Source organism: Mustela erminea, chromosome 16 (assembly GCF_009829155.1).
Source record: "Mustela erminea isolate mMusErm1 chromosome 16, mMusErm1.Pri, whole genome shotgun sequence".
Classification (NCBI taxonomy): domain Eukaryota; kingdom Metazoa; phylum Chordata; class Mammalia; order Carnivora; family Mustelidae; genus Mustela; species Mustela erminea.
In genome coordinates this window covers 63,608,878-63,680,966 of record NC_045629.1, presented here as the reverse complement: position 1 = coordinate 63,680,966, position 72,089 = coordinate 63,608,878, and the positions used below count along the sequence as shown (strand labels likewise).

General features: G+C 40.8%; 1 protein-coding gene across 2 annotated transcripts; it reads right to left on the bottom strand.

The window, feature by feature from the left end:
* Positions 1 to 21,908: 21,908 nt before the first annotated feature.
* Positions 21,909 to 43,506, bottom strand: MED30 (mediator complex subunit 30). Of its 2 annotated transcripts, XM_032316464.1 has the most exons (4): positions 43,167 to 43,505; positions 34,417 to 34,575; positions 32,354 to 32,458; positions 21,909 to 22,301 (listed from the first exon to the last, which is right to left on the bottom strand). In XM_032316464.1, the coding sequence occupies exons 1-4, from the start codon at positions 43,341 to 43,343 to the stop codon at positions 22,206 to 22,208; spliced, it is 537 nt and encodes a 178-aa protein (XP_032172355.1). In that variant the 5' UTR covers positions 43,344 to 43,505; the 3' UTR covers positions 21,909 to 22,205. The 2 variants fall into 2 exon arrangements, with proteins under 2 accessions (XP_032172355.1, XP_032172356.1); XM_032316465.1 differs by lacking the exon at positions 32,354 to 32,458 and having other exon boundaries at positions 43,167 to 43,506.
* Positions 43,507 to 72,089: the final 28,583 nt, after the last annotated feature.

Here is a 72,089-nt window from a genome sequence, read left to right as displayed (position 1 = left end):
CCAGACGCGTGAACTCTCTCAGCTTGAATTGGAGACTGCTGAGATTAAGAAACTTCCAAATCACTGAAAACAGCCTTTTTTTTTTTCTTTTAAGGAAAGAAAAATCAATCTCTTTGAACAAAGTTAAAGGTGAATTTATGTCACTTTTGAGAAATTTCCGACCCTTCTTGTTGCAAAAATAATGGAACTGTGGGAGTCGCCTTTACTGGTTGGAAAACAGCAACACGGGCTAAGTCTTGAGGGGGTGAACATGAAGGGTAGGTCATCTTGCAGCCTCATTAGGCAAAGCTCACTGAGACTAAAGCCCCAGGGCTCTTTGAATGGATGGTGACATGCAGCCCCTTCTCTATCACCAAGCCTAAAAATTCATGCCCAAGTGACAGAATGACAGAGCTGGTTAAAGAGCAGAGAAGCACCCAGCTCCCTCTTGGTGCATTTACTCATCTTTGTTGACGTCCAGAAAGACACCTCCTCTGCCATCAGGACGTCCAGTGCATCTTAATGACCAATCAACGTGTCCTCTCTGAGGTGGGGCCAGATGCATCTGGCTTCCTTCAGGTGTTTGGGGGATAAGAAGGTCAAGAACATCAAGACAGCCGCGTCTTGTGTTCCCATCCCAGAACAGAAGGACATTTCCGTCTCAAGGCATCTCCTTGGGGAGAGAAGATTCTTGTGCAACAGGAGGGAGGCTGGCAGTGTTCTGCAGCATCTAGATTTATGCCGGGCTGGCGAGAAGCAGCTGCTGCCACTGTTGGCGCTGGAAGGACACGTGAGCCACAAGCAGCAGCTCAGCAGCTTCTTCCTGCAGGGACCCTAGGAAGAGACCTCCCTGTGCTTTTCTCTCTATGAGGTCTGGGTGGACCCTGCTCCTCCTGCTGATTCCGAAGGTCCTCATGGATGCTGAGGCCAGCCGCTGAAGGTGGCGGAGAAAACCTTGCGGAAGAGTTCAGATGATTCGGGATGACGATTCCTTCTTTGACTGCTGGATATGAGTCATAGTACCCCCTCACGGAGTGGTTGTGAGGATTAAAGGCGTTCTTAATTAAATGGAAGGTATTAGAACAATGTACGGCTCAACAGTGTGAGCCATCATTCCTAGTGATGGTCACGGCGTCCGTATTTGAGAGATCAATGAGGACGTAACACTGAAGTGACAGTTCACGTAAGGAGGCAGCTGGGTGTTGGGACTACTAGATCTTAGTATCTGATAGAAGCAAAGTGGCACGGGTCTGAATGAGGACTTCTATGCTAGAAGAAGGGGGTCAGCAGATCCCTGGCAACAGCTCATGGGGGTTACGGAACCCAAATCCGTCAGCTCGTGGATGTTGATTACAGAATCACTGGATGTGGGAGAGTAAACGCAATCCTTTTATTCATTTATGAACATTTTTGAGACTTTCCTCCAGAGTCTTCTTTAATAATTGAGAATATTGAGGCATGCAGAGGTTAGATCAGCCTTTTCTGAGACCATGTCCTGGAGAAAGTAGGAGTCTCTGAGAAAGCCTTTGCCCATGATGTCACACTGTGTCCTATTGAAAAGAAGTTGATGGGATGGGAGGCCCAGTCTTCCAGGGCTTGTGGCTGTTTTTGCCAGTTCTACAGGGGGGACATGATCTGGCTCCTCTAAACAAAGGGAGAGCAGCTGATTCTCAAAGAGGCATTTGAGGAGGAGAGCAGGACAGACTGGACCTGCAGACCAGCATCTCTTCAAATCACAAGGGACAGTTATTACCGATGGTGATGATGATGTTGATAATGTACCAAAGCAGTTCAGCTCCTTGCCTTGGTATTTTTTGTTAGGTAAGTTACCTAAAGTCTCTGAGCCTTGGTATTCTTCTATGTATGAAATATGGTTAAGTATGGTACTGACCTCAGAATTGGAAGGGTTGGGCCAAGAGTTAAAACCTGTAAGGTTTGACACAGAACCGAGGTAACCCCCCAATAAATGTTCGCTCCTAAGAAGGATTCTGAGTTGTCCACTTTCCAACGGACACAAATAGTACTGTCAGAACTGGAATTTGAACACAAGGCTGTCAGCCTCGAAAGCCTGCTCCCAAAATGTCCTATAATGTGGGCAGCTGTGGTATAAAGCAGAACTGAGGTAGAGAGAGAGAGACGGGAAGAGGAGTGTAGGTCTGTGTTTCAGGTACCACTCAAGTGCTCACATTCGATTCCGAACTTGAGAGAGTGAGTTCTAAACTTGGCATTGCACTTGAAACGAGATACTAAATATGTTGCCAAGCCTCTCGGACTCCTTCCGGACTGGTCCCCTAAATTGCTGGAATTCTCCTGTTCAGGGCACATGGGAGCCCCAGGACGAAGGCAGATTGAGATCAGCCCAGGAGGGTTAGGAAGTGGGAAGTGAGAACTGGCCCCGGGCCTGTAGCTGTGAGGCCCTAGGCAGTCACTAAGCATGTGAGAACCATGTCCTGTTTGGTAAAAGTCTTCTTTTGTCAAGGATGAGAGGGAGCAGCCCCTCTGGGAGAAGGCGGCAGCAGTCTAGTCGAAGAGGAATCAGGGTTCAGTAAGAGCATTTGCTGCCGGACTGGGCACTGATGAAGGAAAAGACTCTTTCATGGGAGAGTTGGCATAAACATCCCAGGGACAGGGTTAGACCCATAAACTTATGAGAACCTGATTCTGGAGATTTTGTGCTTTTCCCACAAAGGCAGGTGTTCCTCCCCCGCCTCTGAGCGCAGCATCCATTCAAGCAGCAAATACTTCTGCGCGCCAAGGGAGTTGTAGCTCCTGAGGGTACGGTCGTGTTTTGTGGTTGTTTTATTAATACGGACAACCTTGACTGTGCATACCTCACGGATTTTACATTCTAGAGGACAAGAGAGGCCACAGAAGAAAGCTAGCCTAAAATGCTGAGAGGTAGTGTGAAGAAAAAAATCAGGTTAAGAAGGAGAAAATGTTCTCAACAGGGCTGGCAGGGAAGGGCTTTCTGACGGATGACGTTTGATCAGAGGAGGATGTCTGGGGATCAGCGGATCAGGGCAGATGTCTCGGGTAGCAGAATTCCAGGCAGAGGCTGGCAAGTGCAAAAGCCCTGAGGCGGACACCTGAGGGTCCGGCAAGGGGGACAGGGTGGCCACCGCAGCGAGAACAAGAGAAAGTGTAGGACAAGGAAGCAGAGCATGTAGGATTTTTTGACAGCAGGGAAGCTTCACTTGTATTCTGAGGTGAGAAGTTTCTCTTCTCATTTATGTTTTAAGGGTATTATTTCGCCCAAGACGAAGGCCAGAATGTTGGGCTCCTAAATGTTCTCAAAGGACTGGTCCGTCAGTGCTGAAAAGGACCCTGTGAAGAGGAGGAGGACCTCCTCTTTGTGTTTTATATTCATTCAAATTTGAAATGAAAGTTTTTTTTCCTGCACATTAGGAGTCTCCTTTAAAGCACAGTGAGGGGTCCCCTGGGTGGCTCAGTCGCTGAAGCATCCGCCTTCGGTTCAGATCATGATCGCAGAGTCCTGGGATCGAGCCCCACACTGGGCTCCCTGCACAGTGGGGAGCCTGCTTCTCCCTCTCCCTCTGCTCCTCCCTCTGCTTGTGCTCTCTCACACACTCTCTGTCAAATAAATAAGCCAAATATTAAAGAAAATAAAGCGCAGTAACATAGCTGTCCATCAGCCCTTCTCAGCTGTGGGCATGGAGAAGGAGGAGGAATTGTGACACAGAGAATTGAGAAGGAGCAGACATTAGTTTGGCTTCTGCCTTAGAAAATCATTGAGAAGCTGTGGATATAAAAATTAATTCGTTTTCACGGCTGGGTAATGGAAAAAGGAGGCAGGAGCCCAGTGTTTGGCCCAGGAAAGCCATGCCAGCCAGTGTTAAAAACGTCCTAGAAATGGTCCACAGCGCAGGTAGTCCATGTGTGACTCGCAGGTGACTGCAGTTCTGCAACAGCAAGACCGCCGTTGAGACGAAACCACCTCCAGAGCTTATGAAGTGATTTTGCAGAGGAAACAAATTAGCACAGGCCTCCTCAAACAGGCAAGTGCCTCACAAACCAGGCCGTAGCCTTTCCCTCCTCATTGCTCTGCCTGCTGGAGAAACATGTCCTCGGGATTGTTGATGACAAAACAGCTCTGTCTTTAACATCTCAGACGCCTCGTCATCCGGGGCCCTCGATGTGGAGGAACCCGCGGATCCGGACATCTGTGGACCTTTGAATCTCTGCACCACCAATGGGTGTAACCCTAACACATGGGTACTTCTCTGTCCTTGTTCTGAGTCGCGACACACGGGCCTGCAGAGCCTTGACTCTGGAGCCAGACTGCCCGTGTCTGGATCTTGGCACTGAATCCTGGCTCTTTTTTTTTTTTTTTTTTTTTTTGGCTTCTTAGGCTTGGATGGACCTAGATTTCCATAAAGAGAGAAAAATAGAGCGCTTGTAAGAGCTCAATGGGAATACATTTGTATAAATACACAGTAGTGCCCGATGCAAAAATTCTGTAATCAGTGTTATTTATTCACATCAATGTTATTGGCGATAGTTTTCTCATTTTCTTTCATTCTTTCCTTCTCTTTTCTTCTTCCTCTTAAGATTTTTTGCTTCTTATTCATGTCTTCCTTTTCCCTTATTATCACCCAGGACCCTGGGATCATGACCTGAGCTGAAGGCAGAGGCCACCAGGTGCCCCAAGCACACTTTTTAATAAGCCCTTGCCCGGAAGGGAGGTGGATGGAGCTGGGGGCAAGGGAGCGCAGGCGTGGCGAAGAGGGGGGAGGATGAGGAGGAAGAGAAGAGTGAGAAGGGCCACAGGCGGCCCTTACGGGGGACACACCACGACGACGGTGTAAAGAGCATAAAGACGCAGTCATCTTCCAGAGTGCTTTCTCATCTTGTGATGGGGGCATTTTAGGCTTGCTCGAAACCTCTATTCTGGTTAGCCCTAAAACGTGAATGCGGGCTTCTGGAAGGCTTTTTTTGTGTGTGTGCATGAGGTCCTCCCAGGGCCCAAGAGCTGGGGAGTTGTAAAATGTAAAATTGTAAAATGCAGTGGGAAGTTGAGACTGAGAACAACATGGTAGCTCTTAGGAGACGGGATGAACCGGCTGATACAGCGTCAGCTAATGTGAATACAAAGCATTCACTTTGTCAGAAAATGCCCTCTTCCTCCCCATGACAAGCTGCTGTGGGTCTGGCCGGTGGTATGTTTTGAAATGCAGAGAGCATGGATGAGAATAGAAAATCCTTTTTATGGTTTTAGGTGACACCTGAAGAAGAGGGAAGTTGTCATCTGGAACGGGGGAGTTGCATCTGAAACCCAGAAAGGTCAACTGACCAACACCCGTAGTGAGAGGCTCGAGAGCTCTTCCGGGAGAGGTGTAGGGAGATGGCCAACAGGACTGGGACCCTGTCTTGTTTATTGCCCTGAGCTCTGCCGAGCTCCATCGGTCGGAGGAGAAGAGTGTGCCTCACGCGTCTGAAGCCTGTGTTCCATGCCCCGCGACAGAGAGCGAGTGAGTTCTGCCCCATCTCACCATGGGAACTTGGGCAAATGGCTTATCCCTTCGTACACTCAGCTGCCTTATCTCCAAACGAGAAGAGTGACTTCAGATCAGGTCAGTGTTATTGACGGTGTCCTTTGGAAGCCATGGGAGGACAAAGGCATGAAGGGATGGGAAGCATGGGGACATGTTGTGTTTCAGGTTTGCTCATAATTATGTCTCGTGCAGAACGGCTCTCTTACTTACACCAGCTATGCGATTGCTTTCAGGGCGGTGTTACGTCTTAAAAAGGGCTTCAGGGCTGAGGTTAGAAACCCATTGGTTCCGCCATCTTTAGATTGCTCTGGCTTCTTATTTTTTGTTTCTGTTTCTCATGAGGTGACAGGAGAATATATTGTGCTGAAAACATGGTGGGGAAAAAAAGGGCCCAGATAAAACTAAATTGGAAAAGACAAGGTGTGCAGGATACAAGGGCTTTGGCTCAGGCAACCCTTGGTTCCTCCATGGGAAGCAGCAGTGGAAAGGTTCTGCATCAGAGGAGCTGTTTCCTTATGCCTCCTTCACATCGATCTCTCTCCAATGCAGAACGAATCCTTCCTTCTTCAGCTTATGGGCAGAAACCAATTTGGAGCGATTTCTTGTTGGGCATGGGTTACGTAGTCTGTAATTTAATGTGTGTTGCCAAAGCCAGTATCATAAAAATAGGTGCTTCGAGTTTCACCTGAAGGGGACCTACGTCGTGGTGTTGGTTCATGGCCATGGATGGTTCCTGCAACCATCCAGCCAGCTTTATCGCCAGTGACGCCAGAGGCTCGGATATTAGCACGTTGTTATAAATGGGTTTGCAGTGGTGGTGGTGCATTTGCTGGTATTCAAAATATGTGGGTTCTGGAAATAGTATATGTATTATAGAAACCCTAATTGTACTTGCATCGAGCGTAACAGTCTGGGGAACCCGGCATTCTGTACCTGTCACAGCAGTGCCTGGAGTTTGATTCTGGAACCGTCCTTTGTCTGGCAGTCAATTCTGGGATCGTCTGATTTCATCCCCTAAGGTTAACTGACTCTCCTCTCCCAGAACGCTGTCACTGTTGGTTTATGCATAGGTATGGTGACAACCATGGAGAGGGCAAAGATCTGGGACCCCCTCTAGTTTCTAGAGCAGGTTGAATGACCGTCTCGTTCTTTGGCTAATAAACTCTCACATGTGGGCAATGTTGCTTTGAGGTCTGTCTCCAGTAGAACCTGAGAAGAAAGTTGTGGGGGCAGAGACTTTCACCTTTGCTTTTCAGAATGTGGCGTGTGCAGCCCGCAGCACAGGTGGCACCTGGGAGTTGGTTAGAAATACAGAATCCGGCCCACCCCCCCACCTACTGACTCAGACTCGGTATTTTCATAGGATCCCAGGTGATTCATACACACATTAAAGTTTGAGGAGTTCTGTTGCAGCCTTCCTCTACCTCTGACTTAAATATTTGTGGATACCAAAAAAAAAAAAAAAAAAAAAAAAAAAAAATCCAGTAATTGTGAAGTGTGAGATGGGCGTAAGCCACTTTGCAACAGAAAGCAAGAAGGAATATTTCTGAGGACCTTATACCGTGGGCCCTTTGTGAAGAAGAAGCAGGGGAGGAAGAAAAATTTAGCCGAAGTTGCCAAGTCGCATACGGACAGGGACGAGGCCCGTGAGGGAAACAATGCGGGACGGATGAGAGCCCTGCGGGCCAGAAGATTCACGCCTCTTTCTAAGCCAGCTCCTGTCCCTCCACCTGGACCATTGCCACATGGAAACATGGGCCCAGTGTTGCCAGACCTTCTGACTTTCTTAGAAGCCCAGAATATACATCTGAGTGGAAAATTGCCCGATTTTTATGCAGGGAGGGTCAGTAGACTGACTCTAATTCTATCAGCTAATAACAGCTGAGTTTACTTAGTCACCAACTCCTTACAAGGGTCCATGGCAAGTCAGTTTCGCTCGCCACATTTCTATTTGTGTGTTCCTTTCATGGGTTATTATTAGAGAACATGTAATTTCCCAAATCCATTAGAAAATAATGATGTGCTTAGGAGACCTGAACCAAAGGCTCTGAGAATACATTGCTGATTTCAGTTGGAGTTGATATCTGTGGAAGGCTGGCAGCCTGCAGCTTTCCAATGGGATCTTGATTTTCCAGGGCTGAATCCAAGGGTTCAAAAAACACCCTGCCTAACCATGCATTACTATCCAAACAGGTGGGCTACGGTAAGCTTTGCAATTCAGTGATCTGTAACTGGGTTCAGATTGGAGGTGTTTGATTAAAGGAGTTTTATTTGTCCAGGAAGACACTGGGCTTTGGGGGTGAGCAGTGGTGGGATTGCACAGAATCCCCAGGTGGATGTGGTGCCCTGCTTCCCTGGGGATGCACCCCAGAACTGAGTGATTTTCCAGGTGTTGTCTAAAGACAACCTGTCTTCAAATGCAGAATCTCAGGGGTGATTACAAATCTATGAAGTATCAACCCAGGGAGGGAAGCCATGAAAAGGCACTTTTAGCAGACACCCCTGATCATTTTTATGTATATTAACATTGTAGAGCTATAGCATCTGAATGAGCTGATATTAGCTGGTAACCGATTGCTCTCCATGTCTGCTGAGGACAGCGTAAAAAGAAACGTGCTTGATCTATTGCCAGAGATTTAGAATGTTTTGGAAACACCAGTAGGATTGAAATGTAGGATGGCGTTATGCCAATGAGCGAGCCCCCCTGACTTAGACAAGTTCTCTGCACAAGGTTCTCTGGGGCAAAGTGCTCCTGCTCATGGTGTTTTGCTAGTTCCATGGTGCACGGACTTGTGCCAGTTTCACGCACCAGCGTGTCCTCACTGAATGGGAAGATGGGAAGGACGGTGAACAATCAGCTGTCACGAGCTTGTGCCAGCAGGCTCCCACCCGCCCGAGAGCCCCTCCTGCAGCAGCCCCAGAGGGTAACTGAAGTGCAGGGAATGATGGCATTGCTATGCAAAGGAATCCTGGTTTTGTTGTTGTTGTTTAACCAAGTAGAAATTTAATCCAAATCCCAGTGTAGTGCACAGTTTATAGACCTGGGCTGGGCTTCTCAGAATGTCCAGTTCCACAGTGTTCTTCTTCTGGAATGGAGTGGTTGGAGTAGAAAAGAAGATCTCTCTTCCTAGAGACCAGCACCGAAGAGCAGTCCCCTGCCTGGGTGGGTGTCTGAAAATGGGCATCTTTAAGCAAAGACTGACTCTACTTTACTAGATCTACTTTACTAAATCTACTTTACTAGAGATGATTACCAACATGATTACCTTGATTGCCCAGAGAGGCCATAAAGGACTTTGGAGGACCAGGGATATCCATTAAAAGGAGGGGGTTCTGCCTTATGTCCCTCTTTTAGCTGTACCACTTTAAGGTTCCTAAAACATCACGGAAGGGTTAGGACTGATTTTGGGGGCCAAGAAAACCAGACTTGTTATTGAATAAGTAGCTCCTCCCACTGTCTGAACAATAGAGTGTTCTTGAGTGTTTCTGGATGTTAAGCATTGTGCTGGATGTTTTATCTGCTTTTTCTCCAAGTCCTCCACCAGTCAGGAAGAGTGGATATTCTCATCCCCACTCTCAAGTGAGAAATTGGGGCACCATGAGATGATAGAACACGACTAATGCCAAGGCGTGAGTCGGTGGTAGAGCCAGAATTTAAACCCAAGTTTGTTTCTGCATTTTCTGTGGATGTTTGACCTTTTTGCTTCTTCTTACCTTTCAACTTTTAAGAATAAGGATTACGCCCTTTCTTTTTGCTTTTACTTCATCCTTGAGTACCCAGGTTGGTGATGTGTGTACGCTTGTGTTTATCTACACAGAAAGTCTATACACGATGCTTTGTTTCTTGGGGCTTGATAATCGTGCAAATGAAAATAAAATAAAAATGTTAAAGCCACATTGCTTATATACGGATATGTTCATACAAGTCAATATGCTGCAAAAATTACAATACTATTTTATAATCATTGCGTATAATTTTCAGTGTGCAACTGATAGAATTCACTAATGATGTATGAGACACGGGCATATGTGTGGTATGAGAACACATCTGGACACTCAGGGAGAAACCAACAAACCCAACGGCAGAATGGAGTTGGAGAAACATTTTTCATTGTAGTGGGCACAGCACTGAAGTACATTTAAAAGCCTGACAAGTGCCTTGACCTAGTGAGAAGTCTGAGTCGAGCCAGGTTTGAGGTGCCCTTCTAAGACACCAGGGCAGGTTGGACAAAGCCTAGATGACTTTGTGCAGCCCAAGGCGAGGTCTTCTTGGATCCCTGGAGAACTCAAATTCAAAGAGACTGTCAGGAAATGGAGTAAGATTTCCTAAGCTTTAAAGAAAGAGTCTTCATTCATTCATTCATACGGCTGCCAGAACTCTTCCTGGTAGCCTTATCTTGCTCCTTAAGGAACACAGCGCTGGTATTGAAGCTGTGGGCTACAGCTACCCGAGGAAGGGCGTCCCTCACTCTCTGCATGCTGGCGGGTGAGAAGTCATGGGTTTTGACGTGGGAGTTAGCGCTGTCGAGCTCAAATCTTCGTTAAGTGTGCCGGTCGCAGTTGGCCTTGGCCGGACAGCCGTTCTCCTTCCTGGCAGAGCCAAATGCCATGTATCCCCTTGCCCTGTGTCCCTTATGGCCGCAGGTGGCACGTGACCCATTTCTGCCAAATGAGATTTCAAGGGAAGTGTGATAGACTTCTGAGTAAAATCTTCTTTTGTGATGAAAGGGGTGCTGCCACAGACCTGTTCCAGCCCCTCTGTTTTGTGTGTGGTGTTGGCAGCGTGAACACTTGATGCCTGCAATGGCAACAGCCGTCATGAAGTCGTGAGACAGGAAGCCCAAAGAGGAAGACAACACAGCAGGAATGGAGGGGTGGAAAAATGGATGGAACCTGGGCCTATTTTTATTTTTACTTTTGCTCCAGGATAGTTAATGTACAGGGTTATCTTAGATTCAGGTGAACAATACAGTGATTCAGCAATTCCATGTATTACACAGCGCTTGTCACGATACATGCGCTCTGAATCGCCTTCACCTGTGTCACCCATTCCCCTCACCTCCCCTCTGGTAACCATTAGTCTGTTCTCCATAATTAGGAGTCTGTTTTTGCTTTGTCTCTCTCTTTAATTTCCTCTGTTCATTTGTTTTGATTCTTAAGTTCCACATAAGAGTGAAATCGTATGGTGTTTGTCTTTTTCTGACTTATTTCACTTAACATTACACGCTCTCAGTCCATCCATGTTGTTGCAAATGGTAAGACTCGTTCTTTTTTATGGCTGGGTAATATTCCATTGTGTATGTACATCACATCTTCTTTACTCATTCATCAGTTGCTGGACATTTGGGATGTTTCCGTAATTTGATGTAGTAAATAATGCTGTTATATAAACATAATGTGCATGTCCTTTCAAATTAGTACTTTTGTATTTTTAGGGTAAATACCCAGTAGCATGATACTGGGTCATAGGGTAGCTCTATTTTCAATTTTTTGAGGAACCTCCACACTGTTCTCCAGAGTGGCTGTACCAGCTTGCATTCCCACCAAGGGTCCAAGAGGGTTCCCCTTTCTCCGCATCCTTGCCAACACCTGTTTTTTCCTGTGTTGTTGATTTTAGCCATTCTGACAGGTGTGAAGTAATATCTTCTAGTGGTTTTGATCTGCATTTCCCTCATGACTAGTGATATCGAGCCTTCTTTTCATGTGTCTGTTGGCCATCTGGATGTCTTCTTTGGAGACATGTCTATTCAAGTCCTCTGCCCATTTTTAATTGGATTCTTTGTTATAGCCAGGTTCCTTGATGTCATCATTAAGCTCCTGACCCAACCCCGGGGCCCAGACTTCTGGACGTTGTGCTCTGGAGATAACTGAAAGTGTTTTTCTGTTGAAGTCATTGTTTGGTATTCTGTTACTTGAGGTTCAAAGCATTCTGAATGATACACAAGTTATATAATCTCTCTGAACCTCAACTTTCTTATCTAAAAAGTGAGGCTAGCGCCACCTAGGAGAGTCTGGGATAATTAAGTAATTGGGTCTGCACAGGTCACCTGACATCATGCTGCCTCCCGGTAGGTACTCAGTACATTCTCGTTAAGTGCCGAGAAAAACTGGGAGTGGGAACCTCTGCTCTTAGCTGAATGTGAGTATTGCCACAGGTACTTGATGAGGCTTCTAATGTATAGAATAAACAGTACAATGATTTTTTGCTTCCTATTGTTTTATGTTAATCCTTGATTTATAAATCTCTTGTGTATAAAATATGTATTGTGTGTAAAAATATGCATTTTTTGTTTGTTGTTATAATAGCCTACATTTATATATATATATTTTCTTCTCACATCTTTCTCAGTGCTTTGCTGGGGAGCAGACTATGTCCTCTTTCTCTGGAGAAGAAGGTTTATCACAGCAGAGTTTAAAGGCTCAGAAAATAATCTGTTTACTTACACTAGCTCTCCATTTAAGAACTCCCTCTACATCTGTCCAGACTGGTTTAAGTCTCCTCATATCAGATTTTCCTGATAACATTTTCCAAGATTTTGTAAGCTGCTGCAGGCCACAGGCTTTACTAGGACCTTGCACAGAATGCTCATTGATCTAATACGAAAATATTGTGAAACCCATTTTCCTCCCAGATGGGGGAAATGCACTTGCTGGTAAAGCTGCCTCTCCTTTGTTTCCTCTCTGTCCCTTCAGAAGTGGCTGCTCCTGCAGACTCTTGGGTGGTTGCTGAAATTGGCTTTATTTTTCTCCTTCTTAGAAAGCAATCAACTTGTCTATGAAAATCATCTCCCATTGTCAGGCCAACAATGGCTCTGCAGCCTTCTCTCTGTCCTCAAGTGGAATTCAGAAAGTGTCGGTCTCTTCCAGTTCCATAGGGGAAGAAAGCAGCCCAAGTTTTGCTCCTAATGTCTCTGAGTAAAGTACTTCTGTGTCTTTCTTCTCAAGAAAGTCTGCAGAATGGCCCATCCTCACTGGGAGATTTTCAAGAGGGGTTGTAGGGACAACTTCTTATATTTCCCTCTTTTCTGCGTTTTCCTCTATCTACAGTCTATTCTGCTCCAAGACGCAGAGACCCATCTCTTTGGTAAAAGTGGCAGCTGGTCTGGCAGAGGCTGGTGCTGAGTTGGGCAAGGGAATCCCATTACGTGCACCCACATTTGCCATGCAGATAGAAGTCATACGATTGTGACATCTCCCTAAATCCAGAACCCAAATATTACACTAAAGGTAGCTTTCACAAGTGGCGTCAACTCCTGGAGTCAGAGACTCAATTCTTGCTTTCCAGAACATTCTGGAAAGTACCTGGTCAAGCGGAATAACTCCTTCCGAAGTGGCGTGTGGTTCTTCAGAGCATTCGTCTTACACGATGATGACCTGAATGTGAATCTTCTGTCAGTTACCAGCTCTATGTCCCCAGGTCAAGTTCTTTCACCTCCATTTTGTGATGTGTCAAATGAGGGTTTTAACGAAACCTATCTCCTTGTAGTGACTGGGAGGAGGAGGCAGTGGGTAATGAAGCAGTAGATAAAGATCACAAGGCATATGGACTCTGAAAAACAACCTGAGGGTTTTGAAGGGGCGGGGGGTGGGAGGTTGGGGGAACCAGGTGATGGGTATTAGAGAGGGCACGGATTGCAAGGAGCACTGTGTGGTACAAAAACAATGAATATTGTTACGCTGAAAAGAAATAGAAAATTTAAAAAAAAATCCACAGTGCCAAATAATTCACCCAATAAGATCAACAGCTCTGTGATCACGTCCTATGCATGCATGAAATCAGCTGTACTTCAAAATAAAATTAAGGCTACCAAGGCCCCCCCCCCCCAAAAAAAAATCACAAGGCAGAGAAATCCACACCTCTTATGTACTGTTTTCATAAATTCTTTATAATCCCTGATGAATTCCCATTAATTCAACAAATATTCTCCAGGGCCTACTATGTGCCGGGAACTGTTCAAACTGTTCAAACTGATGTTTGAACACACTGCGTTTGCTTGAAAGCGTGTGGCTTACAAGCCCCACCGCTGGTCAGCTCTCCCGTCTCTTCCAAGGAGCTGCTGTGGGAGCAGCATCCCACAAAAAGCATGGCCTTGGCTGAAGAAGGCAGTCCACCACCCCCTAGCGCAGAGTCAAGCACCTTCTCAGCCAGCTTTTGTGCTCTGTAACCAAACCCGAGAGTGTGTCAGATGTGCTGCGAGTTCTGGGAGCAGAGGCCTTGATGGATTTGTACCTAACAGGCCTCACCTCGTTCATGAAGGGCTCTCCTTGGCCGCCGAAGTAGAGCTTTGATTTGCTGGATGCACTTGGATCCCCTTATGGTGAAATGCCTCGAGTTTGCCTGGTGGCTTCTGAGCAAGAATGTAACCAGAGACAAGGAAAACAGATGAAAGGAAGTACAAAGGGTTTCTAGGGGCAGAAAATACAAGGGAAGATGATGTTAGCTCTCTTTTTCTCAGATATTATGTTCTTTTTCCTTTTCCATGACCCGCCTTGTTCAAAGAGGCCTTTAAAACACTGCAGGAGGAGAAAATAAGAAAAAGGTATTAAATCCTTCTGTGTGAAAAGACCCTAAGAAGGCAAGCGAGATGTTGTTTTCATGTTGTAGGGAGCCGAAGTTCTTAAGTGGTGCTGGTCGACCCGAAGCACTGGAAGGGTGGATGGTGGCAGCCTTAGCAAGCGCTGGGATGAAGCAGACCTAGGTCAGCGATGCAGACCTAGGTCAGCGATGTATAGATATTATCACATTTAATATTTTTTTCCCCCTTGGGTAACAGTTCAGCTGATTGCCAGGAGGAGTTCGAGGTCTGAGCAGTTTAAGTCTCCCGGGGCACTGAGATGATTGCACAGCCCAGCTGTGCCACAGGCCTTCTGGTCAGGAGTGTGGACCTGGAGCCACGCTGGGTGAGATTTGAACCCAGTGCAGCTGCCTTGTGGCTGAGCGCCCCAGGGACAGTGAGTTCACCTGTCCGGGCCCCTGTCTCCCTGTCTCTATAGTGGGAGCAATAATAGTTGTTATTTTATGAAGTTACTGGGGCAACATGGGTTAGTCCCAGTAGTACAGGGCATGGCACACGACGTTTCTCACCTGGGTGGATCGTCTGGGATATCGTCCCCGAGGAAAAATGCATTCATGCGTTCAGTCTTCACCCCGTTTCTAGCAGGTATTAAGCTTCCCGATCTCTAGAAAGAGAATAATAGTTTCTATCTTCTATGATTGTTTTAATGATTTCCTGTCTTAATATACGTCAAGTATTACCCTCTGGACTATCTGTTCATAAATACTATCTCTCAGTAAACGAGTTTGAACTTTTCAATGAATATATATTATATGCATATATATTCATATATAAATTATTTTGACCTCAAAAGAATTATTTCTTTTACCAAGTGTAATGAAAAAAAAAAAAAAAACCAAAAAATTGTGGGAGGCAATGTAAGATCATTTCCTCGCCAGTGGGAACTTGTGAACAGCAATGGATTTTGACTCCAGCAAACTCAGCCTCTTCTAACTGATTATTTGTGATGTGACGGTTGTAGCATTGTGCTGGGTCGGGGAAGAGGGAGAATTAATCCTGACCCCAGGGAGCTTCCATCTCTCCGGACACACGGGGCACACACAGGAAAATGGAACATATGAGCAGAAGGCAGGGTACGATCCGGCTGTGAGCCCCCAGAGCTCGGAGATGTTGGAAATCCGTACGGAAAGAAGGGGTTTGCAGATGAGTCTCAAAGTGTGTTTAATGGTGTCACCAGACAGAGGGAGAGGACAGGGCTTGAGGCTGCAGAAGAGGCAAGCCAGCGTTGGGTTTGCCAACAGTGAGATTAATAGGCTAAGCGCAGAGCATCCTGAACGGCAGCCGTTGTCATTACCTGGGAGCGTCTGGAGGAGGTTAGCATTTAGAAAACACATTTGGAATAAAAGATAAACTTGGAAACTGGAGGCTGACAGGGCAAAGGTGATAGAATGCCACAGATGTGATCAGGAAAGCTTGGGGTAGGGTGAGGAGTTGGGGCCTTGCCGACAGACAACGGCAGTGGGGATGCCTCTAATTGAGTTTTTGAAATCCCACTGTGAATGCGAGGAACCTTTAGTGCTGCTTTGCTGAAGGCAGTTAGAGGGACGGTGGCTTCTGAAGAAAGAAATGATGATGAATTTATTTTTCAAAATCTTTTCTTTGTATGGAAGTCCAAGTAGAGATAATGAAATGTGACATCTGCTGAGTCCCCGTCTCTTCCCCATGGGGCAGATCCCATCTCTTCCCATTGGGTGCAGATCCTGTCTCTTCCCTGTGGGGCACAGACCCCTGTCTCTTCCTGGTGGGGGCAGATCCCCATCTCTTCGCTGTGGGACTCAGATCCCCCTCTCTTCCCTGTGGGGGCTCAGCCCTGAACAGTAATAAGCCCCTCTTGTCTCATCCTTGCAAAATATCGAGTTGTTTGTTAGGTGAGGTCATGCTAGATGGTATTTAGCTCCTAGAAACATTAACTTTCCTGTTTTCAGAGCTGTTTAGAAATAAAATCTGTATGGGGCACCTGGGTGGTGCCGTCGGTTAAGTGTCAGACCGGTTAAGTGTCAGATTGTTGGTTTCGGCTCAGGTTATGATCTCAGGGTTGTGGGGTGGAGCCCTGAGCCGGGCTCCGCGCTCAGCTCGCACTCTGCTTCAGACTCTCTCTGCCTCTCTCCCTGCCCCTCCCCAGATCTCTCTCTCAAGTAAGTAAATAAATCTTAAAAAACAAAAAATGGATATGAGGGGGCCTGGGTGGCTCAGTCGGTTAATGTCTGCCTTTGTCTCAGGTCATGATCCCAGTGTCCTGGGATAGAGTCCCACGTTGGGCTCCCTGCTCTGCAGGGAATCTGTTCTCTCAATGTCTGTCTTGCTCTTGTGCTCTCTCTCTCAAATAAATAAATAATATCTTTTTAAAAAAATCTATATGCAAATATACAGTTTGTCCCTTTTACAGAGGAGAAAGCCAAGTCTTGAGTGAGTTGAACAGTTTGCTCTGGGGAGCAGCTGGTAGGCAGCAGAGGTGGGATGTAGGCAGTTTGTCTCCAGTCCCCACACTTTCCCCCACTCTTCAGGACTTAGTCATGGAAGAGGGTGAGAATTCTCTGAGACCTGAGGTAATCCTGTTCTCTGCCATCTGAGAGCCTAAGACCTTTCCCTCTCTACTCCTGTTCCCTCCCTTGCAAAATGCCCCCATACAGTGTTGTAAACAAGTAAATCAATAACCCAGTACCTGTACAAAAATCCTACAGAGGTCCTCTCCTGCCCGCCCCACCAAAAAAAAAAAAAAAAAAAAAAAATCAGATGCTCATAGAAGCAGCTGGCAGCTCTAGGAAGTGACCTATTTGACCTTTCCAGGCCAATGGACTGTATTGCTAGAGCCTTGAATGGATGGGCAAGAAAAAACAAGATGTAGGAATCCATCAAGTTGAGCATCATAGGAAAGCAACTTGCTACTACTTAATTCAAGGTCTACTGCTATGACTGCTTTATGCCTTAGTTATTTCTCACCTGGACTATTGTTGGTTCCTTGGCAAGCCCTTTCTGTTCATCTGTCATGGTTTTACTGTCTATTCAAAACCCAGAAACACATTTATTTTTTTTTCCCACCAGCTGTAATTCTCAAATCAACCTTTACTCAGGCAATTATACCAGTTTCCTGTTTCATCAGAGAATTCAATTTAAAACTTTAGTGCCAGTGGTTAAAATACTTACTTCATACATAACTTCAAGTTTGTATGGTTTTAATTCACATTTATGTTTCTGTTCACACTTTGCATTCTTTAATTGATTTATTTGTTAGCTGTGCCATCTGTAGATTTTAAGTACTGAGCTTTCACAAATGACTTTTCTTCCCCTTCTGAAAGCTGTTTTGAAAACTATTTCCCTCACCTTATTGCAATTAAATCTGTGCTACATTCTCATCTTCCGGAGTTGAACATTTTTATAGCGTTCCCTTCTTGCATCTTCATGCTAAGTTAGAATGTTAAACAGTTCTGGGCCTACACAACAATAGAACTTTTTAACCCCATACCTATCATGTTTGTGTGATATCCCATGGGAAGGAGCTCTCTGACTTGAGTTCTGTAATCTGCTCTACAGGCATCAGGACAATGCAAGTCTCAGTGGAATAAGGGTTCCTTGGAGTTTGTTGGTTCTTTAGGTTGGTTGGTGATTGTCCATCTTGCGAATGTACAGAAGACCCCTGACTAACAGAGTTTGTTCACATGAACAGTTCTCTTCTAGCTTATAGTCCATAGCTTTGAGTGAAGGGTCCTTTCCGTCTTGGTACACCCAGCTCCTACCCTGGTGTCTGGAGTCTGGATGTGATCAATGAATGACATTAGTTGAGTAAGTTATACACCCAGTTTGGTTATTTTTAACAATCTAAAAGAAGATATGGCCATTCTCAGCATTGAACAGGGAATAGAGAGACATGTTGCCTTCCTCTGGACTTCACTCCATCTGGTCAAGGTCTTGGAATTATTATGAACTATGAGGGTGGAAGGCCATGCATCAGTTCCCATCTTTCCCTTTGCATCAAAGCTGTTGACTGGATGGCATTCTCCAGTTCTTCTCTGAGTGGCAGTGTGCTTATGGACGATGAGAGTCAGGGTTCTTTGCCTCTGACATCCAGGTAGCCTTGCGAAAATACCTTTGAGTATAGGTGAGTTTTAGGATTTTGACCTCTGGAAGTACTTTGCTCCAAATGTTTATTGGTAGAAAAATGAAATCGCTCAAGATCCTTTCCACATATGGTACATATGAATCAACGTCTCACAATGGTTCTCACCTTGACTGCACACGGGGTCACCTGGGAAGCTTTACAACACATCGATCTCTGAATCTCATCCCAGAATTCTGATTTGATTTTGGGGTGTGGCCTTGACACAGGAGACTTTAATATTTCCCCAGTTGATTCTAATGTGCAACCAAGGTTGAGAATTGCTGATAATAGAGTATTAGTTTTAAATACTCAAAAAGGCTAGAAGTCTTAATAATGCATTAGACATTTTGTTTTACCTTAATATAGCTATTTCTGAACAGTTTTTTCATATAAAAATACTCCTAACGACTATCACTGGACTGCATAGAACAATATTTTTCTAGAGTCAGTGGTAGACCACCTGGAAAGCTTGTTTAATATGCAGAATTTTAGACCTTACCTGGGACATTCTGATTCAGTACATTTGTGGTCAGTCGCCGAATCTGCATTTTAAACAGTGCAGCCATGGGATTTTGTGCACACAAAACTAGGTAAGCAACCGTGCCACAGAAAGACAGCTAAGTTGGTTGAAACAGGTTGTGGTAGTTCCAACAAGGAGTGTGCCCTTTGGTGGTCTTATGTCCCTGTGTCATAGAAGAATAAGACCTCAAAGTACTGAGAAAATACAGGTTCCCATTTTTTTTGTAAATGTCTAAATAGTCTAGTTTGGGGGATGCAGATACAAATTGACAACCGTAAGAATTTTTGGAAAAAAAAAAAGTGTAAATCATCTGGTGAATATCTTTCAATTTGTGCTTAAAAAAAAAAAATCAGTCCTTGGTCCACAAATGTCTTCTAGGAATAGAAAAAATTTTAAGGCACCTAGTTACATTGGACAGATTTAAGAACACTCAGAATAACAAACTCTATGAGCTGTAGGACAAGCACACATTTTAGTTTAAGGCTGAAAGACTCCTCTATCTGGCTTAAACTTCCTTGGGAATTTAAGGAAATAAAACGAATTACTCAAACTGGAACTACGTCAAAATGTCAAGTTAACACATTTTGGCTTGTAATGGTGCCAAGGGATCTACTGTTTGAATGATCAGGGCCTTAGGTTTCCAAATCATTTCAAAGATCATTTTATTACCAGTATGCTGGAGTTTTCATTTTATCTTATTTTCTTTGTTCTTTCTATCTGTGCTTTTACCCAGGTGAGGCTAGCCAAGACCTGACACGATCATACCGTCCCTAATTACAACAGCTGCAGAGAAAGATGCCAACACAGAAGTCCACACATTCAGAAAACATTTTAATTGTTTTCCCATGGTAGTGAATAATGCATCTGGTTTTCTATAGACTCTTCTCGGGTTTTTTGAGAGTTGAATAACTCATTATTTAAGGTAGTAGGATAACTAAGAAGAGTGAGAATCAGTGGACTGTGTTTGCTGTTGTGTGTGTTTCTGGAAAATTTTCCTGATTAGTGCCTTTTTTCCCTAATATTTGTTACCTGCTCGATAACTGTCATGAGTCTCACACCCAGTTCCTGGCTGCAGAGACGTGCTCCTAACCTGGGTTAGTCTAATCTTAGTATCCCTGTATGCAAGAGCTGGTCCAAAGGCTGGTTATAAGGCTCCAAGCTGTGTGTTAATCAGGTCCGTTAGAATTCTCCGTCTAGTGGGAGAAGTGGTCCAGCCTTGGGGGTCGGGGTACAGAAAAGATGTCAAGGAGGAAAGCCTCTTTGCCACTACTTGGAGAGAGCCTATCTGCAGTAGCGAGAACAGAGCAGAGAGCCAGCAGAGAGGAGAGGAGGCACTGAGAATCCTGGGCGTCGAACCTTGGTTCTAGTTCCCACGGCCCGAGTTCCTGCAGTTTCTCGGATCCTGTGAGCTCTCCTCTGGCATCCTTTCTTTGGGGCAGGAACTAATAAATCCCCTCTGGCTTAAGCCCGTTTGAATTGGGTTTCTAACATTTGCAACTGAAATTCTAACACAGATGAAAATGCCGTGTATCCTTTTACAGACCAGAAAACGGAGATTAACTCGCCCAGGGCCACATGTCACAATGTTATTGTGGCTTTCTGGCTCTTCAGTCTACTTACTGGCTTGCTCTCCCTCAAGGAAAAGCTGGAACTCTCAGGGTTAGTGGGGTCTAGTGTTTAATAACCCCCAAGACAGTCATCATTGGTCCCAAGCAGACTTGGGAGTGACTGGGTACACCAGCCTCAGTTCTGAGGGCTGAAAGTGCACTCTCAGAATTTGGGGCCACAACCCTGTAGCTGAGCGTAGCTGAGCTAGCTGCACTGAGTACTGCCCCAAAGTGGAGATACGCTGCATAGAACCGAGGCCTAAAAGATGCAGTTTCCACGTTCCCTCCAAGAATTGAGTTTCTAGCACCTTGAATGACCTAAGGCATTGAGTGTGACAGTTAAAAGGACAAAAAACCATCTGGTTACAACAGTTTTTGTAACTGCTTTATGAGTCAGTACCCAAGTACCAAATTTGCGACAGTAACCAGCACGCTCCCATGCAAAGAATGTACTAGTAATGAACATCTGTAACAACCTTGCATGTCCAGTTGGCCTTAGGCTAAATAAAATAGAATACCCTTAGATACAGCAGATGTCTGAGGTAGACTGAATGATCGGTCCCAATTCTTGTCCTTGTCCTAGCTTCGTGTGCCTTTACCTATGCTTGAAACGGCAGCACGTCCCAGTGTGGGCAGTTACGTCCTCAGCTGACTAACGCTGGGCTTACTCAGAACTGCTTTGACGGATGTAAGCTAGAGGGTCTGATGATGCCCATGCACACAGTTAGGCTTACTCTCTTATGCCTCTGCCACCTGGTATAAGTGGGAATCTCTATAACCTAAAATGAAATTTCACGTCTTTTTTGAATAGGCAGTATTCACAAGACATACATTTCAAAGGTGCCGAAGGGCATACGGTGAAAAATCAAGCATCTTCTTTACACTCATCCTCAACCACCCAGGGTCCCCTCCCCAGAGAAAGCTGGTTTCCTTCCAGGTGCTTGTGTAACCTTCCCGAGAAACTGTGTCCTTATACAGGAGAAGTTCAATAGCAGTATATATGGTTGAGTCAGAGCCAGCCAAGAGAGCTAGAGGCTTCTGGATCATTCTGATAATCTGAATCCCTTATATGAGGATGCATTATGATGGGAGAGACTAGCTCCTGTAGACAGACCTATGAAGGGCGTCGGATAGACCAATTACCTGTCTACAAAAGCACCTGTCATTAAGTGCTATCGCGTTTAAAACTCTTAAAAATTTACTGTTTCCAAAAGGCACTAAAAATTAGTTTAGGGTGTACCTGAAGAATCAAGTTGGGTGTTGCTTCTTGGGCTAAAGCTGGGAGCACAGAAGCACACACCTGTGATTTCAGTTCATGCCAGACTCGAATGGTTTCGTTCTGTCCTGTTAGAGATAGGTCATTGTAGTTAAGACCCAACACATGAAGCACATGGTAAAAGTAATTTTCATCTATTTATAGCAATATACAGGTTAACTAATTTCTCATTCTACCCTGTTCTGGACTCTATATTTAAAAAAACTGAGCTGAAATGGAGACTTACATGTTTAATTTTAATTAGTTTGAACCACAGATAGACTGTACTTGATATTTTCATTTGCAAAAATGTTTAAACCTTTAAGTCTCTTAAAAGGGTAATAAAATGAGCAAAACAACCATTGATCAAATTGAAAAATTTATTTACAAAACTTAATTACTTTGCTTAAAAAAAGTTCAATTCATGAAGATTAACCAAAAACATAAGCCCTATCAAAGTTTATTATAATAATCTTTCATAGAATCAATAGCTTAAAAAAAACTGCCAATGAATACTTTAATGTAAAATTACAATGTAAAAATAGGAACTTTAATTCTAGTGAGTGGAATAGAAGCAGATAAATAATCTTCTTCAAAGGGAAAAACACTTGGGGGTGGGGAATGGCATAACGAGTAAAGCAGGAAATTTAAATATCAGTTTAGTTCCTCATTGCCAACATGGCATTTATATCCCAGATGAGATTTCGTAATTGATCCATAATTTGCTTCAGCTGTTGATTCTTCTGTTTGAGTTTCTGTAGAAACAAAAGAATTTATCAAAAATGTTTCGTGAATTATAGACCATGAAGTTATGAAGATTAAAATGTCATAAGTTAGAACTTTAATGATCCAGACAGAAATTAAGTTGAATATTTCCTTAACGTGGAAGGTCTCAATCCTCTTCTGGCCAGAAACCCTCTCTGAAAGACATGCTGAATTCTAATTCAGCCCACAGAGGCCTCTGGCTCCAGCGCCTGACCCTTCCTTTCTGCTTCCACTCCCACCATCAAAAGAAAGTAAGCTAAACATTTCATTGTTACAAAACCCAAGATAGAGGTTTTCCAAGATGCAGTGTGACATAATGGTCAAGAGTGTAATCTCTAGAGTCAGATTCTCTGTGTTTATACTCCTCTGCATCAGTAACTAAATGTGTGACGTTGGCCAAATTACAAAACCTCTCTGTGCCTCAGTTTCCACACCAGAAAAGGGATAATAACTGAACCTACCTCAAAAGAGTTGCTAAGAGGATTAAAAAATTTGAATGACAGAACTGTGAGAACTGGACCTGGCATATAAGGAAGCATTCAATGAATGTTCCTCATAGATACTGAATGTAAAAAAAATAAATAAACTGTCAGTATAGGAAATAAAGTTGAATGAAAAGAAAATTCCTGATGCAACTGGGCTTTCAAAGATGTGGCAGAAGTCACTGGCCACAGCATCAAGTGTGATCCACTTCTGACTCCGAAAACTACAGACCCAGCGGCACAGTCTTGCACATAGTCTTGTTCACAACTGAGACATGCTGGATTCCCTGAAGGCCCACAGCCCGCGGCCCACAGCTCCGTGTCTCTGTATCTGGGCTGCTACTAGACCATGGTTTATAAACTTCTCTTTAAGCATCCTTCCTTCAAATCCTATGTGGCAAATGTCTGCTTAGGTAAAACAAAACAGAGAACTTCTGGTTGGAGTACTTACTAGTTATTAGAATAATAATATTCACTAACCTTTTAGAAACATTACATTAGGAAATAATATCGTTAATTAGATAATTCTAAAGATACTATATTAAAATACCTCCAGATAAAGTAGTATATATGTTCATTATAGAGAGGCCTAAGAATCCTCATTTTGATTTCATTAAAGAGCCAACTAAGATGAAGTAAGTTACTCCTATTTTATCTAGAGTTAGACAAGTAATAGGAAGTAGCTGAAAGGGAGGACCAAGAAACTCTTAATGGAAAACAGAAAAACAATTTACATAAGTTGTAATGTTCAGTATTAAATTTAATTCCTATTTGAGAAGGGAACTAGTACAACACAGATAAAACAACAGGCATATGCACAGTATACCGTTTCATGAAGCTCCCTTTAACACTGTTTAGGGGAGGAAGATACCGTTGGAATTTTAGTGACTCAGTCTCCTTGTTCAGCCTTCAGATGGCCCATCTTCTGGGCTCTGCTGTTAGAAGTATGTGGCAGTTACTGAAGTCACTGCATACAGAAGGTAATCAAATGGACCCTTGTAGCTGGGTGAGATGAGGGACGACCAGATGGCCAGTACCAAGCCCGTGAGGTCCTCTGCATCCTAGAGAGCCAGAGACGGATCCTTCTGCCAGCAGGCAAGTGTACCCGCACAGAGAGGGCTAGAAGAGTGGAGATGCTCTGTCGTTTCCTGGGAGGCTGGAAACCTCAGTCCCAGTTCTAACTTTGCCTCTAAAATTCCTCCTCGGTTTTCTCATGAGATGGCATCACATATAGCTTACGGGGCCCCTGCCGGTTCTACTTTCTGTACACCCAGACCTGAGAGGACAGTCAGTTATGCAGACACATAAGTTGAGTGAACTAATTACTGGCGTCAACACGGTTCAGAGTCCGCTGCCATCACTCACCCCGCTAGCTGTGAAAGAGAGACTGTAGCTCCTGCGACCTTCCTTGTCAAACCCAACTTTTTAGGGAGAATGGAAAAGAGCTACTGAGTAAGAATAAAAGGAAGAGAAACAATATGAGATTAAAAAAAAAAGTCTTATTTGAATTCTTTTGACATACTTTGAATACGCTTAAACTTTTAGGTTTCACAGCTTTTCTTTGGAATGGATTTCTAAGCCTGTAACACTTTCTGTTCTACACTGAGGGTATATTATGTCCCAGGCTCTGGGTTAGGCATTGTGAGGAGAGGAAAATGAATGAGGAACAGTCCCTGTCTTGAAGAAAGTCTGCATCGAGGAGGAGGAAGAGAAAGCCCCCATGACCAGATTGTCTAACCTGGTAATGCCGATGCTGTGTAACCCAAAGAGAGAAACACTGCCTCTTGCTGGTAGGGTCAGCAAACACAGGGCCTAGAAAAACTGGTGGTCAGCTATAGTGGAAGGGGGAGAAACTTGAACTTGGTAGTGGGCAATAGGGACCCATTAAAATTCTCGAAGAAAAAAATATGATTTAATCTTGAATGAGAAAGGTTAACTGGACAAACACACGTTTGTCAGGAGAGATTCTCCTGAATCATTTCGGTGGTGAAAAAATCTGTGTCCATGGAAAAGAAGGACTGATTTAAGTTTTAAAAACTGAAAACCGGGGCGCCTGGGTGGCTCAGTAGGTTAAGCCGCTGCCTTCGGCTCAGGTCATGATCTCAGGGTCCTGGGATCAAGTCCCGCATCGGGCTCTCTGCTCAGCAGGGAGCCTGCTTCCCCCTCTCTCTCTCTGCCTGCCTCTGCATCTACTTGTGATTTCTCTGTCAAATAAATACATAAAAAATCTTAAAAAAAAAAAAAACTGAAAACCATTCAAAGGCCAAATCTAGTGAAATAATCTCAATGGTCACATTTTCGGTATAAATTATTAGAAGCAATAAAATTATATTTTTGGGTAGTTAAAAATATACTTTAAAGTCAATATCCAAACCGGTCCAATGGTTTCAATTATGGATGTATCACTGGCATAAATGGGTCATTTAACCAATAGGATTGCTTTTAAAGTAATACTCATTTGGAAATATAAATTCTAATATACTTGTTTAAAAAAATTAGCCTCATTCTTAAAAGAATTAAGAGAAATAAAAAATGTAGGGTATTTTCAAGGTAATATTCAACTCTAGGTAGTAGTAATTAAAAAAATATGTATTTTGCAGCACTTGGAAAGTTTTTCTCAAAGATGCCACAAAGTTTTAAATTAAAAAATTAGCATACAAGTAAGATACCTAGAGCCAAAACACATCATGACACTGTCAACAGCAAAGCTGACAGTTATGCTTATTAGTGGTTAAATTGTAAATAAATTTTCATGACATGATACAGGATTTAATATATACAGTCTTGCCCCTGATTGATTTTAACAGAGGTTGACAGCTGCTATTATCAAAATCCATCAGCTGTGCCTAATTTGTTACATTAACAGGTGAATGTGTAAGTAGAGTAGACACTTAAAAAATATATTTATGTTACCATGCCATGTAATTTAATATTCATATAAAGGCTGTGACCGTTGATCAAAAATACTTTAATTTCTAAGTGCATGGACTCAATTATATGTCAGCCCTGTACAAAATACCCACATACCTCTTTCATTTTTCCATCAACAAGAGTTTAAGCAAAACAGAACTCATTCTGATCCCCTTCAAACATACATACAGTCTCAAACAAGTGTTTAGTCTTTTTGAGTATTAGGGTTTATAGATTCCAGAATGTATGAAGAGAAAATGAGAAGTATTTAAATTAGCCAAAAATCTGACTATTGGAACTAGGACATCCTATAATCTCATGATTTCTATCAAATACTGATGACAAAATTTTATGCCCCCAAATATCATGGCCTGTGGTAAGTATTGGTGGTATGTATGTTGTTAGAAGTCAGACCATATCTTAAATAGTAAACACACTACCCGTGTGTTGTTCTGTACAATTTTAAGTACACAAAGATGTAATGATATTTTGAAAATGAATGAAAGTTAACTGAGGGGTACCTAAAGCTCCTTATTTTATGTAGCTTTTTTAGAATAAAAATAACGTATACATTGTAATAAATTTTTGAGTATTTTTAATTGAATGCCAAGAATACAATTTTATTCCTGTTATACAGGTCCATAAAGCAACTTAATCATTTAAAATAAGCAAATATCAATGTATTAAAAATATGGTCCGAGTTTTTTTAAAGTTTTTATTTAAATTCCAGTGTCTTTTTGGGGGAGGTTTTTTTTTTTGGTAAACATCTATCACAACAAATGGGTACATGAAAGGGTCCTGCTTGAGAGTCTTCTGGGTCTTCTATCCCCAGAGAAGGCACTTACCCATTTGTGTGAAATGTGCACAGTGGCAGACAACACATCTGACTGATTCATGGCAGAAACTCCCACACTTACAATGATAGTTGGCATAGAGCAGGTACTCAAATATAAGAATACTTTAATATTCAATTAAAAAAACCCCAAGAGCCAAATCAAAAGCTTTCTAAATCTCAGAAGAGAAAAAACAAACACGGGAAAAAAATGCCCCTAGCAATCATTTTTAAGCTTGTTCTTTGTTTTCCAGTTAAATATGGTCTGTTGGTATTAAAAAAAAAAAAAAAAAAAAAATATATATATATATATATATATATATATATATACACACACACACATATATACACACACATATATATATATGGCTACCTTTAAAAACTATTCATTTTAATATTCTGTATCAAATTACTTTGATGTGTATTACTAGCTCAGATTGCTGTGAACCTTAAAGTTCTACCTCCACCTAATAATTTTAAAAATCTGTGTAACAGGGAAGAGAATTGATCAAAATAGACAAAAGGAATATAAAAATTTAACTTTATGAATACAGATATTAATAAGTAGTTGAAAATTAAATCAAAGAATTTAAATTTTTTTTTTTTTTTTTAGTAGCATCTGTGTGATTAAATAGATTAGGACAACATTTTATCATCTGCAGGTAGTTATTAAGAAAACATACTTCAGAGAAACATTCAGGTGTGTGAGCCATCAAGGCAGAAAAATATATCCATTGGTCATGACCTTACTCTATAAAAAAAATATAAAAATTTCTATAAAAATTTCTAATTAAATATTTTAATCTTCTAGAAGGGAAGTACAAAGTTGGAAGAAAAGAATAAATAATGTTAGTAGCAATAATTAACATAACTTTATTAAGAGTCAAAATATGTGTCACATTCAATTCACATTTCCAATGTTTTATTTAAGAAATGAGTTAAAAACATCTTTAGGTTAAAAAAATCCACTTTGCATGGTTTTTAGCTATTTAATCTCTTCTGTCTTCTTTATTTTTTGGTTTCAGTTTGTGTTAACCAAATCTTAGTCTTCCCCCTCCTTTTAAAAAAAAAAAAAAAACCCTCTTGTTTACTATATAATTTTTTAGTCCTGTTTCAAAATATATTAACAGTTCCTAGGAAGTAAGAGGAAGCTATGAAGCCGTCAAATGAGGACTTCCCCTGCCACTCAAGATACTTTCCCCCTAAATTCTCTTAAAAAAGAAAAAAATCCTGTAGAAATATAGGGCTAAGCTTTAAGTCTGTTCAATTAAAACATCTAAATAGATTCTTTCTTCTTTGTAATAACCTTCAATTCAATATGTTAACTAAAACAAGTTTTACCCCCAACTTAGAAGCACTTGTAACAGCAAAATCAGTAGATTCAAATGATTTAATCAAAGAAAGAGTCCTTAAATGCCTGAAGTATAAATGGGAACACAAAATCTGAATATGGGCTTTTATTCTGTAAATAGACAAATCTTCAGAAATATTGTCTATGTATTCTGTGTATTGATATCAACTTACTGCTGATAAACACTGTGGACTAAATACATGTGTTTATCTCTTCTTTTTCTCAAAACCCTAATAAAACAGCAGGAGAGAAATGGAAAAACCTATAATCCTATGTGGAGAAAAATGATCAGAAAGGAGACAGTAGCAGATGTGAGGTGGTAGTTTAAGAGGAAAAGTAGAAGGGGAGTGGTAAATGACTTGGGGGACACTACAGCCCAGGTGGATTCAGGGACAGCACCGCTGAGAACAGGGCTGCTCCTCCATGGAGACAAGACGGGTGCCATGGCAACAGCACCAGGTGAGGCCTGGGGATAAAAACCAGAGGAACAGCTGAAAGTGCTCCAGGGACGAGCAAGAGCGCCAGGTGCTCACTCCTACTCCTCATGAACAGGTGACTGAGTGCTCTCTCCCTGTGCCCTGCCTCACCTCTAAGGATTAGGAAAGGTTTTGTTTCCCATGACACTAACCACAATGGCTGTGGATTCAGTGCCCCCAGCATAGCAGAAGGCAAGAAGACAAGAACATATCTCTCTGTGTAGGGCACTGGAAGATTCTTTACTGAAGAAACCGAACAGCCTTTAAAAAAAAAAACAACCCTCAGAAAATGATATTTGGGGGTCTCCCCCCCAGAAAAAGCCAACTTGCTTCCCAAACTCAACATGATTAAGTCTACTCACAAAGCCTATTATTATTAGCACTTTCTACTGTCTTATTCTTAAATATAAATGGCTCACGATGAAGCATCCGAGTTCATCAGATCTTTTAGAGCCTCCATCTGGAAAGACAACAAAATGAAGTAGATAGGGGTTGCAGTCTATGGCACATGACCTGTTTCTGTAAGGCCTGTGAGCTGAGGATGGTTTTACATCACAGCAAAGATCACATTTGTCCCACAAAGCCTAAACTATTTATTATTTGGTCCTTTAAAGTTTGCCAAACCCTATTTGAGAAGATTGTGGAAGAACACCTTCAAACTTCTGAGGGAAATTAATCTGCAACATAGAATTTTATAGCCAGCGAAACTATCAACTGGACAGCTATGGGAGGACTACAACTTAAGACCACACATTCCTTCTGAAGAAGGCATTGATGTATGTCCTTTACCAATAAAGCAGCAAACCAAGAAAGAGGAAGATATGAGGCCTAGGAAACAGTGAAGCCAACAGAAGGGGTGAAGGAAACCCCAGCACAGTGCTGAACAGCACACCTAGAGAGCATTTAATCAGACCTAGTGAGAAGATGGAAGACTCTAGGGAGACTAAATTGCCTGATAATTGTGACTCTGTGGAAAAGTCAGAAGAAAGTGCTGAGATGCTATCCCAGATGCATAAAGAACCAAAAATTTTTTTAAAAATTACAGAAATTATTAACTCCAGGAGGACAAAAAAATTGTTCAAGGAAATGTGACCCTAGTTTACTATGTGGCTAAGTAATAAACAATATTTATGTGCCTTAATAATACAAGCAGAATATTTATTGAACCCCAATTATGATATAACTGTATTGAAAAGACGGGGGGAAAGGAAAGTATATAGGTGGGTCCAGGAGAGAGAGACTGAAAGAAAGCGAAATCCTCAAGTGGAGAAAGAAATTTTTTTATACACCTTATCTTTTGAATCAGTTATACCCTTCCCTTATATCCAGTTTTACCCTTCACAAAATTCTAAATCAATAGCTAATGGGATTTTTTTTTTTGATTATACACTCTTGAAGTATTGTTCTATTCTGATTCTATGGAAGATCTTTTAAAGAAAAGAGTTATTTCTAAGACATCAAACTGGAAAAAAAAGAAGAACTCAGAGAAATAAAAGGTGAAATATTTATTTCACCTTTTAGAAAAATTTTATCTTTCTTAATTTACACAGACTTTTCCCCTTAAAATAGCATAAAATCTTCTATGATAGAGAACTATGTCACATGCTCTGAAATCAAAATTACCACTTTAACAGTTTTATTTATATACATATTTCACTGTATCTTATACAAAATATCTTTATTACAGAGAAAAATAACAGAGCACATCTATTGTGAATTAATGCATGGATTATCAACAGAAACCTCTAACACTTAAAAGAAATGAATGCCTCATTCTCTACACGACTGAACACCATTTATTCTTCAAGACATAAAAGTTCCTAATCCCCTCCTCATTCCCTACAAATTTCTTACTGTAAGTTCTTTATGCTCATTCACTACTGTCAAATTTGCTTGAAATAGTCTAATTTGTACTTTTTCCTTTTATGAAAAAAATGAAAATTTTCTAAAATCCAGCTTTTTCCTTTCTCCTGTGTTTTGATATACATTTTTTCTTAATTTTCCAGTATTTTGTTTTTCAGGTCTATTTTCAACTCTGAATTAATTTTGACATAGGGTATAATATAAAAGCTTGATAATATCCTCCCAGAGTTTCATTTTTAAAGACAAATTTTTCATACAGTCTCTCTTCGGACATAATAAATTCTCATATGCAAGAGGAAGACTATTTTTTCTGGCTATTATTTTACTAATCTGTCTATTCTTATATCATTATTTCACAATTATTGCTTTTTATAATATTCTCCACATGTTTTAATTTTTGAAGCAAAGGGTTCTGTTTTATTACTCTCATGAGCATTTTCTTTGATATTTTAGTATGTTTCACACATAAAAATTCCAGTTTGGATTTGTTTTTTCATTGGTATTGCATTAATATCTTATTATTTTGTGTACTTTCAAGAGAATTCAGACTCAAGACTTGCATTTTTTGAATATTTATTGCCCACACAAGAACTTTATGTGTTCTTTTAATTATTCAAAGGTTCTTTTATGTATCATAATAAGTTCACATATATCATTGATAATTCCTATTTAATAGCTGTTGCTGCAATTGTGAATAGCATCTTATAATCTAATTGGATTATCGCATTATAAAGAAAATGGTATCACTCATATCAAGCCTTTTTGTCAAATTCTAAATGATTCTAGTTAATCAACTTTCTTTGAGCTTAAATCAGCCTGAGTTCTAATATTATGTACAAACTTAACAAGCTTGTGTATAATACTATAACCCCTGTTTCCCAAAGTTTGTTTCCATTTCCTGTCTTTTTGTTCTGACTATAGCTTCTAAAGTAATAATAAACAGTGGTGTAAGGCATCTTATTTTAGGCCCATTTTTAATAGAACTAGTTCTTTATTTCACCTGTATGAAAATGTTGCCTATTTATCTGAAATAAGTTTCTTTAAAGACTAATAGTTTTAAGTGTTCTTTGAATCAGTAACAGTTGAATTCTATCAAATGTCTTCTAGATCTGAGAAAAAATTTTTTTTCCAATTTAATCTACTGACATTACGTATTATACACGTAAACTAAATTATCCTCATCTACCTCCAAAAACCCTTGTCAGCTGCGATGGATTAATTTTTAATAACCCTGATGAATTCTATTAACTAGAATTAAGAATATCAGGATCGGGGTGCCTGGGTGGCTCAGTGGGTTAAAGCATCTGCCTTCGGCTGGGGTCTGATCCCAGGGTCCTGGAATTGAGCCCCCATCGGGCTCTCTGCTCAGCAGGGAGTCTGTTTCCTCCTCTCTCTCTGCCTGCCTCTCTGCCTACTTGTGCTCTCTGTCTGTCAAATAAATAAATAAAATCTTGAAAAAAAAAAATCTTGAAGAAAAACAAGAATTTCAGGATCAAAGCAGTGGCAGAGGGGTGTGTATTTGTAAGTGAGCTAGTGAGACTGGTAGTTTAATTTATTGTGCTCTTTGTTAGGTTTTGGTAAGCGTGGGCCATATTTCCATAGAATGAACTGATAACTTTCCTTGTATCTCTTTGTTTCATGAGAACTATCTGAATATTATCTACTAAATTTCCAAAAGTATTTATAATAAATACATTCAAGTTAGGAACTTTTGCAAGATGGAGGGTGGTGTTGGCTAATGCTTTGATAACTCTCAATTTATTATTCAGGTGTTGAGATACTCACACTTTCTATCTGTAAATTTTTATCATTTGCTGCTCCAAATATGCTATAAGCTAGAAAGCTAGAATTCTGCCTAGAAAAGAAAAAAGTAAATGAGTTGTGTCTGAGTGCCTCTGAAGCTTTGCTAAGAGGTTTATGGCATGATTCTACGATCTCTCTTTTGATTATTCAAGCATCATTTCTGCTTACCTTTTTAGTTCTTGGTTATACTCTAACTAGGTTCCATTTGCCACAGAAACAACTTCGTGTAATTCTAGAATCCAAACTACGTCTTTGAATTACACAGGCTCCCTGGTAATTTTTATCCATAATTCTGAAATATAAAATACACAGGCTAATAACTCACTTTATTTACTTCAGCAATTTCTCGCCTCTCTTCACTCGCAAAACGAGGTGGGCCGGCCCGATCGTCATTCTTTGAGCCATCTTCTTCCACATATGGAATTAGTTGCTGGGAGTGACAGACAGGACTTGAAAGTCAGAAACATGATGCAAAGTTTCCAATTACACTAGTATACAATGTCTCTCTGATTAAGGTTAATTTTTATCCTTTTCTTTTAGTAGTATATAAATATACTGTAATTCAGGTGATGGCCTAAAATAACAGCATTACAAGTTTATCATTTCAGTACCTACTGTACATTATTTTCAAGTTTCTTTTGCAAAATAGATCTTGTAACATTAGTTGTTACATGCAGTTAAATAATATCCTTCCTACCCATTTAATCAGCAAATATTTAATTTTCAGATACTGGGTGAGATACAGCAAAAATGATGAGATGTGATACTTGCCCCTAAAAAACTTACAGTCTCTTGATAGAACAGGCTTTTCTTTTCATCTATACTAGAAAGAAAAGAACTTCACGGATGTGCCTTATATAAATGTCACTTACTTTGCTATCTAGAACCTCAGTGTTCATGCAAATCTCTAAGTTAAGAGGTCTTAACTTCTTTTAGTTGGAAGAAAGTTTTTTGTAGGAGAAAAAAATTTATATAGCAATGGAACATCTAGCAGAATTATATGTATGGTTTATGATAAGGTTTATTTGAAGCCCCTCATAAATGTTAGAGAGATTTCAGGAATCATTCGGTCTCTACCATCTTAAATTGACAATGCAGGAACAGGCCAGAGGTAAACAAATAGTACAAGCAGGAGTCATCTGGCCAAACCTCTTCAAATTCCTGGGACTAATACAAACTTGTCCAGATCACAACCACACTTTCTTCCTGTCAATGCAGAGCTATCCTCCCTCCTGAAGATGATTAATTTCCACTCCCGTGTTCTGATTTCTTCATCCTCCTGTCTTAAATATTTATCTTCTTGCTCCCAATGTCTCCCCATTGTTTTCTTCCTGTATAATCTAAACACGTCTGGTCTCTCATTTACACTTTTTTCTCTTTTTCCCCTGTTTTTTCCTTTCCTTTCCCCAAAACCCTTGACACCAACCCTCCTTCCCTCTACTGTTTTCCTGTCTTTATGAAAGCTTTTTGAAAGACGGATATCCACTTGTTAGCTTCAGTTCCTTGCTGTGTAATCTTCAACCCACTGCAACCTAACTTCTTGTTGCTAACAAACATTTCAACAAAACTCTGCTCCTCTATATCAATAATTTTCCTCTAGTAAAATCTACTGGACAATTTTCATTCCTTTTTTCCTTGCATCCTCTCCAGCATCTGATAATGTCGCCCACATTTTTTATCTTTCTCCTATATCTTTGACCACTTTTCAGGCCATTTTGCAGTTTATTCTTTCCTCTGTACATCCCTCACATGCTGATCACACAGAACGGAAGCACTTGTCACATGAAATTGTCCTCCATATGTAGTGAGAGAACATCCAAACCTTTCCTGCTACTTTTGTGGGCAGAGACAGAACTTGTCAACAGGAAAGGGCCATCTATTAAAAATATCATATATCTAGTGAACTAAAACATGTCTGTAAACCCAAGATTAAATTTAAGAAATATATTTTCAAACAAAAGTGATTCCACTAAGCTAGTCTAATAATGATGAAAACATAGTATTTCATCTGTAGAGAACTTCCTTGAAAACCATTTTAAGAGTATTTTACAATGCTATTAAAACTCTTACTAAAAAAAAAAAAAAAAATCATGCACTGATTTAATTAATTAGACCCTGGCAGCAATAATAAAAACTGCCATAGACCTCTCTTTCCTCCCTACAACAAAAATTCACTACAGGGTTGGATGTTCAAATCTACAAAGTAGTAATGTGACAAGACAGTACTAATTCTATGCATACATATCATAGTTTCCTCTTCTCTCATCAAAAGTAAATAACCAATACACATCAACCTCTGAAAACACTGTGAAAAGAGAAGGAGAAAAAGGAAAAAATTACAACTGTCTGGCATCTTACATTCACCCCTCCTCTCCCACTACAACTTGCCTCCACTGGGATGGGGTCCATCCCTCCACAGTTTTCGTTGCATTTGTCATAGACCAGTCTCAGCTTCCTGAAGAGAATAGAAAGTTGGCGAAGATGGTCTTGGAGCTTTGCTAGCCGGTCTTGATACGTTCCAGTATGGTAAGTGACACCATTTGGTAGCTGATCAGGCAAAACAAAAACAAGAAAAATACGAAGTAACGACAATCAAGATTTTCTAGAAGTAAAAGCTAGCAAAGCAGAAATTCTTTTTAAGTACTGCGTAAAAGCAAACTGTTCTTTACAATTAATCAAGAGTAATTTTTGAAGGATTTAAGAGTAATACTCAAGTCATTTGTTAGCTCCTTCGTGTAGTGTTTCGGTGCTGTAAGACAGCCCCAGAAAAAACTTCACGATAGGAGTCTCTGACCAGTCAAAATACTTTCCCTTCTAATTTTTGAAGTAATTATAACTTTAAAAATAACACCACATGGCCAACCATAAGAGACTCTTAATCTCAGAAAACAAACTGAGGGTTGCCGGGTGGGGTGGGGGTAGGGCGAGGATGGTGGGGTTATGGACACTGAAGAGGGTATGTGCTTTTATTTTTTTATTAACATATAATGTATTATTAGCCCCAGGGGTACGGGTCTGTGAATCGCCAGGTTTGTATTTCACAGCACTCACCAAAGCACATACCTTCCCCAATGTCCATAACCCCACCACCCCCTTCCCCCCAGCAACCCTCTGTTTGTTTTGTGATATCAAGAGTCTCTTATGGTTTGTCTCCCTCCCAATCCCATCTGTTTCATTTATTTCTTTACCAAACCCCCAACGTTGCCTCTCAACTTCCTTATATCAGGGAGATCATATGATAATTGTCTTTCTCTGACTTATTTTGCTAAGCATAATACCTTCTAGTTCCATCTATGTCGTCACAAATGGCAATTTCATTTCTTTCAATGGCTGCATAGTATTCCATTGTATATATATATACCACATCTTCTTTATCCATTCATCTGTTGATGGACATCTAGGTTCTTTCCATAGTTTGGCTATTGTAGACATTGCTGCTATAAACATTCGGGTACACATGCCCCTTCGGATTACTATGTTTGCATCTTTAGGGTAAATACCCAGTAGTGCAATTGCTGGCTTATAGGGTAGCTCTATTTTCAACTTTTTGAGGAACCTCCATGCTGTTTTCCAGAGTGGCTGCACCAGCTTGCATTCCCACCAACAGTGTAGGAGGGTTCCCCTTTCTCCGCATCCTCGCCAGCATCTGTCATTTCCTGACTTGTTGATTTTAGCCATTCTGACTGCTGTGAGGTGGTATCTCATTGTGGTTTTGATTTGTATTTCCCTGATGTCATTCACTCATATTCTTAACTTGAGGATTAAAGTGCCTTAAAACCAAGACAATAACTACTATCCAATAGCTAGAAGATCAGCCTGTTTTTCTAAACTTCAGTTTACTCTTTTTTTTTTTTTTGTAAACAGATGGGGTAGGAATGTGAACAAATGTGCATGGTAGAGTACTTGGAAAAAAAAAGAAAACAGGAAACACTATCATTAGAAGTAGATAAACCGTAAACATGAAATAAAGACTGGGAAGGCCTATATATAGTTGATAGGAGATATAACAGGGATATTGGCTTGAATAATTATTTTCTTCTTTTCTATCATTTCCAAATTCCCTGATCTAGAAGCTATTGCACAGTAATGAACATGAGGGAGACAAGGTACCTCTCAGAATATAAGTTATAATAGTGCCTAAGATCTCCTGATATAAACCCACAGTATACATGTTTAGCTGAAAAGCTCATCAATAATCATCTTATTCTTGAATCCTAAAAAAGATCTGTAAACATATGATCACACCCCTTGACACCAAAAGGCTAAAATTCAATATCCAGTCTTAAATATCCAGTCTTAAAACAAATATAAAATACTGAGTAAAAATCCCTCAGCACTAAAAAATACATTTATCTCAGTTAGAAAGTCAGTACCATAATTAATGTGGAAACATTAAAAGCATCCTCACTGAAGTCAGGAATGGAACAGGAAGTTTATGAAGACCACTAATACTACTAGTGAACACTGTTCTGAAGGCAGTGGCCAAGGCAATTAGAAAAAAAGAAAAAGATGAAATATTAAAAAGGAAGTAGTATAATCACTATTTATGGATATGATATAAATGATATGATAAGGTGCTATTAACAACAAAGGTAGTCAAGAGATGCTACAAATTTAATACAGAGAAAACAGCTTTGTGTTTAAATATGGAAACAAATGAAAATGAGAAAGGAAAAAGATGCCATTTACAAAAGCAGCAATAAAGATAAAATATCTAGTAGACTTTAAAAATTTCAAAATATAGATCTTGGATATCAGCCCCTTGTCTGTAGTGTCATTCCTGAATATCTTTTCCCATTCTGTGGGTTTCCTTTTTGTTTTATTGACTGTTTCCTTTGCTGTGCAGAAGATTTGATCCTGATGAAGTTCCAAAAGTTCATTTTCGCTTGTTCCCTTTGCTTTTGGAAACATGGCTTGAAAGAAGTTGCTATGGCTGATGTGGAAGTGGTTACTGCCTATGTTCTCCTCCAGGATTTTGATGGATTCCTGTCTCACATTGAGGTCTTTTATCCATTTCGAGTTTATCTTTGTATATGGTGTAAGAGAATGGTTGAGTTTCATTCTTCTATATATAGCTGTCCAGTTTTCCCAGCCCCATTTACTGAAGAGACTGTCTTTTTTCCACTGTGTATTTTTTCCTGCCTTGTCGGGAAGATTATTTGGCCTTGGAGTTGAGGGTCCATATCTGGACTCTCTACCCTGTTCCACTGGTCTATGTGTCTGTTTTTGTGCCAGTACCATGCTGTCTTGGTGACCACAGCTTTGTAGTAAAGCTTGAAATCAGGAAACATGATGTCCCTAGCCTTTTCTTTTTTCTTCTTTTCTTTTTTCTTTTCTTCTCTTCTCCTCTCTTTTCTTTTCTTTTTCAACACTTCCTTAGCAATTAGGGGTCTTTTCTGGTTCCACATGAATTTTAGGATTGTTTGTTCCACCACTTTGAAAAATGCTGATGGAATTTTGATTGGGATGGCATTGAAAGTACAGATTGCTCTGGGCAGTACAGATATTTTAACAATGTTTATTCTTCTGATCCATGAGCAAGGAATGCTTTTCCATCTTTTTGTATCTTCTTCAATTTCTTTCATGAGTGTTCTGTAGTTCCTTGAGTACAGATCCTTTACCTCTTTGGTTAGGTTTATTCCCAGGTATCTTACAGTTCTTGGTGCCACAGTAAATGGAACTTATTCTCTAATTTCCCTTACTGTATTTTCATTGTTAGTGTATAAGAAAGCAACTGATTACTGTGCATTGATTTTGTATCCTGCCACATTACTGAATAGCTGTATGAGTTCTAGTAGTTTGGGGGTCAAGTTCTTGGGTTTCCCATATAAAATATCATGTTATCTGTGAAGAGAGAGAGTTTAACTTCTTCTTTGCCAATTTGAATACCTTTAATTTCTTTTTGTTGTCTGATCTTTGTTGCTAGGACTCCTAGTACTAGAAGTCCTATGTTCAAAAATAATGGCAAAGAGTGGGCATCCTTGACGTGTTCCTGATCTCAGTGGGAAAGCTGTCAGGTTTTCCCACTGAGAATGATACTCGCTATGGGTTTTTCATAGATAGATTTCATGAAGTTGAGGAATGTTCCCTCTATCCCTATACTTTGAAGAATTTTAATCAGAGCAGATGCTGTATTTTGCCAAATGCTTTTTCTGCATCAATCAGTGGACCATGTGGTTCTTTTCTCTTATTGATTAGTTCTATCACATTGATTGATTTGCGAATGGTGAACCACCCTTCCATCCCAGGGATAAATCCCACCTGGTCATGGTGGATAATCTTTTTAATGTCTTGTTGGATTCTATTAGCTAGGATCTTGTTGGGAATTTTGGCATCCATATTCACCAGGGATATCGGTCTGAAATTCTCCTTTTTGATGGCTCTATGCCTGGCTTTGGGATCAGGGTAATGCTGGCTTCATAGAAAGAGTTTGGAAGTTTCCCTTCTGTTTCTACTCTTTGAAACAGCTTCAGGAGAATAGGTATTACATAAATTATTATTATATAAATATCTATATAAATATAGAAGAAAACTTAAAATACTTCACAGGGACACAAAAAAAGAGATTTGTGTTCTTGGTTAGTAAGACTCAACATCACACTGATGTAAAGTCTCTCTAGGTTCAATCAACCTAATAAAACCCTAACAGGTTTTTCTCAGAACTAATCAAGCTGATTCTAAAGTACAGGTGGAAAAATAAATAAGGACATCCAGGGAAACTTTGGAAACAAGTGTGAACACATTACAGAGTCACAATAAATGTAAGAATGTTTGGGGTTACTACATAAAAGACAGGCAGCCAAATGGAATAGAGCATCCAGAAATAGATTCGTTTGTATAAAGTAGCATCTGAAATCAATGGAGGAAAGAAAGCGAATTACTCACCCTTTTAAAAAAAAGTAGGGCTGGGGCCATACCTCATACTTTATAGAAGGATAAATTCCATATGGATCTAAGTTTTAGATGTAAAACTGGAAACAAAACCCAGAAATCTTCCTGATTGTGGAAAGGGAAAAGTCCTTCCTTACTAGACAGAGAACATGACAGTCCTCAGAGACTGATAAATTCAGCTGCCTTAAAAAGTACATATGTATGGCAGAACTTCCATAAGCAGGGCCAAAGGGCAAACAACAAACCGGGGAAAAGAAATACTTGCAAGTTCCATCACACAGAGCAAGTTTGTCTGATATGGAAATAGCCAAATCTTACAAAGATTGATCTATCTCTCTATATAGATATGAACAAGCAGCTAGCAGAAAAGGAAATATAAATGATTCATTAATATATGAAGAGATCCTCAAACTCACTCAAACTAGAAGAAATGGAAAGTAGATTTTCATCTATCACATGATCCGAGGTCCAAAAATATAACTCTCTCTTAGAGCCTGGTTGTTGGTCTTGGTTAGGACATGGTAGCAGAAGGTGGTACATGCCCCATGGAGCGCAGTTCATCGAAATCTACCTAATTACAGAAGCACAAAGCTGTTTCTAAGAATTTATCCTACAGGTATAGTTGCACACTTATGTAGGAGGTTATTCACTGCAGTCTAATAGTGAGAGATTAAAAGCAATCCAAATGCCTAGAGAACTGGTTGAATAAATTGCAGTATTTCCATTCAGTGTATTACTGTATATATACCTTAAAAGGAAAAAGAAATATATTCTGGACAAATAGGAATGAACGACAAAATATACCAAAATGAAAAAAAAGGAAGGTGCAAAGTGTTGTGTATAATACACTATTATTGGTGCAAAGAGGGGAAAAAAACGAAAGAACAAACATGCACTTTTGCTTAAGTGTGCATAGAATATCTGAAGGGATACATAAGAATAGTAAATAATAAAAAGCACTAACATTCTTTGCCTGTGGAAAGGGGTTAGACAGCCAGCAGACAGGGATGGGAGGGATAAAGTTCACTGTAATGTTTCCTCTTTTAATTTCTGAATTCTGATTATATATTAATTTTTTTTTTTTTAAGATTTAAAGGATAGCAAAACCAAAGCAGTATTTTCTTATTCAGAGAATCTTAACCCGGGACCTAGCAATCCTTGAATAAAATTCACTCTCAAAATTGTCCCCCCCCTCAAATTTTACTCAGAATATATATACATGGGCATTCTTCTCAGAAGAGAATCTATTACTTTTCATCAAATTCTCAAGAGGCTCATGGAGACCTAATAAATAAAGAACCATTTTCTCTAAAACAAACACTTAGAAATAATCTCAGTGGTTTGCATTTATGGCACTTCATCCTTCTGGATGAGTAATATAGAAGATAATTTAAAAATTTTTAATAGTTTAAAAATGTATTAAGGAATGAAGGCTCACACTGTTGTTCTTTTTTCAGCCAATAATGACATGCCTCAAATGGTCTTATGTGAGTTAAACCACAGAATTCACAATGTTAAGAGGCCCAAAGAAGTAACTACCATAGTCCATTACAAGTTGATTTTGAATATATGTCCACATGTAATCAAGTTATTGATAATACTTTGTTGAAAGAGTTTGGTTCTTTTATAAATTTATATATATATAATATATCTATTATATATAGTATATATAATATACTATATTATATATAGTATATATATATAATATATACTATATTATGTATAGTATTATATATAGTATATAATATACTATATATATTATATATAGTATGTGAAATATACAAATATATAAATTTAATATATATTAAATATATATTATATATAATATTATAATATTATTGTATCTCTGTTAATCATACAAAGTGTTGGACAGCAAGTTAGTATTAAAAAAAGAGTAGGAAGGGGGTGCCTGGGTGGCTCAGTGGGTTAAAGTCTCTGCCTTAGGCTCAGGTCATAGTCCCAGGGTACTGGGGTCGAGCTCCGAATCGGGCTCTCTGCTCAGCAGGGAGCCTGCTTCCCTCTCTCTCTGTCTGACTCTCTGCCTACTTGTGATCTCTGTCAAATAAATAAATAAAATCTTTAAGCCAAAAAAAAAAGAGAGAGAGAGAGTAGGAAGAACCACCAGTTATATGTGTATTGGTAAATTTAAATAGAAAAAACATTTAAATTCAGTTAGCCAACGTATAGTACATCATTAGTTTTTGATATAACGTTCAATGATTCATTAGGTGCTTATAACACCCAGTGCTCATCACATCACATGCCCTCCTCAATGCTCACCAACTGAGTTACCCCATCCCCCCACACACCTCCCTTCCAGCAACCCTCAGTTTTTTTCCTAGAGTCAACAGTCTATATGGTTTGTCTTTCTCTCTTATTTCTTCCTCTTCAGTTCTCTCTTTAAGCCCGTTTCCTTAGCTGTAAAATGAGGATAAAAAGACTTCTTAGAACCATTCTTAAAACAGTGTGCCTGCCCAAGGAAAGTACCTGATAAATGTTATCGGTAAGATCTTAATTCAGTTCTTTGCATATAGCAGGGTAAAAATAAATATTTACTAAATTCTGAAAAATCACTTAATCCTACTTTAGTCATTTTTAGATATTAATCTATTAATTTTAAAAATGACTGCTAAAGATTTCATATCTTCTTTTGTATTGTGTTTCACACTGGCATATTTACATGGTTAAGATTTCAACGCACCCGAATTACTTTTACAGTGCTCCCACTGAAATCAGAGTTGTAAGCATCTGAAGACCTGGTTTCAAATTTATCCCGTCACCGAGTAGCTTTGGACAAGTCACTGCACTGCACCTCTCTCTGGCAGAACCCTCATAACACAAGAATGATATCCACATCACGTAGTAGTAAGATAAGTAATAAGATAAGCAAAATGGTGTTGGAACAAGTGGATATCCAAATGGATCTATAAGAAAATAAAGTCAATGCGCATTATAGAGCTAAAACTATAAACATCCGGAAGAAAAAAATTGAAGAAGTTTGTCACTTTGGGTGAGGCAACGATTTTTTAGGTACAACACCAAAAGTTAAATCTGTAAAAGAACAAATCGATAGATTCAATTCCATCAAAATTTAGAATGTCTTTTCTTCAAAAGGCCATGTGAACAGAATGAGAACCCACAGACTGGGAGATGGAATCTGCAAAGCAGAAAGACATTCGCTACCAACTGTTGTCAAGATAAGGAGTAAGTGGACCCCTCAAACACTGCTGGTGGGAATGCAGAATGGTGCGACCACTTTGGAAAAGTTCCTTAAAATGTTAGTTATTTGCCATATGACCCAAGAGTTCCACTCCTAGGCTTCTGTCCACTCTAGAGAAATGAAACGTGTTCACACAAACATTTGTTAGGCAGACGTTTGTAGCATTATTTATAATGGCTGCAAAGTTGGGACACAGCCCAAATGCCTATCGACAGATGAACAGTTACAGAAACTGTGACATAGTCACACAGTGGAACACTATTCGGCAATCAAAAGGAATGAACTAATGATGCATCCTGTGTCAAAAGAGCCAGACCCAAAAACCAAACCAAAACAAAACAAAAGACAAAAAACTACATAGTGTGTGATTCCATTTATACAAAACTCTAGAAAGTACAAACGAACTTATGGTGCCAGAAAGCAAATCGGAAGTTGTCTGCGGATGGAAGGGCCAGAAGTAAAGATTTCCAAGGGGCATGCGGAAACTTTTTGGGGTGGTGGTGGTGGTGGTGGTTGATGGTTTCCTAAGTCTATACATATGTCAAAACTACGTAAATATATTTAATTGTATGTCATCTATACCGAAATAAAAATGTTAGCAGAAAAAAATTAGCAGAATCTAAATTCTTCGGAATCCTGAGACCCTCAGAAACTATTCTGCTTGAGAACAAGATGAAAGCTAAGGCAGTCTAATGAGGTTAAACGGTGAGAAACCCACCTTTACCCTGAAAGGTTCAAGAGTTTGCCTAGGAGCTAGAGAATCCGGGCGAATGTAGAGAATGAGGCCTCAGTCTTGGAGAAGTCCTCTCTGGAAAACACCTTGGCATCACAGAATCTCGGGGACAGGCGCGTCACTGGGGAACACTTCGGAATGCAAATGGGGGCGATCCTATAATTAAGGCTTGCCCAGAACAGCCCCGCGGACGCCCAGGGCCCCCACGGAACCACTGAACCAGCGCCCCTTTACTCCAAGAAGCATCCCGCTCTCTCCACGCACCGCCAGGAACGCGCGCGCCTTCCTTCCCACCTGCATGTTCCTGAGGAGCTGGAAGATCTCCATGGTGCGGTACACGATGTCCTGCACCGTCTCCTGCCCGATTCGGCAGAGCGAGGCCGTGTTGACCTCCCGGGCGGCCTGCTGAGCCTGCGGTCCGCCGAAGGGTCCCGGCGCCATCCCCGACGCCGCCAGCGGAGGGGTGGACATGGCGACGCTGCGGCCTTCGGCCAGCGCAGCCTGAGAGTAAGCGTCAGGGGTCTCGCCCGGCGCTGGGCTGCCGCCGGCCTGCCGGATGAAAGGAGCTTCCAAGACTCCGGCGGCCTGATTTCAAAACAGCGGCCGGGACTTCCGCCCACCGTGACGTAACGCGTCATCCTAACGTCACGGGGACCGCCCACTTGGCGGCCCCTGGGAACGTACCTCGGCACCAAGCTGGCCGCGATTGGACCGGACGCCCCGGTGGGGGCGGGACGGAGGAGTAGAGTAGCCAATCCCCGCCAGCACTTGTGCCAGGGGGCGGTGCCCGTGCGGTGAGGCGGTTGGGCTTTCCCGGAGCGCTTTCCAAGAGTCTCAGACGCTGCTTGGAATTCCTGAGCGAGCTCTCGTGCTGTGCTAGGCTGCGTGCTGAGCTGGCCCTCGTAACAAGCCTGTGAGGTCTGCGCTATTATTATCCTTTTACAGCCAGGAAGCCGGCTCAGAGGGGCTAGTTTGACTTGTTTAGTTGCATACAGCTTGGAATTGGTAAAGCTGCGATTTGAATTTAAAAAACGAAATTCCTCGCCTTCCCCGCTTCCCTGTGACCCGACAGGGACTCCTCGTTTGCTGTTGGTCGTTGCTTAAGGGTCGGTTTATTGGAATAGTTTTCCCGATCACCCTATGGGTAGAATGAATGCAAACACACACCCACACGCACCCGCCTGCCTACCTACTTTTCTGACTTTGGTACTTATTACTGTCCACGTTCTATGTAATTTTCTGTTTGTTTACTTTCTGATTTCCCTTCGCCTTACACACATACTAGAATGCAAATTCCGTAGAAAGAGACTCTGCATATTTTATTCACTTCCCGTATTCTCAGCGCTTAGTGATTGGCATATAAAAGGTGCTCAGTAGCTACATGTTGAGTGACATAAATGTAAGAAAAATTAAAATAAACTCTTTCTCCCACCTATCTTTTACTTCCCATTTACAAAGTGGGAGTAGGGGGCAAGTCCAGAATGTGAAAAATGGTGATAGACTCAAAAGGATTGCATTTAAAAAAGTATCTGAACATTCTATTAGTACTAGGACGTTAGAAAAGAAATGGTTATAAAAATTACACAAAAACCGTTGTCGAGATTTTAAAGATAGTGATTTTCAGCTCCTGAGTGAGCAATTGTTACTTGACAAATATTATTTGGCAAATATGCTGTATGCTGTATGCTGGGAATGGAGATAGCAGTAGTGGACAAGTAAGGCAAAGCCCTGTTCTCAGAGGAGCACAGCACTCATTACTATGATGAGTATTTTGAAGCAAATGTTCAAGGTCTCATACCAAGGTGCTAACAATTTAGTAGATCAGGAACAATCTAAAGGGAGTAAGTTGGGCCCCGATGGTGAATGGGGAAGGAGGTTGAACACTGGAGCCTTTTCCATGAGGTGATCATGGGACAAGGAAGGTCAGTGGCAAGTGAGGAGGCCTCCAAATGCTTTCTAGGGTCTGAAGCGTAGTGTGAGGTTGAGTGTCAGGAAGCCTTGGTCCAAGGCTGGGGACCAAGGCAAACCTTGGAGGATGTCCTAAGACGTGTCAAACAGCCTGGGCTTTATACTGCGTGAGACAGCAAGCCATCGAAGAGTTTCAGGAGAGAGTGATAATTACCAGAAGTACTCAGTCTGGAAGGCTTACTCTGGCTTGCTAAATGGAGAGTGGTGGTATGTTCTGTCTCCTTCCCTCCCAAAGAAAGATGGTGGTGATGATGATGAGCTGTATTAGAGAAATAGTACAGTGGGTAACTTTGAGTAAATGTTTATACATAGGATCTAGAGAACTTGATGTTGGCTGGACTGGGATGTGAAAGTGAGGAAAGAATTAAAGATAACATGTTTCTGCCTTGAACAGGTGGGTGATGTTTATGCCGTTTACCAATAGGGTACACTGCAGAAAAAAAATGTTTCAGTGAAATTATGACTTATGTTAGTTTCCTATTGCTGCTCTAACAAATTACCTGCTGTGAACTTAGTGACTTGAAACATCAAAGCTCAGGGTGCCTAAGTGGCTCAGTCAGTTAAGTGTCTGCCTTCGGCGTAGGTTGTGAGCCAGGGGTCCTAGGTCCAGTCCCACATCTGGCTCCCTGCTCGGCAAGGAGTCTGTTTCTCCCTTTCCCTCTGCTACTTCCCCTTGTGGTCTCTCTCTCTCTCTCTGTGTAAGAAAAATAAATGAAATATTAAAAAAAAAATCAAAGTTTATTACAGTTCTGTAAGATCAGAAGTCAGAAATGAGTCTCATGGTGCTAAAATCTAGGCGTTATCAGCTCTGTGTTCCTTTCTGGAGGTTATCAGGAGGAATTTGTTTCTTTTTCTTTTTCAGCTTCTAGAGGCTTCCAGCATTCTTTGTCTTGTGGTCCATTCCATGTTCTTCAAAGCCAATACTGGTCAGTCAAATCTATCATGATGCTTTCTCTCTGGTTCTGAGTCCTCTGCCTCTCATCCTATTTAAGAATGCCTTTTTTTTTTTTAAAGATTTTATTTTTTATTTGAAAAAGAGAGTGACAGAGAGCGTGGGGGGGGGGGTTGTGCAGAGGGAGAGGAAAAAGCAGGCTCCCCTCTGACCAGGGAGCCTGATGTGGGGCTCTGTCCCAGGACTCCAAAGTTATGACCTGAGCTGAGGGCAGATGCTTAACACACTGAGCCACTCAGCCATCCCTTACGAACACTTTTGATTACATTGGACCCACCCAGCTAGTCCAGGATATCTTTTTGTTTTAAAATAAGCTGTTCAGCTACTTTAATCCCCCCTTAGCATGTACTATAAGATACTCACAGGTTCTGAGGACCAGGATATCAACATCTTCAGGGTGGAGAGCATTATTCTGTATACCACATGCCTCTAGCCCAAATTGCCCCTGAACTTCATTTTTTTATTATTTAAGTTCAATTAGCCAATATATTGTACATCATTAGTTTCAGATGTAGTGTTCAATCATTTATCAGTTGTGTAACACCCAGTGCTCATCACATCACGTGCCCTCCTTAATGACCCCAGTTACCCCATCCCTCCCACTCACCTCCCCTCTAGCAGCTCTCAGTTTGTTTCTTATACTTAGGGGTCTCTCATGGTTTTTCTGCCTCTATGATTTCTTCCCAGTTTTCCCTCCCTTCCCCTGTCTTCAGACGCTGGTACCTAACAGTTATCTGACATTGTGACTTGAACAGCTAATTAGCATCCAGAACCCAACATGTCCAAAAGCAAGCTCATGATCCCCCCAACTTTCTTCTGTGATTAGTCGCATCTCAGTAGCTGGCACCACCATGTGCTCAGTTTCTCCTCTGACTTCTCTTTCCCACTCTTCTTCCTCGCCATCAGAAACTACGGTGGACTCGAACTTTCACGTATATCCTCAATGCGATCACTTCTCATGCCTTTTCCTCTTCCACCTGAGTCCAAGCTGTCTTTTTCTCCTATTTAGATTGTTGAATAGCAATAAAAAATGCTCCCTCAGTGAACTTCCTTGCTTCTCCTCTTGCTCTATCAGTACACTGTCATGACAATACCCACCGGCAGCTTTTTAAAGGTAGAAGTCAGCCTGTGTGCCTCCTCTGCCAAAGCGCCTTCCCATCATGCTTAGAATATAATCCAAATCTCTGTGACCCACAGAGCTTCACATGTGCTGACCCCTGGCCTCTCCTGCCATCTCAGCTCCTGCTTCTTTCCCTTTATTCCAAACACATCGGTCTCTTTGCTATTCCTCAGATATTCTAAGGTCGTCTCACTCCAGGGTCATTCGTTTTGGCCCGGTAAGCTCTCCCTCCCCTCGCCCGGGGTTCTCGGCAGGGCTCGGCTTAGAGCGGTTTTCCCTGACCACTCTACTTAAAATAGCCTGCATTTGTTTTCTATTGCTGCCATAACAAATCACCAGAATTTAGTGGCTTAAAACAACACAAATTTGGGTGTGTGGGTGGCTCAGTCAGTTAAGCTTCTACCTTCAGATCAGTTCATGATCTCAGGGTCCTGGGACTGAGCCCCGCTTTGGGTTCTCTGCTCTGCAGGGAGCCTGTTTCTCCCACTCCCTCTCCCTCTGTGCTCTCTCTGTCAAATAAATAAAGTCTTAACACACACACACACACACACACACACACACATTTATTAGCTTGTTCTATAGGTCAGCAGGTGCAGGTTTGCCAGGCTAGCATCAAGGTACTGACAAGGCTGTGTTTCTTTCTGGAGACTCTGGGGGAGAGGCTATTTTCTATTCATTCAAGTTGTCAGAATTTAGTTTTTCGTGGATGTATGACTGATGCCTCCATTTTCTGCTTCTTATAAACAAAGGCCATTTCTAACCTCTATGGACTGCTACATTCCTTGTCCTGGCTCTTTCCCCCATCTTCAAGGCCAACAATAGTGGGTTGAGTCCTTCTCACACTTTGAAGCTCTCCTGACTCTTCTTCCATGGTCATTGTCACATTTCTCTGACTCATGATTCTGTCTTCCTCTTTCACCTTTAATGGCCCCTGCAATTTTACTAGGTCCGTTTACATAATCTTGGATAATCTACCCATCAAAAGTCCTTAACCTTAATCACATCTGCAAAATCCCTTTTCCCATATGGTGAAACATATTTGCCACTTCTAGAGTTTAGTGGGTGAGGTCAACATCTTTGTGGGGCAATTATTCTTCCTACCACATGGCCCTCTCCAACTCTCTCCATCTACTTACTCTGCTTCATTTTTCTTTACAGTGCTGATCATAACAGATGCTGCTCATTTTATTCTTTGTCCCCCTAACTAGACAGTAAATTTCGTGAAGTCAGAGACTGTTTAGGTTATATTGGTAGATCCAGCACCCAGAGCAGCACCTGACACACAGGAAGTGCTCAATAAATCATTGTTGAAGGAACTGTGAGTTTACTCTGGGCCATCCTGAGTTTGAAATGCTTGCAAGGTGGCCAAGCAGAGCTGTGCAGTAAGCAAGTGAGTATATACATGGAATATGGTGTTTTGTTTTGTTTTGATGGGTAGGATGTAGCTGTAAGCTCAAAAAATAGATATCCTGTACTAAAATGTACACCCAGCACAATCCAAGTGTGGACAAATCCCATCAACTTCCATGTAAAACATGGTAAAAACTGCAGCATCTACTTTTGGGGTTGTTGATAGGACTAAGCTAGATTCCATGTATAAAGTGCTTACAGTTCCTGGCATCTAGTAAATATTCAATGAGTGTGTGTTATACTTTCTTTCACCATGTGGGACCATGAGAAGGAAGGATAAAGCAGAAAATGAGGCATGAAGTTGCCCCAGGACAGAGCCAATAGGAACACTAAGAGACAGAGGGAGAGGAGGCAACAATAGCAACTACAGTGGAGAAGAGCCAGGGAGACTGGAGGAGAATCAAGACAGTGTCACGCCATGGAAGTCTCAGGAAGTATGGATGGTTTCAGGAAGGACCTCGTGGCAAGCCATGTCAGATGCTGCCGAGAGGCAAAGCAAAATAATTCACACAAAGGAAGTATTACCTTAATTTAAAGAATGAGAATATTCATCAGAGAAAATTTTTTGCCCAAAGTCCCATAGATAGTGAGAGAGTGAAACAGAGACCATAATTTTTGGCTGGTCTTTGCTCTGCCTTCATTTTTTGCGAAAGAGCATCTGGTTTTCTGCTATTTTAGAAAGCCACCCATAGTAAATGTGTATCTCTGTCTTCTTTGCATGTTGGCAAAGCCACTTCAGTAGGTTCGAGCCAATGGGCCAAGATATGAGTAATATGAGACAAAGGGCAGTTATCTTTAAAAGAAGGGAGGCCTCTGTACAGCAAAAGAAACAATCAACAAAATGGAGAGGAAACCTATAGGATGGGAGAAAATTTCTGCAAACCATGTATCAGGTAAAGGTTTAGTGTCCAAAATATATAAGGAACTCATGTAACTCAATAACAAAAAGACAAACAATCCATTAAAATATGGGTAGAGAATCTAAATAGACATTTTTTCCCCCAAGAAAACACAAATGGCTAACGGACACATGAAAAGATGCTCAGCATCACTGATCATCAGGGAAATGCAACTCAAAAGCACGCTGAGATATCTCTCATACCTGTTAGCATGGCTGTTGTCAAAAAGATAAGAGATAACTAGCACTAGCCAGGATGTGGATAAAAGTGAACCCTTGTGCACCGTTGGTGGGAATGTAAAATTTTGCCATAGAGAAGGTTATGGAGGTTCCTCGAAAAATTAAAAATAGTACTACCATATTATCCAGCACTTCTGAGCATACACCCAAAAGGATTGAAATCTTAAATCTGTGTCTGGGATTGATAGTGTACAACATCTCATAGTTGGAAGGAGTTACAGAGGTGCGACTCACTGCTGGGCCCAGATGGCAGGAGTAATTAACCAGAAGTCAACCTGAGTAGCTGCACTCATTTACTTTATGTATTTGTCATTAGAAGTGTTTGATTCAATTTATTTACATGTTAAAACATATAAATCAGTACCCCCATATTTACCCTATTTAAAAAAAAAAAGAAATCAGGATTTCAAAGAGTTATCTACACTCCCGTGTTCACTACAACATTGTTCACAATAACCAAGATATGGAAATAAGCCAAATATCCATCAACAGATGAATGGATAAAGGGTGTGTGTGGGGTGTGTGTATGTATTCATTCTTTAATAAACAAGGAATCCTATCATTTGTGAGGGACCTGGAAGACATTATGCTAAGTGAAGTAAGTCACAGAGAGTCAAATACTGCATGATTCTTTTTATATGACGCATCTAAAATAGTCTGATGTATAGTAGAATGAATAGTCAAATGTATAGAAATAGACAATAGAATGTTGGTTCTTGGGGATGGGGGAGGGGGAATGTGGGGAGTTGTTTAATGGATAGCGGTTAGGGTTATACAAGATGGGTAAGTTCCAGAGATCTGCTGTACAATATAATGCCTAGAGTTAGCAGTGAGGTATTGTGTACCTAGGAATTTTTAAAGAGGATTGATTTTTTAAAAGAATTTTTTAATTTATTTAACAGAGAGAGAGAGACAGCAAGAGAGGGTACACAAGCAGAGGGAGTGGGAGAGGGAGAAACAGGCTTCCCACTGAGCAGGGAGCCCAATGCAGGACTCCGTCCCATGATCCCTGGGACCATGACCTGTGCCAAAAGCAGACGCTTAACGACTGTGCCACCGAGGTTCCTCAAGAGGATTGATCTTATGTTAAGTGTCCTTGTCCCCCCCCCCATGCCAACAAAAAACCCCAAAGGGACACAGGGAACTTTTTGGGGGGTGATCGATACACTTATTGCCTTGATTGTAGTGATGGTAAAATGAGTGTTTACACAGGTCCAAACTCACCAAATGGAGACACTAATTATGTGCAATTTTTGTAAACTAATTATGTTTCAATAAATCTGTGGGAAAAAGGAGACCCTCCAGTTCCTTCTTTCAATAGCTGGGGTGTAGTTATCATGGCTGCAGCTCTATAAGCTCCTGTTTGGGGGTTTTCTGTCACATGCAACTGAGTAGGTTCTCCTAGGAGTAGGTTCTCCTAACACAGTGATTTACCACGTCTGTTTTAAAAGACCCCAAAGGCAAACTGGAGTCCCTTCTGACCTAGTCTGTCTACCATCCCCAGCCATGCCCTGGGCTCTTGTATAATTGTGGCTTTGGAGCTAGCTTTGTTCATGCTGTCATGGTAAACACTGGCCTTTCCGTTTTCCGGCATCTGGGAGGTGAGAACTATTCTGGGTTGGGTTGGTGAAGTTAGAACACTGTGGTGGTTGAATTAAAGGCTATAGGCCACAGCTGTTAGTCTGAACCTAAAAAAGTCAATATTTGAGAAGACACTGAGTGGAAAGCAGTGTGGGATTTTTGGGGTAGGAAAGGGAGAAATAGACTACAGAAAGATGTAGTGGGACATAATGGAAGAAAGACTCTCTCAAGTCGGTGCCATGGGTACCAGTCTTACTTTGTCTTTAAAGAGCTGGGTGGTCTTTGCCTTATAATCCAGGTTTGTCCCTCTAAGACTCTTGTAGTTTTCAGTATATTGCACAAGCATGCAAAAGCTTCAGGATAACGTAGGTACATTTGGAAATATAATTGCACAGGACCTCGCAGAGGAATGGGATGTGCGTAAACCATTACTGACATGACCTTGGCCTTCCAGGAGCTATGTTGAAATGCCCTAGTTTATGCACAATTTATTCATGACTAATGGCCTATATTTTTCAATTCAGCCATGCATGTCAGGGATATTCCCTCTGGACACAGATTATTGGATTTAAGCAAACACTTATTGGGCACCTATAATTGGTCAAACTAACAAGCATTTAGGTTGATTTAGACTATTGCCTACACCTAATTAGTATTCCAATTTAACAAACTGCGCTAACTGGTCCCTGAAGGTTCATTAGTAAAGGTTTCCTTTGCTTCACAAATGCTCACTTAGAATACCATACTTAAGAAATGCATGAATTAAATCACAACTTCACATTTAAGAACAGTTCCTCCCCCAAGTCTGGAGAATTTGTAGTCCCTGATAAACTGTTTTGGACTATTTAGGCATCAAAGACCAGTATTCAGAAACACTTAGCCAGGATCGGGAGACATCTGTAAATACCATTAATGAAAACACGAGACTTTAATTAAAGAAACATAGTATGAGATGAAAGGAATCAGGCTATACAGGAATTTGCATATTGTTTGTGACTGATTCTCACAACACATGTCCCAGGAATAGATGTACCTGCATTGTGCTAGAAAATTCCAACTTTTCAGGTTTTATAGTCATCAAACCAGCTAATTAAAATTATTACAAATTTTACAATTATTACCTTTGTGATTACTGACCCTTCAAAATGGGTGGTAAGCGAGGCAGAAAAAAGCAAATAAAACCAATGCCAGAATTTCCAATTCCCTACTCTGCTAAAACTTCTCTTCAAGTTTTTTTTTTTTTTCAAACTTTCTCATAGAGCCCTACATGGAAATATCTTCTGCATTTTTGTTAATGCCCTAAAGAGTAGTCTTCAGACTTTTTAATACATTAGAATTATTGGATACTTGTTCAAAAATGCCAATATTGCCCCTACTTCTCCTGCTCCAAGCCACGCAAAATCTCCTGCTTCGGTAGATACAGGTAGATCCAGGCTGATGCCTGGAAAACTATTTCAGACAGTATCCATTCTCTCCCGTTCCCTTAGCCTCTGCTTTAGCCTCCCCTCACCTCATGCCATATATAAATATATATCTGTATGCTGATAAAATTTTCTCCTTCCTCTCATCTTATCCTCTTGAGAACCTCTGATCTAAAAGACAGAGTAGACCATCTGTTAGAAAAAAAATGTCATTGCTTCAGAGAGCATCATCTTATAACTGATTTTGTTGAGTTAGGGTGATGATATAAAGTGGAAATGACCTATGTTGTAAATTATTTACATACATTCTGAGGTAAACAATAAAAGTCTGCTAAGTCAAGACATTTCTCTTAGGGGGACATCCTACACAGATTGAATTTTGAGCATATTTTTGAAAGGGATAACAAACGATGGTCAGGAGGGGGAGGACGGCATCACGTATGTTAGCAGAAGACAAAACAGAAAAATCGGGGATGAGGAACCCTAAGTGTTCAGGAGGGAGATGATGTTGAGGGAAAGAACTTACCTGCCACTCGCCAAATTTTCAGAGTGTACTGGTTATGACAAACAGCTCCCACCTCTCACTCACACCTTCCCAAGGTCAGAGAGGTGATTGTGTGATGAGACCCGACTCAAAAATCTCTCTTTCTCTCCCTTGGTCTTAGGTTAGCCCTGCCACAGAGCGGTGCCTTGTCTTCTCCCTCAGGTGATGCCCCCACCGGGTCTGGGACTGGCAGGCAACTCTAGGGGAAGGCAAAGCTAAGCCGTATTCTATGTTCTGTCTTCATCAATAAGAAGACCGGTGTGGTATCCTCATCCCTCTGAGTTCTGTATATATTTCTTACCACATTTGATCCTAGAGTTTAAAAGAAAGGCAATATTCTGTGACCTTTCAATTTCAATGGATGGTCTAGTGGGAGAAGAAGCAGAAAATTAAGATAAACTTTCTGTCTCTCTGAAACTGCTTTTATCATGTCAATTTTTGTTTATTTCTTCACATGATTTCACTGCTGTTAAAAACTCTCCATGTCTTTGACTTTTCAAGGCTTCCCATTTTTTTGTTCCTACTCTAGTGGAGCAGCCTTGTTTCTCACTGTAGGGAGCAGATCAATCACAGCTCTTGCCACGCTTATGGCCCTTCCTAAAGGAAACTGCTCTTCCAACTTCCGTGATGGTCTCCAGGAATCACTTCTGTATCATATAATCACTGGTCACAGCTCACTGGATTGGGGGTGCACGTGTGACCCCAAGGCAACCAATTCATAAGCTGTCCAGCAATGAATCATACAGCCTTTTATAAAACTCTCTGCCCAGACAAGCTGAAAGTAATGAATTGTGTCAGTCTGGTAGTCTTTCTTGGGACTTTGAATGGGTAAAGAGTGAATCAGGTGACAGTCAAAGGGAACAGGGTGGTTGGGAGCTAGAGAAGTGAACCCCAAGAGAAGCAGAGACAGAGAAGCTCTGTGGTTTTAGGAGGGATGAGTGGAGGGAGCTTGCCTTTCCAGAACATATAACCTAGGGTGCCGTCTATCTACACTAATTTATTTGAGCTCAGAGGGAATGCTGTTTTACACCAGTTGGTTACAAATTTGCACATAAAATCTGGAATCTTGACCATGGCCAAGGGGTCCTGCCTGTCTTGTTCATATCCTGCCTTTTCTCAGCTCTTGCCTCTCCTCCAGCCATGCGCTGCCCATCGTCATATTGTCCTGGAAGCTTTTCCAAGGTACCAAGTTCTTTCCCTCCTCTGTGTTTTCATACCGATTCCTCTCTCTGTATGAGTTGCTCTACTTCGTCCTACTCGCTTTCAAACTCTGTTAATTTCCCGGCCACTTCCCGTCAATTAAGTCTCAGGTGAAACGTCACTTCCTTGGACCTTCCCATCTGAAATATTATCCCTGTTTTGTTCTTAGCACTTCATGTTCCATTCTCTCCTAGCGTTAGTCATACTTTTCAATTATGCTTTTATTTGTGTGTTTATTTATTTGACAATAGCTCTTTCCATTAGTCTGGAAGCAATATGTCGGGTAGGGATTACGCGCATTTTTGTTCACCAATGTGTTCTTAGCACTTAGTGCAGTGCCTACGACATTGTAGATTTTCACTGTTCATTGAATGAATGAATGAATGAATGGTAATAAACGTTTCCCTCATTTCTGCTCATTCCCAAGTCCTCCACTTCTTTATCTGTCTCATTGTTTATTTCTTTTCTAATCTTTTGCATTTATAGTTTGACCACTACAAGCACACTTGACATTTATTATTATATTATCTGTTATTCCTTAGTTGTTTTATGTGTGCGGGGTTAATGTTTGCATTGGTGAAGGCAGGGACAGTGGCTCTAGCCTTTCTCCTATCTCCTTCTTCCCCAAAGTGCCTAGCATAGTACCAGACTTGTTAGGAAAATTTAGTCAATACTTGACCACCTAAAACAAAGTCCCTTTCACCCAAAGATTTAGATGCAGGGTGTGTCGAAGTTGTAGACTTACTTTTATTAACAATAATGCTTTTTCAGGAGAAGAAGCTGTGCTTTCTATCTTCATTGTTCTGATAATTGAGAAGTAAAGGCCCTCAGGTGCAGAACTCTGGAGTAAGTACTGGGGAAGTTTTAAGGTCCCCTTTCAAACATAGGTCTGAAATGTTTTTCAATTAAAACTTAGACAACTAATACTTGCTTTGTGCTTTGAGTACTAATAATCAGATTCAGGATTAACTTTCCATGAACAAAGTCATTAAATGGTAAATGGACCCTGCTTATTCATCTAAAAATTAGATTTTAGATTGACTAGCATTAAATTCAAAAAATTACTGTCCGTAGCTCTACTGTTTGGTCCTATTCTGCCTTAATTTTATTTTATTGTTTCATCTGTACTCATCTCCAGATCTAGATTATAAAAATCTTTGAGAGTAGACACCTATCTTTTTTAAAAAAACAAGTGGTCTTTATTATTTTAGTTTTCCTCCTTATTAGAATAAAATTTATATACAATAAAAGATACATATTTAAAGTATACAATTTGATGACTGTGGACATGTACTTTTATACTCCTGAAGTATGACTGCAGTCAGGCTACCGAGCATTTCTAGCACATCCAAAAGTATGTTTGTGCCCCTTGTCATTCACGTGTCACTTCATTCCTTGTGCCGTGGGACCACTGACCTGTTTCTAGCATTATAAGCAAATTTACATTTTAGAGACTTTTACACTTTAGAGACTTACAGAAATGCAAACATACAATATATACACTTTTATTGCCTGAATTCTTTTTTTTTTGATATGATCATTTTGGAAGTCATTCCATGGCTTTCAAGATTACTACCATATATTAAGTACCTTCTGGCTGTTGAATACCATTCCATTGTAGGATTATACCATATCTTGTTTATTCAGTGCTGATGGACATTTGGGTTATTTCCAGTTTTAGAATATTACAAATGACAAATTACTATGAACGCTTATGAACAAGCCTTTCTGCGGACATATGTTTTCATATGGAATAGGATTATAGATGCTGGACACTGGGTTGTAGATGGTCTATGTTTAACTTTTCAATGGTTAAATGCTAAACTGTTCTCCAAAGTGTTTGTACCATTTACATTCCCAGCAATTTATGAGGACACATTGCTCCCAATACTTGGTATTGCCAGTGTTTTTGATTCTAGCTGTTTTGAAGGGTGTTTAAAGGTATACCTTTGTTTTAATTTTTTTCTCTTGATGACAAATGATAAACACTTTTTTCCATGTGCTTATTATTCATTTGTATATAGTCTTCAGTGAAACATCTGTCAAATCTTTTGTCCATTTGTAAATTGGCAAGCTGTATAAAGAGTATAAAGAGTATATTTTGGATTCAAGTCCATTGCTTGATATCATTTTTAAATATTTACATTTGATGTAGAATTTTAGGTCATTGAGGATGGGTTCTATTTTTCTGGTTCTTCATATTTTAAGTAATTTTCTATCATGCTCATTCTGAAAATTTTGTTGCATAGACTCTGCATTCTATTATATTCTTTGAGGAATTTTATTGATGTTTCCTTTTTTTTTTACATTATTAACCACGCATGACATAAGTTATAATATTTTATTATTTTCTGTGGGCAGTGCGATAAATCTTAGTTCAACTCTTTACACTTTTGTTGTGTTGTTTTAAATCTGTCACTTGTATATGGTTAAGACAGCAAATGGAACCTTTTTAAGTTTTCATACAAAGAACTAGAAGGTTTACTCCTTTTACTTTTTCTTCTGGGATTTTCCTTCTCACTTTCCAGGGGCAGCTGTGGTTGCCCAGGCTCTTCCCTTGGCTCTTCCATCCAGAAAGATGGCGGCGCTTCTCTCATAGCTTCCTGTGCCACAGTAGAGGTCTGTAGCTGCAGCCCAGCTGTGGGGCAAAAAAAACACAGGAAAACACAAAACTTACCCCCACTGCTGGTTGCTCCTACAAATTTCTACTTCCCTGCAGAATCTGCCTGCTTTTGTTTACTCTTCAAAATCCTTTGGATTCTCTTCTAGGGTCTGTTGTTGTTATGAGTGGGAGGATTGCCTGGAAAGGAGTTATACCATCTTGCTGGGAAGCGGAACTCTACCTACCGCGTAATTATTTTATTTTATTGTATTTTATTTGAATTCAAGTTAGCTAACATACAGTTTTATTATTAATTTCAGGGGTAGAAGTTAGAGATTCATCACTTTCTTATAACACCATGTGGGTCTCGGGAAGGTTAAACACCACGTGCAATGTCACATAGTTGATAAGCTGTGGAGCTGGGCACTCAGGTCCTCCTTTATCGCTCTACTTCTTGGGCTCGAATTCTATGCCAGTGTCTCTCTGCCTCTCCATATTATTTTGGCATAGGCGCTGTTTACTTTTATTGACTTGGGAGGCTGATGATCCCTCCCCAAAGTATTACACCTATGCAGAATGTTTCCAGATTTGCACAAAAACCGGGGACTGAAGACGAAGAATTCTATTTGCATTACAAAGGGAAGCCCAGTCTCATTTCTCTAGATAGTTCTCTTCTTTATCAAAAAGTACACTCCAGGTATTTGCTCACAAAAGCCTTCAATACATGCTTGTTGAAATGAATTGAGTCCTTGGGAAAGTGTTTAGTGAGATCAAGTGAATCAGTGAAATAACGATGACAGTTCAAAATCATATCGAATTTAAAAGATCTAATAGCACCTTTGGTTGTACCTTAACACATACATTGTAACAACTTGAAACTCATTAACAGCCTGTTCTCTGTCTTGTATGATCAATTGTCTGCTCACTTACAAGATTTTTTTCTCTTGCTCTGCTTCACAAAAGAAGAGATGAGGACTAATAGAGGTACATACTAAAATCGGAGAAGTTTTATACACTCCTAAGAAGTTTCTCAACATTTCTTAATATCTTTCAGAGTTAAAAAAACACAGGGGTGTTACTCATGAATTCTTTTCTATCTATAACATTATAGTTCTGTTTATGTCTTTGGACTTGGTTATTTCTGGAAAGGGTAGGGCTTTTTTTTTTTCCCTATGACTCAGTCAGTGTTCATTTCGCCAACATTTATTTAGTAGCTAGCATGTGCCAGACACTGTTCTAAGTCCTGAGGCTAAAGTAGTGAAGAAAATTAAAAAAAAAAAAAAAAGAAAAAAAAAAAGAACTAAAGAAAGAAAAGAAAAGAGAAGAAAAACATTGCTGGCCACATGAACTTCAGTCTTCTAGTTGGCGGGGGTGGGGGGGATGGTAGACTAATAAATTAATAAAATAACAAACAGAAATGTGAAATATATACTATGCCAGTGGTGATAAGGGCTGTGGAGAAAAACAAGTCAGAGAAAGGAGATAGTGCTGTTTTAAATAAGACAGAGAATACCTCACATGGTAGATAATCCTCATGCCCAAACCTGAAAGAGATGCGGGATCCGGCTCTGGGTTATCTGAGTACAGTAGGCCAGACAGCTTGAGAGTCTTTGATGGTTTGTTATCTTTCTTACAGAGCAATGGTTTGAGGGCCCTGTGTAGGGCGGCCCTGAAAAAGGAGATACCTGGCACATTCAAGGCACTGCAAGTAGGCTGTAGGTTAGTGGGGCCAGCTCACTGCAAGCAAGGGGGTTGGGGGGACAGGGAGACTGAGGTCGCTACGTCACATGGAGTGCTGTCTCTGAGGAAGACATGGGAGTGGAGGATTGGCTTGAGCAGTGGAGGGAGATGGTCTTTTGTTTTAACAGGTTTCTCTGAGTAGAATGGACTCTCGGAGACCAAGATCAAAGCAACAAAATAGTAGAGACAATGAAAGTAATTCAGAGACAAGATCCTAAAGGATTGGGCCAGGGTAGTGACAGGGGAAGAAGAGAGAAGAGGTCACACTCTAGGTACATTTTGAAGACAGAGCCAACGGGGTTCGCTGAGTGGAATGAGAGAAAAGAGGAAGTCAAGGATGAATGCCAACTGGCGACCAGAGCACCAGGAACAATGTGGTTGTCCTGAACTGGGGGGAGCAGGCCTTGAGAAGGGTATGTTGCAAAAGAATAAGAATATAGTTTTACATGTGAATCCAGAGTTTAGGGGACAGGTTGGGCTAGAGACACGATTGTGAGTTGTCAGAATATGGGTAATAGTTAATACCATGAATATCGTCAAGATTACAATGGATCCTTGCAGTGCTATAAAATTAAGAGATCCAGGAGATGAAGGACAATAGGAATAAAAGATAGGGAAGGTATGGGTTGGTGAGGTAGGAGGCACACTGGGGGAGTAGCTTGTCCTGGAACTCAAATTAAGAAAATATTTCAGGGGGGCACTTCGGTGGCTCATCAGTTAAGGGTCTGCCTTCAGCTCAGGTCATGATTGCAGGGTCCTGGGATCGAACCCTGCATCGGGCTCCCTGCTCAGCAGGGAGTCTGCTTCCTCCCCTTTCCCCTACTCATGCTCTCTCTCTCACTCACTTTCTCTCTTTCAAATAAATAAAATCTTTAAAAAGATATTTCAGAGCAGGGAGCAATCAATACATCAGCTGTGGCTAACAGGTCAGGTAAGTTGAGGAATAACAATGTGGAGGTCACTGGAGGTCATGACCACATTAAAAACAGTTTTATTAGAGCAAAAGGGCCAAAAGACTGGTTGCAAAAATATTTTAGAGTTAACTGGGAGAGAGGAACTGTAGACAGTGAGTGTAGAGAAGACTACTTAAGAATTTCCCCCTAAAAGAGAGGCAGAGAAACGGGGGGTAGCTAGAACCAGGTACAGGGTCAAGAATTTTTGTCTCATTTTTTTTTTTTTTAATTTAGTAAGATGGGAGAAATTGCCAGATGATTGTTTGGGTGCTCCTGGAAATGATCCAATGAAGAGGAAGAAGTGATGATGCAGGAGACAATGGGGAGAAATGCTGACGAAAGCAGGAAGGGGACAGAGGTTATACCCCAAGGAAGGGCTGCTCTTAGATGTGAGGCTGGACAGCTCCTCCAGAGCAAAGAGGAGGGAAGATTGACACCCTTCGCAGATAGACAGGTGCATCTGGCCTTTGTCTTCCAGTTGCCAAAACTTTTGGTTGATGTAAGGGAAGATGAAAAAAAAAATTAAAATGATGTTGGCATCTGACATAAGGGCATAATAAAAATTCTGGATTTTACTGAGAAGAAAAGAAAGGCTGGAAGGGGTTAGCTTGTTCAGTGTCTCATTTCTCAAGGTGGGAAAACTAAGGCCAGGAAGTTATTAGCTACTTATTGGTAGAACTGATGCCAGAACTCAAGGTTTCCATCTAATCATTCTGTCCTTAGCTCACTACGTTGTGTTACTTGTTTATTTAAAAAAGTATCATCCCAGTTGGTAAACACAGTATTTTAAATGGACTATCTCTCTATGAAAGCAAATTATATCAATAAATAGTATATTACCAAGTAAGCATATAGTAATAGGGAATCGTGAATTGTAGTCTTTCACATTATTTCTTCCAACTGTCACAACAATCATGAGTTGCACAGGGCTGTGACCCATTTTGCAGGTGAAGAAATTGATACCTCAAAGCAATTAAGTAACTTATCTAAGGTTATAGGGCCATAGGTGGTAGAACCAGATTGGAAATATAGGTTTCCTGACTCAAATCTAATAAAATCTCTTATATATCATTACTAGTAGTGAAATATCAAATCATGTTCCTGAGTTGCCCAAAAGATTAAATTATTTTCAATATCTTCTATTAAGATAGAGAAATAATTAAGTTACATGTAATTCAAGTAAGTGTTTTAATACTTTAGGAAATACATTTCAGTTGTCTGAAGACATTACTCATCAGAACTTCTTACTTCCCCAGGACAGATGAACGTGCAAACACAAGAGAACAGATGGTCAGCAGGTCGCTGATGAAATAAAACTTTTGGGGATGAGTACCACTTAAATATCAGACAACCTAGTTTAAAAGTCATTGGTCCTTTGAGATATAGAAATATTTTTCAAATTTCTTAGATTTTGAGATCGTTGGTGGGAAGAGAAGCTGATCTTTGAGAGAAGCTCCTGACTCGTGTCTCTTGCACAAGTATGGGGAATCCAACCTGAAAACCCAAACGGCATCAGGATCCCTTGGAAGACACTGTGAAAAGCAAACGTAAGACTGGTTGCAATGCCAGTGGATAAGAAAGGACAAAGGAGTCCCGAAGCAGTACCTCTGAGTGGGGGACCTAAGGGCATTGTCCCACTTGACTTGAGCACTGACACGCAGAGTCAAGGAAACCAACACAGTGCTTTCAGTTTGAGACAGAAAAGGGATAAGAACAGAATGTTACAGTTCATGTCAGCATGGGTTAACTAGGTAACTTTCAGGCGATAAGAAAGTGAACTATTTAAGATGTTCATAGAACCCAAATCATTTGATTTTGGACTTCTATTTCCTAGTCTTCATTTTTATTAAAGCACTGATGACAAAGCAGAGTGAGTTTGAAGCATCCATTGGTTCAAAACCATGATTCTCAACTTGCAGATGGGGCCATGCAAATAAAACTCCAACCTTTCTCGGTGCATCCCCAAGCTGCTGGGCCCGTCGTAAGAATCCGCCTTCCCGGTCTATGGCGATTTCTAGCTAGAAGGACACCATTAACTACTAGAAAGTCTTCATTGTCAGCCTCGTACCTCTCTTTCCAACTTTTCTCCTAAGGTCTCTCTCATAAAAGCAAGAGCTCCAAGCCTTTTCCTAAGTCCCTTCACCCATGAAAGAATGTGCAGAGTCACATAAGAAATACTCACTAGCTGTAGGGCCCTGGGCAAATTACTTAACATCTCAACACTTAATCTCTTCATTTTGGCCAAATGTCATGCCTTCCATAGGTCTAATTCAGCATCTGCCTACTCTCCCTTCCTCCAATCTCATGTTTTGAATCTGGGGTCATGTTTCACTTGTGCAGCTCATTCACTCATTCATTCATTCACTCATTCATTCATTCATTCACTCATTCATTCATTCACTCATTCATTCATTCATTCACTCACTCACCCACCCTTCATTTATTTAAATCAACACAGTTTTCAAGTGCCTTCTAGGAGCCAGGCCTTTTGTTATGTCCAAGGTATATATTGGGGAATAAAATAGACAAGATTCTTCTAATGTTGAGAAATTCCTGTATTGATGTGCTTGCATTTCTTCATGAAAGCCTTTGAATTCTACAAAGTTTTGATCAGGTTGACTCTAAATGATAATATATACTGGTGTGTTTCAAGCATTCAAAGAGAATCTTAAGGAAGCAAAGTTTACTTACAAGCACATTTCTGTAAAAAGCCAACTAAGTGGAAAAGTCAACTAAATAAGAAAGGTAAAGGTAAAGCTAGTTAAATAAATGCATTTAAAAAATTTTTTTTAAAGATTTTGTTTATTTATCTGACAGATATCGCAAGTAGGCAGAGAGGCAGGCAGAGAGGGGGGAAGCAGGATGTCCACTGAGCAGAGAGCCCAGCTCAATGCAGGACTTGGTCCCAGAACCCTGGGATCATGACCTAAGCCAAAGGCAGAGGCTTTAACCCTCTGAGCCACGCAGGCACCCCAAATAAATGCATTTTTAAGACTATTTTTCAGGTCTAAACATAGGAAAAGGTGCACATTTTCACAATTGCTTTGGATAAAGCATGAAACTATGGGAAGTGTTTGAATTCATCTTCCCCTGCCATTCTATAGTTATCCCACTTCACATAGTTTAAGGTGTTGACTCTTTTTAAGGAAGATTTATCTATCTATCTGTCTTTCTATCTGGATCAATCGATAAGTCGATCAAAAGATAGATACATTTGAAAACATGTGATACTTAAGATAAGCAAGAACCCTATAGCTATGCTTGTTAGAAGTGAGGAAAAGTAAATTAGGGGAACATCTGGGGACAGAACACACACGTCTGTCACCAAAATTAAATAGCTATAGCAAATACATTTTTTCAAAAACATATTAATGAAGAACAAAAAGTCTTCGGTATTGTATGGTTAAAACATGCCTACAAGTGTGTGCGCACACACACATACACACACACACCCCTACACACACATACACACACACATTAAAAATCAGTGTCACTTGGGTAAATAATAATTTGATTTTTAAAAGACCCACAGTCACGGCACTATGCAATTACAATTTTAACAACGACAAACTTTAATTAACGAGCTGTGAAATGCAAGCTGTTCGAAGCTACATCAGCATTATATGTTAAACAGAACGGAGCTAGCCAACTTAATTCTAGTAATCAAGTTAATACCTAAGAGATTCATTGAGTATTGTCCTTCCTACATTTTATTAATGGTTTCTGTGAAGCTCAGCTGCATAAAATGTAAAATTGCTCCAAAATTACAGGCTAAACCCCTAATTGGATCGAGAGAAAATAAATATCAATAAAAGGCGAACTCTGGGAAACGATATGTGTGATTGAAATCTAGTTGCTTGGTGTGCACGGACTCTGTGCACTTTTCTTCTTCATGTTCCCCTTGCTCGCTGCGTTTATTCTGGAAGTCCAGAATTTATACTCTGGGAATAGTATACTTGGAATGGTGAATCTGAACTTAATGGCTTACTGATTCATAAGATCTTTTACGTTTTCTTTATAATCTATGTATTAGTACTCAGGCATAACTCATTATGGTACCACATTTATTATGGTGCCAAGAGTATAGTAGGTTCAGCAAATGTTGGTGAAACTGAACTTGATCTTCCTAGTCTCCATCTGAATAATGATTGTTCTTTATTTCCTTCTTCTTTTCCTGTCCGTGAAGTAAAGCCCAGGTGTGTTGTATCTGCGACGTCCTGTGGTTTACTCAGAACTCATTCTCCTTCATCCGTCCATCCATGATTCATGTGGTTAACATCTGCCTAATCGTGTAAGCAAGGAACTCGGAAGCCACCCTTTCTTTGCTCTCTTTAAACAACCCCCGTCCATATCTGTCAAATCATGTCACCACTTCTCCGCATCTATGGCTGCTGCTGTAGGCTAGTGCATCCTGTCCATTTGTGTAGGCTGGAACAACACGCTTCAAAGTGGCCCGCTTGACTTCCTTTTTCCCCTATTTTCAGTCATTCTACACTGTATTACTAGAGTTACTTTTCCAAGATAAGAATTTCACCTCTTCTCTTTTGGAAATATTCTGAAGTATAAGATGGAGTCTAAACTCTTCAGCATAAGAGATAAGAAACCCCACTACAGTAGTCTACCTGTTTCCCTCTCATCAATGGCCATGTTCTCCAACACATCCTTCAAGCTTGCTGAGATTCTCTTTTTTAAAAAAGAGAACTATCAACGCATATCAACACATCCACTGCATCCCACTGTCCTTCCAGAAAAGTTTATTTCAGGTCTCTTACCATGTGTTACCCAGGTACGAAGCTAGGCAGTAGTTCAAAGATTAAAAAAAAAAAAAAAAAAAAAAAAAAAGACAGAGGCCCTTTCTTATTTACTAGTTGTCATTGTTTCCAAAGTTACTTGCTGTCTCCCTATAGCCTGATCAGGTCTTCCTTATCTTATGGGAATAAAGACGAAAACCCTAAAGCCCTGCTCTCAACAGCTGATACTTTCTCAAACTACTATGCTTTTTCTTTTCAGTGCATGAAGGGTCCTTAGAACAAAAAGATTGCCAGTATGACTTGGACACAGTAAAAAGGGAATAGTGCATGAAGTGGGACCAGAGAAGAGATAGAAAAATTCACAGAGAGCATTATAGGTCATAATAAAAAACTTGGTTTTCTACCAAGTACAATGAGAATACTGCATTATTAGTGGTATCTAAACAGAAGTTTTATCTGTTAGCCTCCTGTAGGCTTAGCGTCTAGACTAGTCTGTGAGTTTGCCAAAGGCTTTTTTTTAAGATCTGGAAAAAAAAATTGTAAGCTTAAAAGTGAGAAAAAAAGTTATTCCTGGAAAATTAGAATCAATAAAAGTATAAATAAGTTTCTGTAGGATGTAATATCATGTCAAATAGTTAAGCACAGTTCAATCCAACTCTACCTAAATATTAACACAATAAGTTTAAATCATAAGAACAAAATAATCTTTAAGAAAACTCAGATATATAAAAATTACTTAAAAAATTCCAAAAAAATTTTAGGGAAGTCATTCTTAACATGTGATATGAATGTGTTTTTATATGTTTGAAATAATATCGAGTGGGGTCCTCCAAACTTTAGAATGCTGGGTGACCAAGAAGGTCTCATAACAGACATGGACATGCTTGCTAATATCTAAAAAGAGTGGAGTGTCTCAGAGGACAAGAACCTTTCAGAAGGTGAATACTCTCCATATACATAACTATTGATAAATAATATCCTCGGATAGTAAAATGTGTATACATAAAATATTGCATATTAAATATAAGACATTATCTATTTTTTCAAGTGTCTGGGTTTTTAAACATTTTTATATAAGTATGGGCTCAAGACTTTAGCTGTAATATATACACCACTAGTATATAATCCTGCCCCTCGAGTAAGTTTCAAGGTTTTTTTCAATGTCATAACAAGATGTATCTGGCAGTTCTGAAAACTAGACCCAATAAATATTTACTTGGTATTTCCCTTGGCATGTGTCTGAGAATGTATTTCCTACCCATCTAGTAGACTGGGTTACTTTTTTTCCCTTCGTTAATTTTTGTCTCATATTGACTAGATACACACAAAAACACATATACTCATATGCACAAACACACACAAACATACATATAAACACACAATTATAAAGATCAGGCATCTCACATCCCCAAAGAAAATTGAAATAAGATTTTTGCTTTTTCTTTATGTTTCCAATATAACCTGGATCCCTGCCAGCCACGCCAGAATTGGATACCATCTGTGAAATTAATTTGAATTTCACTAAGTTTAATTTGCTTGCCTCTAAATCAGCCATGGCAACCCTCCAAATTTATTTTTCCAAGTTTAGACTTTAATTTTATTCCAAGATCCTTCTCCTGAGTATATTTTGGTCTCTTTCACTAGAGAACTGTCCATTTTAACCATTCATATTTCTTATCTTCCCAGTATTTGATTTAGTGGTTTGGGTCTCAGACTAAGCTCTAATATAGTTAAGAAGGAATGATGTTTGTTATTTCAGCTAAGAATCAAGACAATTGTTCCCAAGTCATTAAAAAAAAAATTTAGTTTTTAGAAATGTTCGCCCTGATTTGGAAGTTATATGTGGCAGAAAGGAGGGAGGTTGAGGGAGACCTCAGAGCAGCCTTTCTTACTCTTGTTATCCCAGAAGAACCCTTGAAATAATTTTCAGGTCTCAGGGAATCCCTGCATGGCATTATTATATCTTTAGTCCTCTATACATTGGTGTAATTTGTAAGTTTTAAGTATAATAATCCAACTAAACTCTCAGTGCTCTTTTGCATGTAAAAAGATTTTTTCCTCTAGATCAGTGTATTTGGCCGGCTTCTGAGATACTCTTTTTTGTCGGTTTCTTCCTTCTCACATGCTAATGTTAGTCAGTAGGGAAGGGGGGAGGAAACATCAGTTCTTTCGGTTTTTAAATTCTTGCTTGACTTTTTCTTTTCCACTTCTTTTTTTTTTTAAATTTTATTTTATTTTTTCAGTGTTCCAAGATTCATTGTTTACCCACCATAACCAGTACTCCATGCAATAGTGCCCTCCTTAGTACCCACCATCAGGCTCACCTAACCCCCACCCTCTCCCCTCTGAAACCCTCAATTGAACATCACTTCTTCTTCTTCTTCTTTTTTTTTTAAAGCCCATCCAAGTAGGTTTGACAGTCTGATCACTAATTTCTACCACATAGTTGCTGAGGAGCTATTGTATGTGATAGATGACATGTACAAGAATAGTGTTAGTCCCTACTTAAAACTAAGAACATCTTTTTTTTTTAATTGTCTTGTGTTAGTCACCATACAGTACATCATTAGTTTTTGATGTAGTGTTCCATGATTCATTGTCTGCGTATAACACCCAGAACTCCATGTGATCCATGCCTTCCTTAATACCCATCACCAGGCTTACCCATCCTCTCATTCCCCTTGCTTCTAAAACCTTCTGTTTGTTTTCCAGAGTCCATAGTCTCTCATGGTTCTTCTCCCACTCTGATTTCTCCCCCTCCATTTTTCCCTTCTCCTAATGTCTTCCATGCTATTCCTGATGTTCCACAAGTAAGTGAAACCATACGATAATTGACTTTCTCTGTTTGACTTATTTCACTCAGCATAATCTCCTCCAGCCCCATCCATGTTGATGCAAAAATTGGGTGTTCATCCTTTCTGATGGAAGCATAATATTCCACTGTGTATATGGACCACATCTTCTTTATCCATTCGTCTGTTGAAGAGCATCTTGGCTCTTTCCACAGTTTGGCTGTTGTGGACATTGCTGCTGTGAACATTAGGGTACATATGGTCCTTCTTTTCACTACATCTGTATCTTTAGAGCAATCGCTGGGTCGTAGTGTAGCTCTATTTTTTAATTTTTTGAGGAATGTCCACATATTTGTAGCCAAACTTACTTAAAAAAAAAAAAAGCCAGGTGTTCGAATCAATCGTCATATACCAGGAACAGAACATCAAATGACCCGATCCTAACCAACTCCTGTATTCATCACATCCCTCTCTCTCTCCCCATGCATTGCAGTTAGTGCAATATGCGGCTTTTGCCAAACATCCTTATGATGAAACTCTGGTGCATTCTATTCCATTATATTCTAGTATATGATATTTCATCAAAAATAAAAAGCCAGTCAAGAGCTACTAAAAACATTTTTTAAAAATTGTAAAAAGCCAGGTAGGTAAGTAAACTCAGCTTATCTTTTTTGAAATTGTTCCCTTCTTTACTTCTAACAAAATCTTAAAGCTCCTAAGACAAAGATAACAAATTTCTGGGACGCCTGGGTGGCTCAGTTGGTTGGACAACTGCCTTCGGCTCAGGTCATGATCCCGGAGTCCCAGGATCAAGTCCCACATCAGGCTCCCAGCTCCATGGGGAGTCTGCTTCGCTCTCTGACCTTCTCCTCGCTCAGGCTCTCTCTCACTGTCTCTCTCTCAAATAAATAAAATCTTAAAAAAAAAAAGATAACAAATTTCTGTCAAATAAATGACAAAAGTCAAAAAAAGGGTTTGGTAGGCTACCAAAGATTGGCTTGGTAGATTTAGTTTAAATGAAAGTTGCAAATAGATTTGAATAGATGTTTTTATGATATGAAAATTATTGATAGTATCATTAAGATGTTGACTTGTTACACAACTGGTAGAGCCTTTCAAGTGTGGTCCCGCATATATCCTAGCATTTTACTCACTTGAATATAACATGCTGGCATTATTGGGGTCTTAGCAATTGTGTTACCGTTACTTTTCTGGGCAGTAAGTTCTGCTGCTAAATAATTTGGCTTCTAAGCCTTTTCATTGAATGTTATGTTTTTTTGTTTTTCTTTTTTAATAAAAGCTTTATTCTGTTTTGAAATTCCAGTAGCCCTTTGAAATAATTGTCCCTTTTATTTGTCAAATGGATATGATTTGTGGTTGTGACTTTTTCACTTTGCTGCAATTCTAGTTTTCTGGCTATAGAACAGGCAGAAAAAATCTGAGAACTTAGATTACCAGTCCATTTAAAATCATTGACAAGTAGCTTTCACTGTAGTGCCAGACTATGTGTGCATCTGTGTGTTTCACTAGCACAGTGAAATGATGGAGAGGATTATAGCTCATCAGTAAACATATCAGACTTGTTTGTAGGCCAAGGACTAGAATCCTTCTTTTCCATTGTACACATGCCCTAGAAACTTACCACGTTGTATCATTAGATGTGTTCTAATACACAAACATTAACAACCTATAAAATGTAAGGTAGAAAAAAGAACTAAATGAGAAAATTACCCAAAGTATCAAAACTTCTCTGCACAATTGAGTTTGAATTTACACAATTTGTATTTTGCAACCTTCACAAGCAACAGCTAAGTGGCGGGGAGTGGGGGCAGGCAGCTAAACCATGGCATGGAAAAATTCCTTCTTTAGGATAGAAATTTCTCATCAATCAGTTGGTAGTACACGATGGGAGGCTGGGTGTAGTAAGCCGACAGTATCATTGTCGCATACTCTTGTCCTTCCTTTTGTGCAAAATTCTCACCAGTTATCAATGATCTCCTTAATCCTACATCAAAAACTGAAAATTGGCTTAAGCAAATGAACGTGGTCTTACCAAGCCCTGCCATACAGGACTGAAAGACTGCTATCAAAGTATACCTACCAGTCAGTCACCGTTTAATCTGTAAGCATTGAGAGGCACGTAAGTTAAAATGTGTATCTGTGTGTGTGTGTGTGTGTGTGTGTGTGTGTGTGTGTGTGCGTGTGTGTGTTAGGGGGGTTGGTCACAGTCTGCTGTGGAACCCCAGCCACAAATCTGAGAGCCCTAGGATTCCAGAGAGCCCTCACTGAGAAACACCATTTTAGGATTAAATAGCCCCAACCGTCCTTCTCTTGCTCCTCATTTTGATCAAAATGTCAAAGATTTTTTTTTTTTTGAGTTTCTACTGAAAACAATAATCACCTAGTGATTTTGAGCTCGGCCTGTCCAGTCCCCGAGGCATTTGCCTCGACACAGCAGACGTGGAGAAGTGCCGTTTATTCCCCCTTCCAGAAGGCACTCCTGGCCCCACTACAAAGGGTGTGGTTAGCTGACAGTCTCCAACCATTTGCTTCCTCCTGACCCACCTTGACCTTTGAGACAAGGTCTTGCTATTCTTGGGGTGGTCTCAGGCCAATGGCTGAGCAAGGTGCTGTATGACGCCTGACCATTTCCACCCAGTATAGGGCTCCCCCAGTGAGCAGTCCTTGCTCTGGAGTTTTCCTTTTGGCTGAGACAGACTGGTGAGAACTGTACTGCAGCCTACTGGCTCCCCTGCCCAATCTGCTTCCTTCCTTTTCCTTTTACGGGAGTTTACTTTCTAAGAAACTATTTGCACATCAAAGTCCGACTCAGCCCTTCCTTTCTGGCAAATCCAAAATGGTACGGTTGTACCAGGAGTGGTCTGAAAAAGCAGGTGGTCAAATGGGGCTTTGGAATCGGACCACTCACTGGCTGGCTAGTAAAGAGGATCCCATCCTTCACAGACAGCTCCTAGTACGAGGGGGTGGTCTAGTCGTTCCCGTGCTCACTCACAGTGGGCTGGGAGGTTGAGCTGGGATGGGCCATATACTGCCAGTGCAATCGTCCAGGGTTTAAAATGTACCATGAAACAATTGTCAAGACAATGGAATTGGATGATTATTACTAAATTGCATTGAGTCTCTTGGCTAACTTTTAAAGAAGCCCTCACCTTAGGCAGTAGAGGAGCAGAAAAAGCTGAAAATCAAGCACAAGATGTGATAGAGTGGCTGACTTCAAAGATAACTGAATGTTCAAATGAGGCAGATCTGTTATGTGGAAGTCATGACTAGTTGGAAAACCTTAGGACCCTATACACAGGGTGGGGACATTTGGCTTGAAGGTTTGATTACCCAGACTTATCTGCTCTTCTGGCCTTGAAGAAGTTGCCCCCACTCCTCCCTCAAGAGCTAGTGTCCACCTCCCCAACTCCCATGCCCTGCCAAGCCAGAAGATATGAAAGGAGGAATCCCACCTCAGAAGCTGCCCACATGCTTTCCTGACTCCAGACCTACAACCAGAGTTAAGTAACAGCAAAACCCAGCCAGGGATGAGCTACCTTAGAAGGGGGAACACAGGGACCACACTCCAAAGGAGCTACAAGAGCCTGCTCGCAGGGATCAGCAGGGGCTGGGCTGAACCTCTGTGCTGGAGGCCGAGGGTGCTTGATCAAGGGAGTCCAAACATAAAAGACTGCTTGTCAGAGAGTTTACCGATTTGGGATGCTTGTTTGGGGGTAATATCCTGGCAAGGGCCCAAGGAGTCGGTGCAAACTTGTGGCTTGAATGGCTCCTAGAGCCTAGATAAGGCAATGGCTCACACCGAATGAAGTTGAAATACTTAACATTGCCTAGTGATACACACAAGAGAATGGAAAAGAAGACTGAGTGAGGGAGGTGTGCTGGAATGGTCATATTACATGAAGCAAGAAGAATCGCCAGATGTTCTTATGTTCCGTGGGGGGAGTTCCCCACATCAAACTTTGACCGAGGCCACCAGGAATTCACTGGAGAGGACATCAGTATCACCACGGTGTTCGGTGCTGTCACTTCTCTGTGGACCAGAGATAAAGGTAGAAGAGACTGTCAGAGAAACTGGCTTAGTAATAGCAACGGGGATAATTGGGTTCTTAACACCAGACCTGGGAGATCTTTGTTTCCGGGAGCACAGGTAAGATCAGAGTGGCAGCCAAGGGAGCCTAACCCCCAGAGAACTATGAAGATGGTTTGTAGAATGTTGTTATATTTTCCCACGGGAAAATACATGAATTGACAACACAATCAAAAGAAAACCAGAATTGATGAACAGGAGTCAGGTCTGTTGCCTACACAAAGTCACATTCTCCTGCCCAGTTTCTGGATCTGAGCCAATTTGCAGACTAGGATCCACTGACTCGAGAGGATTGGGATCCTCAGGGGAAAAGACTCTATTATACCCTGTGATGGTTCCCCCAGTCCTTCTCCAAAAGAGCCAACAGCCTAGTCCAGTGCCTCTATGTTGGGAAAGGGGCGACACCCAAACACACAGAGGCCTATTGGACCCAGGATTTGTTCTGATACTGATATCAAGTGACCTGATGTGTTACTATGCTTTCTCCCTCAGAGCGGGGCATACCTGGGAGTCAGAATAATAAGAAGGGCTCTGGCCATCTTCCAGCTGTGGTTGGGCAGCAGGTCTGTGGGTGCACCCATTGGTCATTTCCCCATTCTGTGGATGCTTATTGGGCATTAACACACCTGGTTTCTGGAATAGCTCCCACACTGTATGCTGGCTCTATGCGATGGAAGCTTTCATAGCGGAGTGGAGAGCTTCTGAAACTGCCTTCCATGCTTTGTTCAGGATGAGCAAGAGAAAACAGCATCCCGGGGGATGCTAGAGAGTCATGCTACTCTTAAAAATCTAAAGGATTCAGTGGTGGTAGTTTCTGTTTTGTCTGTATTAATCGCATTTGCCCCTTGCACAAACCAGATGGGTCCTGGAGAATGACTATAGACCGTGACCCGATCAGCCAGGTTTCTGCGTGGTCTTCGCTGCTGCGTGCGATGTG

What these genes read in the sequence shown, in the direction of transcription:
- MED30 (XM_032316464.1), bottom strand. Translation starts at nt 43,343, where the DNA reads ATGTCCACCCCTCCGCTGGCGGCGTCGGGGATGGCGCCGGGACCCTTC. An exon ending in AGCTCCTCAGGAACATGCAG is followed by an intron (nt 34,576 to 43,166) that starts GTGGGAAGGAAG and finishes TTGCCTGATCAG; the next exon opens with CTACCAAATGGTGTCACTTA. An exon ending in TGGACCCCATCCCAGTGGAG is followed by an intron (nt 32,459 to 34,416) that starts GCAAGTTGTAGT and finishes TGTCACTCCCAG; the next exon opens with CAACTAATTCCATATGTGGA.